The sequence below is a fragment of the Lactuca sativa genome, chromosome 3 (genome assembly GCF_002870075.4).
Source record: "Lactuca sativa cultivar Salinas chromosome 3, Lsat_Salinas_v11, whole genome shotgun sequence".
NCBI lineage: Eukaryota > Viridiplantae > Streptophyta > Magnoliopsida > Asterales > Asteraceae > Lactuca > Lactuca sativa.
In genome coordinates this window covers 32,724,712-32,796,800 of record NC_056625.2, presented here as the reverse complement: position 1 = coordinate 32,796,800, position 72,089 = coordinate 32,724,712, and the positions used below count along the sequence as shown (strand labels likewise).

At 34.7% G+C, this 72,089-nt stretch overlaps 4 protein-coding genes across 6 annotated transcripts; 2 read left to right on the top strand and 2 right to left on the bottom strand.

Moving 5' to 3' along the window:
* Positions 1–28,432: 28,432 nt before the first annotated feature.
* LOC111917269 (KIN17-like protein) lies at positions 28,433–30,983 on the top strand. Its single transcript, XM_023912954.2, has 2 exons — positions 28,433–28,579; positions 29,579–30,983. The coding sequence occupies exon 2, from the start codon at positions 29,648–29,650 to the stop codon at positions 30,812–30,814; it is 1,167 nt and encodes a 388-aa protein (XP_023768722.1). The 5' UTR covers positions 28,433–28,579; positions 29,579–29,647; the 3' UTR covers positions 30,815–30,983.
* An 8,407-nt stretch (positions 30,984–39,390) lies between these two features.
* On the bottom strand, positions 39,391–41,284 carry LOC111917270 (U-box domain-containing protein 7). The gene is made up of 2 exons (XM_023912955.3): positions 40,550–41,284; positions 39,391–40,408 (listed from the first exon to the last, which is right to left on the bottom strand). The coding sequence occupies exons 1-2, from the start codon at positions 41,089–41,091 to the stop codon at positions 39,493–39,495; spliced, it is 1,458 nt and encodes a 485-aa protein (XP_023768723.1). The 5' UTR covers positions 41,092–41,284; the 3' UTR covers positions 39,391–39,492.
* Positions 41,285–47,514: 6,230 nt separating this feature from the next.
* On the top strand, positions 47,515–54,906 carry LOC111917272 (isochorismate synthase, chloroplastic). 3 transcript variants are annotated; one of them, XM_042900036.2, is made up of 17 exons: positions 47,516–47,775; positions 47,896–47,963; positions 48,490–48,637; positions 48,745–48,939; positions 49,793–50,049; positions 51,002–51,119; positions 51,721–51,837; positions 52,257–52,484; positions 52,569–52,637; positions 52,751–52,869; positions 52,942–52,999; positions 53,108–53,218; positions 53,458–53,542; positions 53,641–53,738; positions 53,861–53,953; positions 54,126–54,211; positions 54,580–54,906. In XM_042900036.2, the coding sequence occupies exons 3-16, from the start codon at positions 48,527–48,529 to the stop codon at positions 54,192–54,194; spliced, it is 1,728 nt and encodes a 575-aa protein (XP_042755970.1). In that variant the 5' UTR covers positions 47,516–47,775; positions 47,896–47,963; positions 48,490–48,526; the 3' UTR covers positions 54,195–54,211; positions 54,580–54,906. The 3 variants fall into 3 exon arrangements, 2 of the variants coding, with proteins under 2 accessions (XP_042755970.1, XP_023768724.1); XM_023912956.3 differs by lacking the exon at positions 47,896–47,963; XR_002858830.3 differs by lacking the exons at positions 47,896–47,963; positions 54,126–54,211; positions 54,580–54,906 and having other exon boundaries at positions 47,515–47,775; positions 53,458–53,548; positions 53,861–53,893.
* A 5,983-nt stretch (positions 54,907–60,889) lies between these two features.
* Positions 60,890–67,997, bottom strand: LOC111917273 (chaperone protein ClpB4, mitochondrial). The gene is made up of 10 exons (XM_023912960.3): positions 67,598–67,997; positions 66,712–66,930; positions 66,398–66,632; positions 66,108–66,303; positions 65,945–65,999; positions 65,695–65,845; positions 65,281–65,589; positions 64,926–65,191; positions 63,915–64,844; positions 60,890–61,414 (listed from the first exon to the last, which is right to left on the bottom strand). The coding sequence occupies exons 1-10, from the start codon at positions 67,853–67,855 to the stop codon at positions 61,124–61,126; spliced, it is 2,910 nt and encodes a 969-aa protein (XP_023768728.1). The 5' UTR covers positions 67,856–67,997; the 3' UTR covers positions 60,890–61,123.
* Positions 67,998–72,089: the final 4,092 nt, after the last annotated feature.

Here is a 72,089-nt window from a genome sequence, read left to right as displayed (position 1 = left end):
AAACTGGATGGCCAACTCGACGAGTTGTTTTGGTTTTTCCCATTTTGGAGTTGGTGTGGCTCAACTCGGCGGGTTGATTAGATAACTCGACGAGTTGGATCGGGTTCTTCCCGACTTTGCGATTGTTAGAGGAACTCGGTGAGTTGAACGATAAACTCAACGATTTGGGTCAACTCAGGCTGTTGACTTTGACTCTTGACCTATGTCTTTGACCAAGTTTGTCCCGAGGGGTGTTTGTGATAACCTGATTTGGATTTAAGGAAATATGGGCTTAGGATAAGGCCCATATGGGTTTGGGCCCAATTTGGAAAATTGGGCCATTAGTGGGACTTTATGGATCTTTTGGTTTTGGGCCTCGATTTTGGTGCATGTTGGGTCAAGGGTAAAATGGTAATTTTACCTCAATTATGGATTATGGATTATGGCACGAAACCTAATTGCAAATTGGGTGTGTTGTTGGTATTGATAGCTCGGGAAGCCAACAGGGCAGGAACTAAGGATTTCTTTCGGGGAGCTTCTACATCTGAGGCAAGTCTTCCTTATTGTGTTTATGGGTCGAAGGCACCAATGCCGGCTCTTTTGGATTGTTATCCTGGTTTATCGTATGCTTGCATGTTGTAGTGATCTGTTAGATCTGTAACAAACCAAAAATCAAAGGTAAAAATTTCATTTTTATTATAATCAAAACACTGATGTAACTTTGTTCTAAACATTGAAAAGCATTTCAATTAACACAGTTATCAAAGTCTAATCCTAAAGATCACATATTGTGGAAAACATAGGTGTATGCGCTGTGATCGTCCCGAACTCTTCCAATTGAAAACCGGAGTACCTGAAACATAAACTAAAAACCGTAAGCACAAAGCTTAGTGAGTTCCCAAAATACCACATACCATACATATCAATGATCCATACATGCCATACATAACAGTGAGCCATACATAACATTCATATATCATAATCAATAAAGGTGTAATGTGCCAACCATAGTCTTGCCATTATCCCATGAGCCACCTTGTGGTCTTTCTTTCCAGGCCAGGGGCCACAACTGTCACACCTCGAAACCAATGGCGGAAACGTTCCGGGGCGGAGGACATCATGTTAAGTATCACAACCAATGTACATAGTAAGCGAAGTAAACATAACCATTACATTACATAAAAGTATTTACATTTGTTTGAAAATAAAGTATTACAAGTTTACACATATATCATATGATCAAAAATTAAGACGAGTCTTCTATACGCTCCGTCTTCTCCAAAAGATCGTTGTGTACCTGTCTAATGTGGACCTGAGAATACAAGCAGTTTGAAAATCAGCATAAAGCTGGTGAGTTCATAAGCTGTTTGTTTATGTTAAAAGAACATATTTCCTTTGGTTTTCTAAAAAGTTGTTATCCAAGAAAATCCCATATTTTCTTATAAAGACAGTTTAGTTAGAACTTCTAAATTTTCGTTTGGTACAACAGTAGATAGTTTAATACGTAAAAATATAGATTGAAAACCCCTGGGAATACCATCCAGTACAACAGTAGGTAGTTTTAATATATAAAACTATAGATTTAAGGAAGATATAGAATCCGTGAATAAACTTATATTTTAATACGTATTGTGAGTCGGATAACCATGCTAATATGACACGAGACCTCCTTGACGTTCTTCAGGCATCGTACGATATCCAGAATTTGTCACCCCAGGCGTGCCCGCCTAACTGTAGCTAGCAGTTAAGGTGTGGGATTGTCAGTCCCGAATAGATCTATTCATAAATTCCACACTCTCCCTCCAGGAGACTCTGGTTATACTTCCAGTGAGGATTTACTGATAACCCGAAGGGTTTAGTGAAGACAAATCTCACAAGCTAGTATTAAATTATTCACAGTGTACTCGGTCGTTATCAAACATCATAATTGTTTTGAAACATAATACAGTGAAAACAATTGAATACAAAGAAATTATCTGGCATGATACTCTAAATTAAACAGAGATAAACTGAATCAGACATAGTTTATCTATTAACTTTGCATGAAATCTGTACTCGTAAAACAAGAACTGAAGATCCCAAATTATTCCCATAATAATTTGATTGTTTCTCACACTGTAATTGAAATCCATGTAGTTATATTCGATAAAACATCACTTATGCTCCGCATAATACATAAGGGGTAAAGATATCTAAAAGTTTGCCAGATATTTATAGAATTTCATCAGTTTTAAGTTTCAAAAACATTTATAATGTGCTTGTATTCCCCCCTGAAAATATTGAAAAACACGGAAAAGGCGAAGGGGTATGAACTCACCAGTCGAGAAGTGTGTCGGTTGGATGCTAAGTGTCATTTCGGGGCTTGAAAACACGCGAGGTTCCTATGTAATATGAAGAGATACATAATTTGTATCTAATTAGATCTTGATATATTAATTAAATAAGAATAAACACTTCTAGACGCGAAAACACTTCAATTCAAGTGTTTGGAGTGACCCGGGTAGCATCTAAGGGTGTGTAGGGCCTAAATAAGGAGTTTACTCTTCAAGAGTAAGCCCTTAGGGGTGTTTACGGTCCAATGACCATATCCCCATGAGTTTACGGTTGTAAACTCATGGTTGGTGAGTTCTTGGATGTTTAAAGGCCTTACAATGCACAAAGGAAGGTTCTAGGGTTGACTCTATAGCTTAGGAAGTGGTCGGGACTTGAATTGACCTTGGAAAAGGAGTTTACGGTTCTTGAATGACAATTGGGGAGTTTACTACCATAAACACATGAGTTTATGGCCGTAAACTCATGTTTGTCCATGAATCATGTGTTTTGGTGGTTGTTGGTTAAGCATACAAGGTTCTAGACCCAAATCTAAGTCATACAAGGTGCTTAGGGCACTTAAACACCCCATTGAAGTTGTTTACGGTTTTGGGAGACCTTCCCAAACCGTAAACTCAAGTGTGACTCATTTCTATATGTTTTAGTGCATCAAATGAAGGAGTACAAGGTTCTATGCACTCATGGAAGCCTTTGGAGGTGTTTAAGGGGGCATTTTAACACCTTAAAAGGTGTTTAAGGTCCATGAAGATGTGTTTACGGTTCAAGAAGGTTCTTGGACCGTAAACTCATGTTTACCACCCAAATGATATGATTTTGGTGCTCAAATTTCGTGCATGCAAGTCCTTAAGCCATATCTAAGCACTAGAAGGGATTTGGAAGGGTTTTGGGGCTTCAAAACCCCTTTAAAGGAGTTTACGGTTTGGGGAGGTGTTCCCGAACCGTAAACACATGTTCTTGATGGTTTTGGGTAGTTTAAACAAAGACTTTCTAGATAAACAAGCTTAGAAACATGCTAGGATAGTTTACTTACCAAATTGAAGCTTGAAAGTGGTGTTTTTCGCCAAGTTTCGAGTTTTAGAGAGAGAGTAGAGAGAGAAAGTTGTGAGGTGGGTAAAAGTCTTCAAATGATGCCCACTCACCCTTTATATAGGGGTTGGGTTTGATACCCGGTGGAAATCTACCCGATACCGACGTTAAACAGGGTTTAAAATTTTACCCGATTAATTTTTCGTAATTATGACTTAGTCGTAAATAAAAATTTTCCAATAAATAACGAGGATATTTTACGCTTTTCTAATGGGTTTGGGCACTCTTGAGGCCATAATAAGAAGTCCCCATTTTAATTAATTTAAACCAAAAGTTAACGGAAAAATTGGAATACGAACGGTTTTATTAACGGGAATGGGTTACAGTGACGGAATAAAATACGGGTTGTCACAACAACCCTGGGTCTTACAGACAATTGCCAAGAGCCACCTCCTGATCTTCCATGCAAGCATCATAAAGACAACTAGCATACAAACTATACTACTTAACTATTTACTTGTCAGAGTTCAGACTCTGGACTTGCATACAGTGTGCCATGAGCCGCCTCTTGGTCTTTCATACATAATGCCAAGGGATAACCATGGGTCTTAGTACAACACATAAACCAAATGGGCCGGCATTGGTGCCTTCGACCCATATAGCAGTGAGGAGACTCATCTCGAATGTTGAAGTTCACTGCAAGAAGTCCTTAGCAGCTGCCCTGACAACTTCTCGAGCTAACAATACCAAAATATCACCCAATTAGCAATTGGATTCCAAACCATGACCCAAAATCCATACTTAGGGTAAAATTACCATTTTACCCCGGCCCAACAAGATCCAAAACCAGAAAATCCATCAAATCCCATTAATGGCCTAATTTGGAAAATTGGGCCTAATCCCATACGGGCCTCATACTAAGCTCATAATTTACAATTCAAATTACCTCAAGCACCCCTTGGGACAATTTGGTTAAAGGCGTAAGTTCAAAGTCAAATTCAAAGCCTCGATTTGACTCAACTCGCCGAGTTCCCCCCATTAATCAACAGAATCGTGAAAAGGCAATCTAACTCGCCAAGTTCACCCATGAACTCGTCGAGTTTCCCCTTTAGACGGCAAAATCGGGAAAAAATATTCCAACTCGCCGAGTTCACACATGAACTCGCTGAGTTCTTCAGTCAACAAAACCTCTTAATCTATTAAGTCACCAATCTCGAAACTAAAAACTCCACCACTCAGATCTTTAACTGAAATAACGCCTAGAAGGGTAAAGTTTCCAACTTTACCCTTAAGAACCATTCAAATGAGTCAAAAACCCAAACCCTAAGCTTAATAGGTTAAAGGCTTAATCATTAATCACCAAATTATCAAGAAAAAACTCATGGATGCAGATATGGACCTTAAAGGCTGAAAGGTCAAGTAAAGTTTCCAACTTTACTCTCATGCAAGGCTAGAAGAAGCTCAAAATCTCAAAAGAGGCCAAAGGAAGGGCTTAATGGCTGCATGGAGCCCCTCAGACCATAAAGTTGGCACCTTTATGCCACAAGAGCTCCCATGAATCATGGATCTGAAAGAATAACTCCTTTGGGACAACCAACACCCCCATCAACCACTCAAACTTGGCTAAACCATGGAAACTAGCCCTAACAAGGAGATCTAAACATATAATAAGCAAGGTTGAGACTTTATACCCGAAAAATGTTGAAAATGGAGCAAGGAATCGAGATCTGAAAGCTCTTTCTTGAATCCCCACCTTGCACTAAGATCCTCTTCCTTCAATAAGCTTCAAAAATCCCAAAATGCACTCAGAATGGGCTCACAACACTCAAGGAGGCTCTAGGGTTTCGAGATTAGGGTAAAGGGAAATAGAGATTAGAAATGAGGCCAACACCTGAGACTTAAGGTGTTTAAATAGGGTGCAAAACCCAAAAATTATGGTTTCTCAAATAACTCCAACTCGTCGAGTTGGCATTCACCAACTCGTTGAGTTGATCCTAAAAAATGCATGTGCCAAAGACCTCCAACACATCGAGTTTCCTTACATACACTTGACGAGTTGGCCCTTAGCAAGGATGATTTATTTCCATCATTTCCTTCTAGATTCTGGGCGCTACAGAATTAGATGTGCATTTTTAAAATTTCAAAAAATATAAAAATAAAACTGAAAAACAGAAAATTCACAACTTTGATATCCCGAGTTTGAGAGACTGTAAGTCAATGAATATGAAAAAAAATGACATAATTATAGTATAAAATCATGTACAAACTCTAGACTACACTTTGGAAAAATCGGCATGCTATTCTGAATTCAAACGAATTAGATGCATGTTTTAAAACAATTACATAATACAAAAAAATTGAAAAATATAAAATGTCCAGCTTTGATATCCCGACCTTGAGGGACTGTAAGTCAATGAATATTAACACTAAAATAACAATTAAGATTATGTACACACTATATACTACACTCTGTAAAAAACCCTATGCCAATCCGACTTTAAACGAATGAAATATGCATGTTTTAAACTATTCATAGAAACCGGTTCCGACCCCTAAAACTGGTTTTGGTTCCTAACACGGTTTCGGATCTTAACTCGGTTTACCCGGACCCAAAGGACCCGAAAACCGGATTATTTGGAACCCGGATAAAGCCATTCTTTAAACCCTGGACCTGGTTCAGTTCCATATATTCCGGTTCTAACGGTTCCAGTTCGATTTCGGTTCCGGTACGGTTTTTCGGTTATAAATCCCATTCCTACTCACACAAATAGATAATATATCTGAAACATACTTGGGATTCTTTCCAAAAGAAGATCAAGATGGTAAATCCCTTCTTACTTTGACTCTCCTTTAAAAAAAATAAAAATTATGAGAGAGAGAGAGAGGATGTTGTAACCAAAATACATGATTCGGTTCAAATTCTAACTCTCATCCCATATACTGAAACCATTAACCCATGAACCTTAGCTCTAATCATAAAAAAGTGCCATTTGGTTAACCAACATACTACCATTTAAATGAAACACAACTCAGTTTAAAACTCAAAAAGAACAACGACGGAGGATTAATTTTACTTTGTTATAAGGAGAAACTGAGACAACGTAAGCACTTTGTTGGTGTTCTACAAGCCCTAATTACAAAATTAAGAAAAAGTGAAACCCCTGGAAAGAGAAAGATACATGGAAAAGAAAAAAAATGAAACCCCTAATCCCATCTCTACCTATCTACCTGAAGCATAACAAAAATATAGGATTCAAGGTCTAAATATACAAAATTTCATCTATGTACACAAACCATATTGTGATTTGTACAATGAAGACATATTCATTCTTTTTCATCGCTGCTTCCACTTCTACACACCATTTAGTTTTCACAGGTGAACAAGAACAATTGATGCTAACATGTTATAAGGACAACCATGTGAGGTCCGGTTGTTCCTCTAAATTCATGTAACTAACCAAGTAATGAGATGGTTTGTATATTTTTTTATCTAACACATTCCTCCATAAAAGACATACTCATTCTTTTTCATCGCTGCTTCCACTTCTACACACCATTTAGTTATCACAGCTAAACAAGAACAATCGATGCTAACATGTTATAAGGACAACCATGTGAGGTCAGGTTGTTCCTCTAAATTCACGCAACTAACCAAGTAATGAGATGGTTTGTAAAGTTTTTATAATCCCCTGAAAAAAAAATATTTGTTATCAAGTGTGTTGTGTAAATTTTGAACCGATTATAAGAATAAAGATCATTTTGCATAACATTTCATCTACAAGAATTCTGTTATATAATATTATCTTCCAATTTAACTCATCAAGTTGATAATCTCTAATATTCTCTATTATGTCTGTCAAATGTTTACCATAACCCAAAGTCATAATTTAGAGACTAGCATGAACATTTTGAAGTTAAATTATAAAAGTAAGTTAGTTGATAGGATGAAAAACACTTCAAGGTTATAAAATAAGTGTCATCATCAAAGACTGAAAAAATAAATAAAAATAAAATAACAAGCATTCTCAAGAAATACAACATGAAAAAAAAAAGAACCAATCAAAACTTACTAATATGCCTATTAGTAATCATTCTAACATATTCATAATATTAATTTTGGACAAAAAGTTTTCTCATCTTGTCATGTTAAGTAGATTAGATATTTGTTTATTAATCATGCTTTTTAATCTATGTGGCAGGTCAAACATTTGAATTTTACTATGCAATGTACCAATTCATATCCACTAACCTAAACAAAATAGCATTATAGTGGTTGTTTACAAATTTTATCTTAACTATACTGACACAAATCTAAAGAGAAAAATGGAGCAATCTTACAAGAGGGCAGCACCAATAGACATGGTTAAGAGAGTAACTAAGTTGCTATTATTATTATGGTTAAAAATCAAAAGTTCATTGCTAATTTTGGTAAATAATTTTACATGACTTGCTTTTATAGTTAAATGTATATAAATACAAGTATGTTGCTATTTTGGGTATAAAATAAACTACATTATTGGAACTGCAATTAAACTATATTAGTATTATTGGTAAGCAAATGTAAGTAAGTTGGCATTATGTTTTTGAAATATATAAGGGAAAAATGTACTAACTTGTGCTTTAACATCTAACAATATTTTGAAGTTTGAACACTCTTGACCACAACGACTTCATTAGCAAGAACACTTTCCCAATGATCCAAAATCAAGAACACTTTCCCAATGATCCAAAATCTTTAAAAAAATACAACGTACTTGCTAATTTTCATATATAAATTTAAGTGACTTGCTATTATAGTTAAAAGTATATAAATAGAAGTATGTTGCTATTCTCAGTATAAAATAAAAGACATTGAACATATTGGAACCACGATTAAAGTAGATTTCTATTATTGGCAAACAAATGTAAGTAGCTTGCTGATATATATATATATATATATATATATATATATATATATATATATATATATATATATATATATATATATATATATATAAAAGGGAAAAGAGTACTAACTTCTAGTTTAACTTCACCAATATTGTGAACATTCTTGACCATAACAGGTTCTTTGGCAAGAACATTTCCAAATTATCCAAAAGCTCCTTAGCTTAACATGACACAAAATCCGAATTCTCATATTGATACTTCCAAACATGCATGCTTTCTTTCAACTGAATTGTTGACCCCTCTACAGTTTCTGTGTACAAAATTTGCATAGTTTTGATTTAATAAGTTAATTTTCACTTTCTACATTTCTTTTACAACAACGCAATTATGTTTCATTTCACCATTTCCCGTTCTACTAAAAAGGACAGTAGAATAAAATTATCATTTCCTATTTTTGTGTATAAAATTAACACAACGTCAAGACATCGTAAGAAAAATCTCGTCTGCGTTCCCCACAAGGTGGGGAGCAGGCAATTTCTAGTTATGTATTATTTCAAAACGGAGAAATCGTATTTGCATTTTATTTACATTTTTTTGCTTAGTATTTTATATTTTACAAAAGAAAACTAAATCTTAACAATTACAATTTAAATTAACGATCTTAATACTTTATCTATGAAAGTTATATGTATTAGTTAAAATAAATAAAAACAATATCTCCTATTCTAATAAATAAATAAGTTGAATCTCTTACTGTCATGTGCCAATATATATATATATATATATATATATATATATATATATATATATATATATATATATACTAGACGAATGTCCGCGCGTTGCGCAGAAACACCTATATAGTTGAAGTCTTTACAAATATACGTTTTTTTTAATATAGCAATAACGTTGTTGTTAAATTCGATATACTAATTTGTATACTAAATTAATATAATATAATGATTATTTTGAATTATATGATAATATATACATTTATTATAACTGCATAATCTCAATCGTTTGAATGACTTCTACTCGCGAGTTACACATGAATAAAATTAAATATAATATATGGTTTAATGTTAGTTATAGTTGTTGTTATTGTTAATTAATCTTTTTAAATTTATTTGCTTAATGTTTTAATTTCTATCATTATAATTATTTAAAACATCAAACATTATTTTTGGATTTTAAAGGTAACAACATAATCATTTATATAGAGTTAATTTTAACTATTGTTACCGTAAGATATTTTAAGTTACTTATTTGAAAGCTTTTAACGATTATAAAAATATCTTTAGGAAATATTTTTGTTAAATTGATATTACAATTTCGTTTTTGCATTTATCACTACAATTTATCGTCTTTAACTATTTATAAAATATTCTTTGGTTTTTTAAGTGGAACATAAATTTATGTTTAAGTTCACATTTTAATGTTATATTTGAAATAACAATTTAAGTATTTTGTCCAAACTGTTCAAAACTTGTAGCTTTAAATTGATAATGGTTTGCATACAACAACATATTAAATCTAATAAATTAAGTATAATATGTTAAATGTTAAAGACATAACTTTATAAGTAGAAGTAAACATATTATTTTAGTGTTTAAATTTAGTATATTTATTATTACACTTTAGGTTTGATATTTATTTAACCTCATTAACCAACTTATAATCATTATTAGAAAAACACTACAATTAATAACTTTTACCTACTTACAAAATATTTTTTGGTTTGTTTATCTTAAACTAAAATTTATATTTAAGTTGACCATGTAATGTTATATTCAAATTAATAATTTAAGTATTTTATACAAATTGTTCCAAATTTGTATCTTTAAAATGATAATTGTTTACATCCAACAATATACTAAAACTAATAAATTAAGTATAATATGTTAAAAGTTATAAAACATCACTTAATAAGTAGAAGTAAATATATTATTTTAATATTGAAATTTAATTTATATATGATTACACTTTAGGTTTGATATTTATTTAACCTTATTAACCAACTTATAATTATTATTAGGAAGAATTGAAAACTTATGGGAGTTTCAAATGAATGTGGTGAAAAGAAAAATGCATTGGGGTTTCAAATGAACATGGTAACAGGAAAAATGCTTCCTTTATGATATATATATATATATATATATATATATATATATATATATATATATATATATATATATATATATATATATAGGTTTAGGTTCTATGGAAAACAAAAAACCCTAAAAATCATTAAAATGCATAAAAAAAAAATACTTAGAGATCACAAAACTTTTAGGTCAAAATCGCTGAAAAAAAAATTTTGAAATTTTTTTTTTACAAAAAAAAAAAAAAAATTGATTTTTTATTTTTTTTCAGTGAAATTGTAATAAATACTGTGATTTTTTGATAAAAAAAATTCAAAAAAAAAGTTTTGTGATGTCTTGGTATTTTTTTATGCATTTTTATGATATTTAGGGTTTTTTTTAGGTTTTTTTTGTTTTCCAAATAACCCTCCCATATATATATATATATATATATATATATATATATATATATATATATATATATATATATATATATATATATATATATATATATATATATATATATATATATATATATGAGATCGTTCAAATAAAAACAGTAAATAGTGTGAGAATGTAAAAACACTATTTTTATGTTATTATTCTACAATGAATTTTGTATCCACAACTTTATGTCATTATTCAACAATGAGTAAATGAATAGTCACAGATTAAAACTAAAATTAGAATTTACTAAAAGAATACACATACGTAAATTTATAATAGAATGCTAACATCCTAATGAATATATGAATAATCAAACGTTAATATTCATATTAGAATTACTTTAACAATATAAATATGCAACATTCGTTACAGAATAATAACATAAACATAGTGTTTTTACGTTCTTACACTATTTACTATTTTTATTTGAACTTATATATATATATATATATATATATATATACACACACACACACACACACACTACCTGTCACTTTTTTGCTATTCCCTTTTACATTGCATTTTCCTACGTCTAAGTTTTTCCATCCATTTTGAAATCCCTGAAAATTATCCAACAATTTGTTAATATAAACCTAATTTTGAAATCCATGATAAAAGTTTCCAATTTGAAGCCGATAAATCAGCTACTCATCACCGAGAATCATGATTGCCAGCCTATTCTCTCCACAATCTTTAAAAAACTCATAAAACCCTGGAAGCGGGTTCTTGATTCACCATCTCAGAACCTGGTTCTGAATTTTCACATATTCATTTATCTTGAAGGAAATCCAAATTGATTTCCATTCATATACCGTCTCTCCTTTTCGCGAATCTTAACGGTCGTCTGCTACATATCACGTAGCAGAAGGTATATGCTTCTTTGTCATCGATTTCATCATCTTTATATATTTTATTGGTCATATGCATTCTATTTTCCAATTGATGTTTATTTTATGGTTTTATGTGGCATGTTCTTTAACCCTTTCTCTTATTGAATGCTTCACGTAACAACTAGATGTTTATTGAAAACAACTTTTCTAAGGATTTTGTACATGAAGTTTTCTAGTAATTTGGTTTCAAAGAAGGTTAAAATTATGAAAATGGCATCTTTACGGAATGCTATTCCTTCACTGGATCCATAACACTAACAATCCAGGTTATTTTTCTATCATTTATTGTATTTAATAGCACTTCACGTTAAACACGCTAAGCGACCATTTCGCAGACTTTAAAATATACGACAAAACCATTAAAAAGTGAGATTACTCAAATGATAATGTTTTGTTTTTGTATCTAAAGTATTACTGATCTTATTCCCTTTGATTCTGTCATCAACTGGACTCAAAATTTTCTTATAGTGATCCGATTTTGGAAGCAAAAAAGAACGTAGTTAATTGCATCAACAGGTAAGTTAATTGGAGCAACAAATCCACTTCAAGTTGAATGAGATACAGTTATAGGGGATCTTGCTGTTCAAATCGAATGGTTAAATTTTAGTCTCTTTTTATCTGTTGATTTCTATAAATTTTGGGAATTTGGCTTCTTTTTATGTGAATTAAATTGTATAATGAATCAATGATATTTTTTGAACAGAAATGTGGTTCATGGAAGTGATAGCCATGAAAATGGGAAGCGGAAAATATGTATCATCTTATATTTTGGTCTCCTTTTCATGGTCAAAGTTGAGTAATGAAAGCAAAATAGTAATTTTGTTATATAAAATGGAATAAGATACGATTAGATAGAACATATAGAAACCGAACAATCTTGTGAGGAATGAAAGCAAAATAGTAATTTTGTTATATAAAATGGAATAAGATAAGATTAGATATAACATATAGAAACTGAACAATCTTGTAAATGATTTATGTTGTAACATGACCAATGTATATTTTCATGACAAATTTATGTTTCAAAGAAAGTGAATTAACAAAATGGACACAAGTTTAAGCTCCATGGCTGATAGAATAATGAGAAGCACCATTATTCATTCACAAAGAATCCATTTATGAGAGATAGAAAACTCAAAATCGAATTAGTGTAATAACAATGGAGCTTGATGCTTTCATTATTGGCGAGATTATGAGAAATTACAAATTAATTCTCTTTATAAACCTTTAAAACTATAATATTGTTTTGCACTTTATCGTATGTGGTAGCACCTACCCGTGCAGATGAAGGTTGTTGTGCCATTGGAAAATCCATACATATTTAAGGTTTTATGTAGCTTTAGATACTCCTTTATTTTTTTGATGTACTTTGTATACATTTTGTTTTAACATGAGACTTTTATCAAGTAATTTTTTTGAACGACATGGAATATGACGAGTCACTTCAAAAATTAACCATTTTCATGGATTTTGCACCAGAAGAAAAGGTGGAAATCTTGGAATGGATAACTGATAGAGAAAAAAAAAGTGGAGGCAGATTAGGCTTAAAGGAACCATGATGCTTGAGTCTGCAAGTTCTTCAAAAAAATGCTTCGGAAACAGTGGTTTTGATATCAATGTACTTTCAAAAAATGTTTTTTACAATATTTTTTTTATTTTTAATATGTATTATTTCAAGGTCTGAGTTATTTTTTTACTCTGAAATGGAGGTTTTAACTGAAATGAACATTTTTTGAAAAAGGGTTCGTTTTTTTTTTACACTTTTTATTACCAGGTCAAAGTCCAAGCTTGATATAATTTTCTTTAAAAACGTTTTTGAAATGACAGCTTAAAAGCACTGTACTTTGGAAAAAAGAAGTTTTTTTGTTTTACTTTTTGATGTCTTTTATTACCAATATATCAGGTCATGTTATCCATGATGAAAGTTTTTGCTTTTGTTTTTATTTTTTTTATTATTAATTTTTTTTAATATTTTGAGAAAACATTTGATGAAGGTATATAAGTAAACACCATTATATTGACATGGGTGCAAACACCAAGCTACTATTTCAAAACTTCCTCCACCTCTATAATGTAATTGTGGATCTCCATAAATTGTTATTTTTATATACTCTTTACTTAATGAAACCCATGAAACATGCAATGTTACTTTCGGTGTAGGTGGTTATGGACAATGGAATATGAGAAGGGATTATAATTGTTGAATCTTTATTTACAAAGCTACATCCCGGTACAAGTTCTACCTTTTTAGAGTATAATAATTTCAGAAGTGTTTTTGAAATTATAGAGTATTTGTGTAATAAAAATTTTAAGGGGCATTTTGATCATTTTATGAAGTTTGATGGTTTAAAGACCAACCAAAATAGTAATTCTGGAGGGCATTATGGTTTTTTTCTGGATAAGAATAAAGGACAATATGGTCTTTTTATGGTTATTGACAAATATAACATGTTCAAAGCATATTTTTAAAATTTTAAGTTTTTGGTTCACATGAGAGAAAGAAGAGTATGGTATGATTTTGGTGTGATTACTCAAACAAAGGGCATTAAGGCCTTTTTTGTTTTGTTTTTTTTTGTAACATCCATAAAATTCAAGCCAATTTATTTAAATCATTTAAAACCATTCAGTTATTATTATTTGCTTTCAAAATAGTTTAAACATCAGTGTTCCCAGAAATCATAATCATCAATCGAGGAAGTGTACGGTCACGCCTTCGCATTCCCGCAGTCATCCGCTGAACCTGAAACAATAAACTGAAATTGTAAGCTCGAAGGCTTAGTGAGTTACCCCTAAAATACCAACGTCATACCGATATAACCACAACATATAACATATAAGTAAACATCATGCATAATGAGCCTTCAGCATGACTAGACCGCCTTGCAGGCCTACAACCTATCTGGACCGCTCCCGAGCCTTCGACATGACTGGACCGCCTCGCAGGGCCTACAGCCTATCCAGACCACTCGTCAACTATGTTGGCCTACAACACAAAGCAGGACCGCCTCAACCCAACCCCCAACCAAACAACCATATGCACATATAACAGATAATCACATAACAGTCTATAAACAACAAACCGATCTAACAGATCAATAACATATCAACATCCTATAACCAGGATACCGACCTAACGGGTCACTAACATAACATCATCCTATATACCAGGATACCGATGTGAACATAAATATCATACACTAGTTGTGACGCCCGAGAGTCAGGGCTAAGCATTTTAGACGATGTAATTAGGGGTGGCAACTCTCGACCCAACCCGTAACCCGACACGAAAATAAGCGGGTTAGGGTTGAGATTTCTGACCCGCCAACCCACCAACACGTTTATTTAATGGGTTGGGTTGGGTTACCTGTTTGGGTTCGCGGGTCAACCTGCCAACCCGCCTAATATATTTAATTATCTATTTATTTTAATTTTTAACAATCTAAGATCATATTATCCTATTAGTTTCTATTTATCATATCCTTAAATTTTAATTTGGTATTCATTCGTAATTTCGTATATCATCAGCCATATGTTTGGGCAATGTGACATTGTGTTGTGGGCTACTGTTGGGCTTGTGTCTCATGATCCCGTCATCCATCTTTGACCTTGACTCCTTGAGTGTAGACTGTTGAGTCCTTGTGCAGCCAGTCATTACGTATTTGCGTGCCCTAATAAAGAAAATCGTTCCTCACCTGCTCCAGTCTCCACATTCACAAACGATTGAACGAAGGATAAAGATGAAGGAGTTAATGACTGATCTTCGAAGGAAGCAACATCACGAACTCACGATTTAATCACTCATCGGGCCGATCCTCACCCGCTCCTCATCCACTCATCGATGTTCACACTCACTCTTGTCAGCTTTGACATTTTCGACCCACCTTCCTTTATCTGTACGGTAAGTAATAATCTACACTCTACATTATGTTTGAACAATTTCACTTTTCATGAATATTTTGATTTTTAGAGTTTTATTTGGATGTTTATGACTTTATGTTTAATGTTTATTTTGGATGTTTATGAATTTATGTTTAATGTTTATGACTTTTAGACTTCATTTTATTTGGATTTTTCAATTTCATCTTAAAATGTGTTGCTTATTAAATGGGTTATACGGGTTGGGTTCGACCCACTGACACGTAAACCCGCCAACCCATATATTTATACGGGTTATATGGGTTGGGTTGGGTTGATGTTTCTAACTCGTCAACCCGTTACCCGCCAACCCCGCCAACCCATATATTATATGGGTTGGGTTGAGTTTCTGAATTTCAACCCGTCAACCCGCCAACCCATGACCCGCCAACCCGAACCCAACCCAATTGCCAGGCCTAGATGTAATAGTCTAGGTCAACTATTGTAACTCTTTTTGAAGTAATAAAGATGAAATATTTGAGTATTATGTGAATTATGTGTATTTTGTGCTTATTATTTAATTATAAATGTATAATTAATAAAGAATAAAAATAATCGTCAAAATTAAAGTGTGAGATAAGCCCGATATCTTTATATAAAGTTGTAGTCGTCGAAACAAGCATTCCGGGGATATAAAGAACGCCGAAATCCAAGTTATAACGAAGAAGTTCTGACATGTCGAAGTTTCGCGACGGAACCGGCACGATATCGGAAAGCGTAAATAGTGAATTTACGTTAGAGCGAGATTTAGCCTTAGCAATCTAAATGAAAGTCGTAGAGTACATTAATCCAAGAGCGTCCATAAAAAGAACGCCCAAATCTGACTTCGTATGAAGAAGTTATGATTTTTCGAAGTTTCGGCTTAGCAGTGTACAGCCCGAAGTTCGAATATTAGATCGAGCGGTTTTTAGCCGACACAACCTAAACGAGAATCGAAGATCTCATTAATAGTAGCATAACGATAAAAAGACAGACTAAAACGGACGTCGGATGAAGAAGTTAAGAATTTTTAACGGACCAATCTTGTCCCGGCCAGTTAATAATATAACTTTTAAAATAAAGTCAAAATTAGTCAACGGAGTCTAAACAAAAGTTGTAGAGTACGTTCCCACCTTCGCGTGGATATCAAGAACGTTGAAAATGGAGCTCGTACGCGAAAGTTACGAATTTTTAAAGTTTATGGTCGAATTTGCGAAGGCTGATAAGAACTTAGTGACGTGGCTCGTTGTGAGTCGTCCATCGCTGATCAGTGAACGCTTCAGATTCGGACACGCCTCCCTTCGCTATGCCCCGCGTCCGAGGTTGGTATGCCCAGCGTACCTTCGCTTCTTATCCATCCGGTGTGCAAGACAGTTGGTCCGAGGTGGCAACCTTATCCGAAGTTACGCCCCTCGTAACCTCGGTACGCCCAACGTTCCAAGAGGCTTCGCCCCCTATGAATAGATGCAAGGGTCTCCGAGTTTTTCACACCATTTTCTTTCTCTCTCTAGATTTTTTTTTCTCTCTAAGGGTTTTAATCCTCCCCTAAGCCTAGGTTATCCCCTAGCACCCTAAGGAAGCCCCGAGGCTCCCGGAGTCCCGAGAAAAAGGGTCTTTCGGTTTCGGAAACGCTGCTCCGAGCAAAGCCCGGTTTTCTTTAAAATCCGCTCTATGTAAGCTATGCTTACGCAATTTTTAATATAGCTTTCAAATAATTATATTAATGTTATTAGGTCCTTAAAATAATTATTTGGGCTATTACTATGAGTTATATTGAGTGTTATTTAACGCTTATATAATAATAATAATAGTCAGACTATTAATTTGTCACGGTTATCGTTAAACTAAACCCTAGTGGTATTGGTACTAGGTTTTATCGAAAGAAAATTGTTTTAAGAGTTTTGAAGCGTTGTCCGAGTGCAGAATCACCTCCTTTTCAGGTGAGTGCATAGTTACTTTCAGCTTACACATAGATATGAAGTATTTTATATAAAATATGTGCTATGTGTGCATATTATCTGATTGCTTGCTATCTATGCTGGATGAATGTTTTTATACATGTTTTCAATGATTTAAACTGTATATGTATTTTATATCTACAAAAATGTTGGGGTAAAACATGGGTACATGTAATAAGTGATGTGTGATAAAATGATGAGAGGCCTCGATGTTGATGTTGTTGATTCTGTCATCTAGCGGAGTATGGATGACGGCCACGGACTCTTCTAGACAGTCCAGTGGAACACTATCAGGCTCGCAACCTGTAGGTGTTTGTGAACGATGTGTTCACCGATGTACTCCATCTCCCACATGGTTGCCTTTACGACATTTATTGCTGAGGAACCCCCTTAGCATTAGTGTCCATCCCGATGATGATCCTTAGGATAGGTCCCTTATGATAGGTGTTTACGGATGTAAAGTGAGGATAACGGGAACGGGTAATCGGGTTATTGTTGATTGATGAAACTAAATAACTTATCTATTGTGGGTTGAAAACCCTATGTGCTCACCAGGCTCCCAAGCCTGACCCACTCAGTTTAATGTATTACAGGTAGTGGCGCTCGAGCATAGATGTGATGTTTTGGATGAGGTATTACGGATATAGGCTTGTAGATATGAAATAATGTAGTAAGGCTTATATTGTACTGCTTATGCTTTTGATCTGTATTGAACATGACATCCTAAGTCTTTTAATGAAATACATTTCTTTGGAAATGCTTTTGATAAATCTTCATCATATTTTGTTTTGGGACAAATTCCGCAACACTTTTATTTAAAATGTTACCCTGATTTTCAAACAAAGCATAAACAAAATCGGTCTTTTCTGGCCGTGAAAAATGGGGATGTCACAGTTGGTATCAGAGCATTAGTTTAAGCGAACTAGGAATTTGTAGGATTTGTAGACTTAAACTTAAAATGCTAAGTGATGATTGTGAGGTTTGAGCACTAGCTTATTTTAGGAATTATGCCTAAAATGCTTTTATGTGCTAAATGCTTTATGCTTGATATGTTGTTATTTGTTCGGATCTATGGTCTGTTGCCGACCAAATCTGGAAACCTTATGTGTTTAGGATTCTAAACGTACAAGTACGATATTAGAACTAGCATGTAAACGTTTCGAAGAGATAAGGATGATTTAAACGTCTATCCTAAAATAAAGATCTAAATTCACCTTATTCGGTGTAGAGATCAAGATGGCAAGGACCCGTAGCGGAAACGTAAATGCAAATAGGAATAGGAACCAACCACCAGTGATTCAACAAATACATGTTGTAGAAGAAGTTGCACCTGAGCCAGTCACCATGGCTGGAGTTCAAGCCATGATTCGGGCTATGCTAGCTGAACAAAGGGAAGAAATGAGACAGATGTTCCACGAAAATAGGGACGAACCTACCATACATGTTGAACCGACCGAGCCAATTCCCGAGCAATCTGAGGAAGGGAACTACAGCCGCCAAGTGAGTCAAGTAGGAACTCAAGGTGAACGAAGGGATGGCCCAAAAAGGAGAAACGACAAGGATGGGCGAATGTACAAGAATTTCTTGGGTGCGAAACCACCAAGTCTATCAGGAAGTCCAAAGCCTGTTGAGATTATGGATTGGATCTCCGAGATGGAGATGGTGTTTGAAAGTTGGAACTGCAGCGAGAAGCAGAAGACCGTCTTCGCTGTGAGACAACTGAAAAATGGAGTCTTGAGTCGGTGGAAACTATTGGCAGATACAATGCCGCGAGGAGAAGCTCTGAAAATGTCATGGGATGAGTTCTTGGAACAACTGAAGGCGCAGTACTGTTCAGAGATAGATCTGATTGATCTGAACAATGAGTTCCAAAACATGAAGAAGGGGAGAATGAGCATCGATGACTATGTTGTTGCATTCACGGAAAAGATGAAGTTGTTTCCTTACCTAGTGCCAACCGAACTTTCCCAAATTGAGAAGTTCGCAAATGGACTGCCGGCTGACTTTGGCCCAACAGTCAAGATGGCAACCACTCTGAAGGCAGTTGTTCGATCAGCTAAAAATGTGGAGACCCAACAAAAGGAACGAGTTCTGGAAAGGGCTGAGGTTGGTGAGAAACGGAAGTTCGATGGATCCTCGAAGTCCAACAAGAAGAGCAGATTCTCGAAGTCTGGTTTGAGAGGACGAGGATCAGAAGCGAAGTGGTGTGACAAGTGCAAGAAGAAGAACTCTGGGAAGTGTGACGCGGGGGGGGGGGGGGGTGTCACTTGTTTCAAATGCGGAAAGCCTAGGCACTATGCCAATGAATGTACCCTCACCCAGAAGGAATGTTACGGGTGTAACGAGGAGGGGCACGTTTTGAAGGACTACCCGAAGAAGAAGGAGGCAGGGAGACCTAACATACCACCGAAGCCGAAGGCGAGAGCCTTCCAGATGACGCTCGAGGCTGCGAAGGAGGCAGCAGACGTCGCTTCAGGTACCTTTCTTGTAAATGGTCTGCCTGCAAATATATTATTTGATTCCAGAGCCAACCACTCCTTTGTGTCGCATAAATTTGGTGGGAAATTAGCATTGCTTGTAGAAAAACTTGATGATGCCCTAATTGTGGAAGTTGCCAGTGGCAAGTTCATATCTGTTAGTGATCGTATTAGGAACATCTTCATCGACTTAAATGGAAACAAATTCCACGAGAAGCTATTACCCATAGAGTTAAACGGTTTCGACATCGTTTTGGGAATGGATTGTCTTAGCGCTGACAATGTTGAGATTCTTTGCAGGAAGAAGATAGTAAGGGTGAACCCACCCGGAAAATATTCATTTATGGTGTATGGGGACAAACGCAGAGTGAATTCTAGAATCATCTCCCTAATGAAAGCCAGAAAATGTTTGTCCAAGGGATGCGCATCGTACTTGGCATTCGTAATCAATGCTAAGAAGGAAAAGAAAGAGGTGCAGAATATACCGGTTATGTGTGATTATCCGGAAGTCTTTCCCGAAGGTCTTCCCGGGTTACCACCTGATAGACATGTAGAGTTTTGGATTGACTTGTTACCAAGTACGACACCAATAGCAAAATGGGAAGACATCACAAATGGGAAGACATCACCATGGATTTTGTGACTAAACTGCCCAGGACGAAGAACGATCACGACATGATTTTGGTAGTCGTGGATCGTTTCACTAAGAGTGCACACTTCATAGCATCCAACGAGAGGTGGTCTATGGATAAGCTCGCAAATGCTTACGTGAAGGAAATTGTAAGACTTCACAGTGTTCCTCTTACAATTGTATCAGATCGTGATAGTCGTTTCATGTCGAGGTTTTGGAGGAGTCTGCAAGAAGAATTGGGTACGAAATTATGTTTGAGTACGACTTACCATCCACAAACTGATGGTCAGAGCGAAAGAACAATTCAAACACTGGAAGATATGCTGAGAGCATGTACCCTTGAGTTCCAAGGGAATTGGGACGAGCACTTACCTCTGGTAGAATTTTCCTACAACAACAGTTTCCACTCGAGCATCAAGATGACACCTTACCAAGCTTTGTACGGATAGAAGTGTCGTATGCCGTCTTGTTGGCTTGAAGCTGGAGAAAAGCAGTTTATGGGCCCCAAGATAGTCTATGAGACTTCTGAAAAGTTAAAGGTGATTAGGGACAGAATGTTAGCAGCTCAGGATCATCAGAAGAGTTATGCCGACAAGAAAAGACGACCAATGACCTTCGAAATTGGGGATTCGGTTTTGCTTAAAGTCTCACCGTGGAAGGGACTTATACGATTCGGGAAACGAGGAAAGCTAAGTCCAAGGTTTATTGGACCCTTCAAAGTTCTTCAGAAGATTGGGAACCAAGCTTACAAGATGGAATTGCCCGAAGAACTCGATGGTATTCATAACACCTTCCTTCCATGTGTGTTATCTAAGGAAATTCACGGGAGAAGTTCCCAACATAATTCCAATCTCAGAGTTAAGGATGGATGAGAATAAGAGGGTGATCGAAGAGCTTGAGGCAATTGTTGACTGTAAGACTAAGAGGTTACGACGCAAGATGGTCGACTTAGTGCTAGTCTGATGGAAACATTCGAATGGGCCGAATCTCATTTGGGAAACAGAGGATGACATGATGAGTCGCTATCCACATCTGTTTGCTTATGCATGATTCCGGGACGGAATCATCCTAAGGGGGAGAGAATTGTGACGCCCGGGTGTCAGAGCTAATCATTTTAGACGATGTAATAGTCTAGGTCAACTATTGTAACTCTTTTTGAAGTAATAAAGATGAAATATTTGAGTATTATGTGAATTATGTGTATTTATGTGCTTATTATTTAATTATAAATGTATAATTAATAAAGAATAAAAATAAGCGTCAAAATTAAAGTGTGAGATAAGCACAATATCTTTATATAAAGCTTTAGTCGTCAAAACAAGGATTCTGGGGATATAAAGAATGCCGAAATCCGAGTTATAACGAAGAAGTTCTGACATGTCGAAGTTTCGCGACGGAACCGACACAATATCGGAAAGCGTAAATAGTGAATTTACGTTAGAGCGAGATTTAGCCTTAGCAATCTAAATGAAAGTCGTAGAGTACATTAAACCGAGAGCGTCCATAAAATAAACGCCCAAATCTGACTTCGTATGAAGAAGTTATGATTTTTCGAAGTTTCGGCTTAGCAGTGTACAACCCGAAGTTCGAATATTAGATCGAGCAGTTTTTAGCCGACATAACCTAAACGAGAATCGAAGATCTCATTAATAGTAGCATAACGATAAAAAGACAGACTAAAACGGACGTCGGATGAAGAAGTTAAGAATTTTTAACGGACCAATCCTGTCCCGGCCAGTTAATAATATAACTTTTAAAATAAAGTCAAAATTAGCCAATAGAGTCTAAACAAAAGTTGTAGAGTACGTTCCCACCTTCGCGTGGATATCAAGAACGTTGAAAATGGAGCTCGTACGCGAAAGTTACGAATTTTTAAAGTTTATGGTCGAATTTGCGAAGGCTGATAAGAACTTGGTGATGTGGCGCGTTGTGGGCCGTCCATCGTTGATCAGTGAACGCTTCAGATTCAGACACACCTCCTTTCGCTACGCCCCGCGTCCGAGGTTGGTACGCCCAGCGTACCTTCGCTTCTTATCCATCCGGTGTGCAAGACAGCTGGTCCGAGGTGGCAACCTTATCCGAAGTTACGCCCCGCGTAACCTCGGTACGCCCAGCGTTCCGAGAGGCTTCGCCCCCTATAAATAGATGCGAGGGACTCCAAGTTTTTCACACCATTTTCTTTCTCTCTCTAAGGGTTTTAACCCTCCCCTAAGCCTAGGTGACCCCCTAGCACGCTAAGGAAGCCCTGAGGCTCCCGGAGTCCCGAGAAAAAGGGTCTTTCGGTTTCGGAAACGCTGCTCCGAGCAAAGCCCGGTTTTCTTTAAAATCCGTTGTAAGTAAGCTACGCTTACGCAATTTTTAATATAGCTTTCAAATAATTATAGTAATGTTATTAGGTCCTTAAAATAATTATTTGGGCTATTATTATGAGTTATATTGAGTGTTATTTAACGCTTATATAATAATAATAATAGTCAGACTATTAATTTGTCACGGTTATCGTTAAACTAAACCCTAGTGGTATTGGTACTAGGTTTTATCGAAGGAAAATTGTTTTAAGAGTTTTGAAGCGTTGTCCGAGTGCAGAATCACCACCTTTTCAGGTGAGTGCATAGTTACTTTCAGCTTACACATAGATATGAAGTATTTTATATAAATTACGTGCTATGTGTGCATATTATCTGAGTACTTGCTATCTATGTTGGATGAACGTTTTATACATGTTTTCAATGATTTAAACTATATATGTATTTTATATCTACGAAAATGTTGGGGTAAAACATGGGTACATGTAATAGGTGATGTGTGATAAAATGATGAGAGGACTCGATGTTGATGTTGTTGATTCTGTCATCTAGCGGAGTATGGATGACGACCACAGACTCTTCTAGATAGTCCAATGGAACTCTAGCAGGCTCGCAACCTGTAGGTGTTTGTGAACGATGTGTTCACCAGTGTACTCCATCCCCCACATGGTTGCCTTTAGGACATTTATTGTTGAGGAACCCCCTTAGCAGTAGTGTCCATCCCGATGATGATCCTTAGGATAGGTCCCTTATGATAGGTGTTTACGGACATAAAGTGAGGATAATGGGAACGGGTAATCGGGTTATTGTTGATTGATGAAACTAAATAACTTATCTATTGTGGGTTGAAAACCCTATGTGTTCACCAGGCTCCCAAGCCTAACCCACTCAGTTTAATGTATTACAGGTAGTGGCTCTCGAGCATAGATGTGATGTTTTGGACGAGGTATTACGAATATAGGCCTGTAGATATGAAATAATGTAGTAAGGCTTATATTGTACCGTTTATGCTTTTGATCTGTATCGAACATGACATCCCAAGTCTTTTAATGAAATACATTTCTTTGGAAATGCTTTTGATAAATCTTTATCATATTTTGTTTTGGGATAAATTACGCAACACTTTTATTTAAAATGTTACTCTGATTTTCAAAAAAAGCATAAACAAAATCGGTTTTTTCTGGCCGTAAAAAATGGGGGTGTCACACTAGCTCATATCATATAACAGTCAAACCGATCTGACATATCACTAATCATAGTAACATCCCAATAACCGGGATACAGTCCTAACCGGTCACTAAGCATAAGCATATCACCATCCTAACTACCAGGATGTAATTAATAAACATATCATGCCATAATCCGGATACGAATCCATAAAGAGTGGGCCTTGGTGCCTTAGACCCTCTTGACATAGTGAGGATAACTCACCTCGCACTGTCGATCTGAACTGAAGAATCGAACTCCTGAATCGCTGCCTCACCAAAAATCCCGAACAACTGATCTCTTGACTACTAAAGCTATTAATACCAAAATATCACTTAGTTCAAAACAATAATCCTCATTAGGGTAAAATGACCATTTTACCCCTAGTCCAACTTGGTCCATATCTAAGGCTCAAAAACATAATATAAAAAGCCCAACACTAGATGGGCTTTCCAGACCCACTAGTGGCCCACTAATGGCCCAATTTGCTAAATTGGGCCCAATTCCTCTTGTGGGCCTTAACCTAAGCCCAAACATCTTCTTGGCCCACATTATCTGACTCATGATAGCCCACTAAGGCCTAAAGGACCAAAATCCCCCTGCATAGCCCAAACCGAGGCCCAAAATCCATAAGGCCCATAACTGATGAGTACGCTAGGCGTACTCCTATGTACGCTAAGATTACTAGCCAAATGGTGTGTACGCTGGGCGTACCTGCTTGTATGCTCAACGTACTCCCTTGTTAAGTCATTTTCCCATTGAGTGCTTAATACTCACATTTAAAAGCTACGATCACATATCCAAGTCCTTTCCAACGTCTTAATCCATAAGTCACTGACTTGGTGACTTTGCATGCCCCCAAAAAGACCAAATCTCAAAGTATAACACTCTACTTCCATGGAAATGACTCAAAACTTTAACATGGATGGTCTTAAACTCTAAAGGTACCAACTTTATGGACCTTGAACCTCAGAAACACTAAGAGGGGCAACTCAAAGCTCATGAAATGAAAGCAAGACCACTAGATCTCATCTTTGTGACCAAAATGAACTAAAACTCACTAGTAAGAGATCTAAGATATCAATGATCAAGTTCAAAGCTTTATACCTTCATCAAGCTGAAAATGAGTCCCAAAAGCCAGATCCATAAGATTCCCCTTGATCCCCATCATTGTACCAAGCTCCACCTTCTTGAAAATGGACCAAACACTCCAAAAATGGATTCCATAAGCTCAGAATGCCACCATGAGTGATTGAGGACGATTTATAGGGTTTAGGGATGGAGGCTGAAGATATTAGGGTTAGGATATGAGATAAAGAGCTTAAATAGGGTCGAAGACCCTAAAATAGGGTTCTGATCTGATTGGAGTACGTCCGACGTACATATGGTATGCCTAGCGTACTCCTGGGAACCTTTGCGACCATCCTGGTCAGTATGCAACTATCTTTTTAACTAGTACGCCCCGCGTACTCGGCTAAGCCTGAAAACCACAAAACTTCTGAAGGCCATAACTTCTTCGTTATAAACCCGTTTCCGACGATCCTTATATCATCGGAAAGTTAACGAGAAGCCCCACACTTCTATCAACTCAAACTCATACCTTTCTTATAACCTTCCGAACAAAAATCATTTTTTCACAAAAGCCCAACTAACACTTTACTGAAATACCCCTAGGCTCCAAAATGCGAATCGAACACCTGGATCACTTCCAATACATCACCCGCACCCGAATGGGCCTAGAACCTACTTTTTCAAAAGCCCTAATCCTTATGATGACCGATATTCGGGCCACAGCCCCAGACTAGGAGTTGATATTGAACAGGGTGTTACATTTTTTTTGTTTATTGCTATTTGTGCTAGACTTTTTCAAATAATACTGAACATTCTTGATTATGGAAGGTACGGGAAAAAAAGTAACTCAGATGCTTTGAAAGTTCTGGTGCAAAAAAAAAAATTTAAGGGGCATTTTGGACTTTTTCTAATTTTTTTTTCAGGAAATTGTTTTTTTTTTTCAAGAAAGCTTTTTAAGTTTAACTGTACTATATGTTACTCTTTTTTTTTTTTAACAAGGAGTGCCTTCTATGTTTGTAAATTAATAAAAGTTTACAAATATTTTATTAGCCATCATGATTTCAAATTATGAATAATGTTTTTTTTTCAACCGTAGTTTCCACGAGTTTAAACCTAGTAATCTACTAAATTAACAAACTTAATAGTTTTTTTTTATAACTCTTAATAGCAATAATACTAACATGAATAATATTACATTAAAAAGATTAAATCCAATTTTAAAAATTAATTTTTTGGCACTTACTCAACACAAAGAACAAAGATGATCAAAATAAATAATTATGTAATTATTTTGCCGTAAAATACATATCATGCCACTATCATTATCATACCAGTGTTGGTGTCTCATTAGTTCAAAAAAAATTGAAACTAAGTATGTAGCAAAAAAAGAAATTTAAAAATTTATACTCCAAAACCGAATCTAGTTAGACAATAATAATAAACAAAACAAACACATAAGGTTTCATATCATACTATACAACTGGAGGGATCCATTAATGTAGGCGATGACAATCACGATTGATTGCCATTATCATCCACACGAGCATATTTGGAGTGTTGCTAGACACCAACCATCAATGCAATCCATATTGAACTTATTCTTGCTACTTTTGGTCGACAATCAACATGAAGAAAGGGAGGCCAAGTCGTTGGTTTAGGAGGAGGAGGAGAAAGGGAAGCAAATTAAAGTTTCTTATACACACTTACCAAAAACCATAAACTGTTTTTTTTTTATATTTGTATATGAAGGTTGATAAAGTTGATGGGTATGGTCATCATGCCATCCACCTCAACATCATCTTTACCGCCTCAACATCATCTCACCTTAGGGTGTGGTGATCACATAAAGACATGAGAAAAAAAGAAGAGAGAAAAAAAAGATAAAAAGAAGAATAAAGAGAGAAAATGAACATATAATAAGTAATAAATAACTTTTTAATCAATTATTTATTCTAGTCGGTAAATATTATCATTTATTTTCAAGCCTTTTGATAACTCTTAAAATGTTATTTTATAGTCTCTAGATGTACACAAAAACTGGATCCTTGATTTGAAACCGATCTGATCTGAAAACCAGTTTTGGTTAAAACCGGATTTGACCAAACTGGATCACATTGGATCCAACCCACTATATTATAAACGAATCCTAATCTTATGGGTAAAATTGGATTTGATACCGGATCCAAAACCATCCCAAATCCGATAAAACCCACCAAAAATTGGTTCAAACCCATTTTCTTTTTAAATTAAAAATAATAATAAATATTAGTATTAGATTAACTGAAAAATAAATACACACGGGCATTATGAGCATTTTAAATCTAGAACGAACTAAAAGTGCAACAAATTCGTTTTTTAAGGATGAAATATGAAAGTATAAAACAAACAATGGACAGTCTGAGTTAATTTTTGAAAATAAAAACCAACGTACCTTTTGACATTTGCACGATGAACGATTCATATAGTTTACCCTAAAACTAATATATGTATTGTATGTTAAATAATATTTTGTTTTATAGTTTTAGTGTTGCACCTAGCTGGGTTAATGCATCGAGTTTTATACTCATGTAGGGCGTAGGGTTGGGAGTCCGATTCTCTTAAACAACCTCTTATAGTGCTACATGTGGAGAATTTTTTCCTGAAAATCCCTATGATGGTTGAGTTTGCCATGTAAAGAAACTCGAACACTGGTGAAATATTACGAATAAGCTTCTACTTAGGCTGTGTTTAGCGCGCCACAGCTAGCTGATAAGTTAGCTTATTTTTCGAACTTTTTTATGTTGTCGTGTTTGGTAAGCCAAAAAGTAGGTTATAAGCTAGCTTTTTGAAAAGCTACTTAGACTAGTTTTTTAGGAGTTTTTTTAAAATTTTTCCAAATATACCCCTTAATTAATTATAGAAACACATATTCTTACATATCCTTTTATGTAATTTTATATATTTCAGCTAGTTTTACCAAACGTTATTTTTTATCAACTAGTTTTTCAGCTATCAGCTAGCTTTTTATTTAACAACTAGCTTTTCAACTAGTCCGCCAAACATGGCCTTAATTTGTTTGCCAATTTCAGAAAAAAAAACGGTTATAATAATATTATAACTATGCTTTTATAGGGAAAACTCCCGGGTGTTAACCAATTTTTAAAATAGTTACATATAATTTATAAATTGTATTTAAAAATTTAGAACGGTAAATAAATTAATAACTTTATATTATATGATTATATCCCAAATTCCTCATTGGGCCATTATCCAAGCCAAGCCCAATCAAGGAGAAATACCGAATAGCGAAGGAATACGAGGGATCTTTTGCGTTTCTTCCTCGGCTATCTGCAGCGATCTTTGAACCCTTCCCAAATTCTTTATCCCCCCAATTGACGCCCTTCTCCGATCACCTGGTAAGTCCCACTTTCTTTTTCTGGTCTGATAAGCACATGCTTTTTTATTTTCTGGAATCGATGTTGAACATGAATTTCTTTGTTATATTTTGAATCTATAGGTTAATTTCTGTCTCACTCCTGGTTTAATCGAATTCCTGATTTCTGGTTTGGTCTTAATCCCAATTTCTTTTTCTGTGAATCGATACACCTCCTTTGTTCAAGCTAAATTTACACTGGTCTCATCAGGAATTCCTGATTCCAAACCTGTTTGATATCTAATTTGATGTAATTCCTGATTTTTTTTTTGTTGAAATCGATTCCCACCGACAGCCTCATCATAGTTTACAACTTTATTTTCAATTAGTTTACAACTTTTTTTTTCAATCACATGTGTTTGATGTCTAATTTGCTGTTAAAATCTAGAGTTTGAGATGTCTGATACTTGTTTATGTGTGAACTGTGAAGTAGAATTACAATTTTTTTTTTTCTTTTTTCAATTACATATGTTTGATATCTGATTTGTTAAGCTAGTTTGGTGTTAACAATCTGGAGTTTGAGATGACTGATGTTTGTTTCTATGTGAGTTGTGAAGTAGAATTACAACTATTTTTTTTTTCAATCACATATGTTTGATATCTGATTGGTGTTAAAATCTTGAGTTTGAGATGACTGATGCTTGTTTCTATGTGAATTGTGAAGTAGATGATCCAAATGTCACAAAAAATCTGTTTGATATCTGGTTTGGTGTTAATCTGGGCATTCCCTTTTTGGTCATTTTACATGTATAAGCTAAGCCAAACATTTAAAAAAAAAACACTTTATTGACTTATTGACTTTTGCAATCACAAAAGCTAATCTAAACATTTTTTAAAAATCTCATTTTCCTACCACCATAAGTCAATAAGTATGTTTGCCCAAAAACACTGTTGGAGTTAAATACTCTTTTTACAGATTCAAAACCATCATCTTTCACTTGCTATCATATTTTTGATTAAGTTTTTGTTTTGCTCTATCCAGGTCCAATCCTTCAGTTTACACAAATCGGTTCCTACTCATCACTGTGATTCTTAAAATTTGAAATCCTCAATGGGTAAAAACGATTTTCTGACACCAAAAGCAATCGCCAACCGAATCAAAGCAAAAGGGCTCCAAAAGCTTCGATGGTATTGTCAGATGTGTCAAAAACAATGTCGAGATGAGAACGGATTCAAGTGCCATTGCATGAGCGAAGGCCACCAACGTCAAATGGAAGTTTTTGGTCAAAACCCTAATCGGATAGTTGGTGGTTACACCAATGAATTTGAATCCATGTTCCTTGAGCATATGAAACGTAGCCATAGGTTTAGTCGAATTGCAGCCACTGTGGTCTACAACGAGTACATTGCAGACAGACATCATGTTCACATGAATTCAACTCAATGGGCTACTTTGACCGAGTTTGTAAAGCATTTGGGAAAAACAGGAAAGTGTAAGGTCGAAGAGACACCAAAAGGTTGGTTTATCACATACATAGATAGAGACTCCGAGACACTTTTGAAAGAAAAGTTGAAAAACAAGAGAATGAAAGCCGATATTGTGGATGAAGAGAAGCAAGAGAGGGAGATCAAAAGGCAAATTGAGCGAGCCGAACAATTAATGGGGAGTGACAAAGTCTTAGAAAATGAAGATGCGAAGTTGTTGTTGAGGTCTGATAATGGTGGTGAGAAGAAGATTAAGCTGAGTATTGGTTCTTCAATGAAAAATGTTAAAGGGGAGGGAAGCTCGAGATTTGTTTTTGATGAGGTGGAAAACGTGGAGAAAGTTGAGAAAGACAAGAAACAAAAGACAGGTGGGGGGTCGGCGTTGGATGAGTTGATAAGAGAAGAAGAGAAGGCGAAAGAGAGGAGTAACAGGAAAGATTATTGGTTGTGTGAGGGTATTATTGTAAAAGTGATGAGTAAAGATTTGGCTGAGAAAGGTTATTATAAGCAAAAGGGTGTGATTCGTAAGGTGATTGATAAGTATGTTGGTGAAATTGAGATGCTTGAGAGTAAACATAAGTTGAGGGTGGATCAAGAAGAGCTTGAGACAGTTATTCCTCAAATTGGTGGGATTGTGAGGATTGTTAATGGTGCTTATCGAGGTTCAAATGCAAGATTGTTGTCTGTTAACACTGAGATGTTTTGTGCAAAGGTGCAGATTGAGAAGGGTGTGTATGATGGAAGGGTTATTCAGGCAATCGAATATGAAGACATATGCAAAGTTATACAGTGATTTCTATCAGGTATGCATAGTAAGATCACCTAATGTTGTTGCTCAATAGAACCTTCTGTTATTTTATTGAATCTTATGTGTAATGAGTAATGACTGTTATTATCATAATTTGTTTTGTCTTTTTGTGTTTTAAATGGCAAATGTTAATCAAGATTCATATTTTCTAAAATCTTTTCGTGCTTAAAAAACATTTCCGCCATTCTAATCATGTATTGTTCATTGGTTTGTAGTAAGGTGTTAATAATTATGTTACTAATTGCTAGAACTAATATTCTTTTTATTTTTCTCATAAGGAGGTTACTTAGGTAATGATGTCAAAGAATAAAGTTGCTAATTGGATAATGATGTATGTACGTATGTATAAAATGTTTGTATACATATGTTATGTTAATGAATAAGACTAAATGACTATTTTATCTTTATATTCCATTTCTGTCAAAATATTTTTTTTAGGGTAGCTCTTCTTTAATGGCAACAAAGTTTGAGAACTTGACAAAAAATAGCAACCATTTCAATATCCATTCCACAGTTAATTCCAACACATAAGTATTGTCAAGATCTCATAAAATTTCAATTAGTAGGGGGCGATATCAACAAGGGTAAAATCGTCCAAGCAAGGTCAATTTGAGTTGCTGATTTCCATTCCACTTCATAGTCTCCCATTTGCATATTACTTTAAATTAACCCACTGATTTGCCACCAACAACTGGAGGGTTCAACCATTTCAATCACTAAGTAATCCAATCTAGGCTATATAGAACCTGCCCTTATGCTTAAGCCAAGAAAACAATTAAACAAAGCTTAATGTCCTCCTATAGATGTCAGACAAAACCTGTCTTTCTGAAATTACTAATATTTGATAAGTAATTTAGGGCCTGATCACATTCATTTTGACGGTTAAAATTAGGACCATATCCACAACCAAACTCTCAAATAGGGTTCATTTTTGCAATATGAAACTGTTTTGGACCTTAGTGACTAAGAAAATTACAAACCACGAGGACTATTTTTATAGTTCTCTCGGATTTATATAATGTTACAAAGCTTCAAAACATGTAAATAAATGTAATTTATTTATTATTTAATAAAAGGTATCGAATATTTTGTCACATGTAACAAACTATAAATTAGTATTATTTTACAAAGAAAAAAGAATCACGGTATATTATTTTACAAAGAAAAAAGATTCAACAATGAAAGTCAAGTAGTTATATCTCTTAAAAAGGTTCAATGTATCCATGTGAAATGATTGTTAGATATTTTTATGAGATAACTTTCAAAATATTTAAAACCATATAGATATTATTTTTTATAGACAGAACTGCAAAAACTGGTCTTTGTGGTATTCATTTTTTCTAGTTTAATTCAAACATCGATTTTTTGATTTTACGGTCCTTTTAACCTAGTTTGTTTGTAATTTTGGTCTTTTGGAAAACTATAAAGACTAAATGCCATTCTAATATAAATTTTTATATTTTTTCTTTATAACTCAATGTTTTATTAATAATAAACATAGTCTGTGTGTGTGTGTCACACCCCCAAACCGGATGGCGAAAACGTCTGGTGGTGGAACAATGATCATAGTATCACAATAACTGTATACATTGAAACACAAATACATAAACAACCATCATATCATATGATTATATCAGTTACATGACTCAAATACTACTTAGTATCAAAATTCATTACAAGGTTTGCATGTTATCAAATAAAGTAGTTCTCGTAATGATATTTGGTATATTGTCTTCAAAAGTAGCTCCACTGATCCAAGCTTAATTGTTTCCTGAGATTATATGTCGTTTTAAAAGTCAACATAAAATTGGTGAGTTCATAAGAGTTCAGTTATAAAATAATATGATTTTTCCATAGATGAAAGTCGCATCTTCCTCTTGTAAAAAGTTTTGTATTTGTACGCATTAAACGTAAAAGATGAATGTATGTGTATAGTATGTATCTAAAAACATTTATAAAGTAAAAGTTCCAATAACTTCTAAACTTATAAAATGTGACTTGACATTTGATTTTTATTATCCAAAAATCAAGGGTATAAATAAATAACCATACTTATAAATGTTGTGTGTAAGTAAATAACCTTACTTATAAATGTAGTGTATAAGTAAATAACCATACTTAAAAATGTAGTGTTTGTTACTAAAAAAATCCAATATTTTCTTTAAAATGAGTTGTAGTCTTAAAAACCCTAAGACCAAAAATGTATAAGCATTCTATACTTAAAGTAGTATTACATAGTTTTATTCTTATATAAAAAACCATTATATAAAAAACCATTTGAACGTATGTTACCCCGTAAACTAAATGTATTGTTGATTTCCCATGTGAATTATTACAACCATGCTAAAACCGAAGTTGGCCTGCTACGACGTTCTTCAGGCATCGAAATATCAAATATTTGTCACCCCAGACTTGTCGGTCTAGCTGTAGCTAGCAATTTAGGTGTGGGATTGTTAGTCTCGTATAGATCTATACACAAGTATCACGCTCTCTTATCGAGATTCTGGTTATAATTCAGGACTTTAGTGTGTACTCTGGTAACTACGGTGAAAACTTGGTCTCACATAATTGTTTAACAAGTGTACGTTTTGGTGTAATGAAAACCCTTGTATGTGTAAATATCATTTTTTTCATAGTATTAATATAGTTTATAATAGTATTACCCAATGGATAATGGTATTATCCAAGGGGTAATGGTTTTATCCAATTTGTAAACACAAAGTTTTAACCTTTCAAAACTAGACTTTTGGTAAAATGTTAGTTTGTCTTTATCCAATGTGTAATAATATTATCCAACGGATAAATGTATTATCCATCATACAATAGATCTAATACTAGAAACTTGTGCATATAAGGGAACGAGACTTGTGTGCTTTCTTTGAAAATAAGTAAGTATATATATATATATATATATATATATATATATATATATATATATATATATATATATATATATATATATATATATATAGGTTATAGTGTGGATGGACAATTATTGTGCGGACGTGGGGACAGTGCTATTCTATGAGCCTTACTAAGAGAATAAGTTGTTTAGTAATGTGAATACGTTCAACCTTACAAAAATATCATCATTTTCATGCATTCTCACTAATTCTTATCCATTTTTGTTCTTACACATCATTTTTCACTCATTTTCATTCTGACATAATACGACTCAATAAACATTCTAAGAATGAGAATAATAATAAATAGTCTATAATAACCTTATAAAAATTTAATTAGTGAGAATGTGTGATAATTACAATAGTTATGTAAGATTGAACGTATTCATATTATCAAACAACATATTTTCTTTGTCATTCTCACAGAATAACACTATCCACACGTCCGCACAATGGATATCAATCCACACTTGAACCTAGCTCTCTCTCTCTCTCTCTCTCTCTCTCTCTCTCCCCCCCCCCCCCCCTCTTATATATATATATATATATATATATATATATATATATATATATATATATCATAAACATGCATGATATAGCATTACCCAAAGGTTAAAAGTTTTGTCCAGAGTATATTAGATCTAGGACCTTTGTGTAAAAAGTTATTGTCCAAAATGTATTTTGGTTGCACGACATGTAACCCCCCCCCCCCCCCCGAAAGTGTAAAATAAGTGAAAATTAGTAGAAAATGGGGGTATGAACTCACCTTTTGTCAACAAATGGTGAGAAAGACGAGGTATGAATCAAGCTTTGGAAGACAACACCTCCTTGAACTTCAAGATCTTGCCTAGAGTTTTTGATTCAAGATTATGAGTAAAATAACCAAAAGATGATGATAGATGAGTGATAGAACTCGTAAATATGGAAGAAACTTACTAAAAAGCCTTGACAAACACTTGCCAAAAAGCCTTGAATCAAGTAGAGAGTTCTTAGAGGGATCAGAGAGAGTTTGAAGATGAAGTGAAGGGGTGGGAGGCCCTTTCGGCCGAGTTTTAAAGAAGAGAGGGGAAGAGAGTGGCTTGCATGGGGAAGTGGCATGTAAGACTCTTTTGATTATAAAATTTAGGGTTAAGGTCTTTGGAATATAAAATTCAAAGTATGATATTCTTTATATTATAATAATATATGTAGGATTTCTTTTGATTATAATACATAAAGATGGTTATGATGATGTTGGGTGTTAAGAGATGGTTGGAAGAGGGGAGACATGATTTGTCTTCTTATGGTTTTTATAAAAATCCAGCCCCTTTTTATAAAAGTTTGTCATTTTTATAAAAGTGTGGTGAGATTTGAGAAATTGGTAAGGTTTAATAACTAATAAAAATATTGTTATTTAATATTATTAACATTAATATTAACACCTTATGATTAAATTGTTTTTCTCAAATTCGTTGTATAAAATGTGAGCGTTAAACGTGATAACTTTCGTTTTCTTGATATATGATCTTTCTCTGGTAATTAACCGGAGTATCAAGCTAAATACTATATCATATGATGATTGCAACATGTTCATGGCTTTGTGAACACGTAAACCTCGTGCCATGAATATTACTGTAACATCTGGATTTCCAGGTATTATATTTTATCTCTTATTTTTGAAAGTTGTGAGGAGACTCGGCGAGTTGGTGTCTAAAATCGCTGAGTATGGTCGCGAATTCGTATGCGAGCTCACAGCTGGACTCGGCGAGTTCATGAGTGGACTCGGCGAGTCCACGCTGTTTAATGAAACCCTAATTTCCAGGGTTTGGGACCTATTTAAAGGCCCTTAGGGCCGTCATTTGCGGCCACCAACCCCCAGAGAGAAACCCTAAGAGATCTAGAGCGTTTATGAGGAAGGAGAGGCCATTATTGATCCTTTGTTGGTGTTTTTGCAAGAAGGTGGTGACCAAGGCAAGAGGAGGCTGAAGGAGGTGCGATTTTGGGGATTCCTGAGCGCATAGAGACTATATTGAGGTATTTTGCTCGGACCTTCTTCAGTTTTGGTGTTGATTCTTAGTGTTAGAGTTTTCTAACCCTTTTAGAGGTTGATTTAGTGGAGCATTTGGTCACTTCTCGAGTTTTTGTCTTGGATCTGGACCCAAAGAGGTCCAGAGACCTTAATCCTTGGGGCTTTATGAGTCATTTTGGGAGCCATGAGCCTGGGATGTCGTTTTTGGGGCTAAATCACCAAGTTAGACCATTTTGATGTTGTATGAGTGTCAAGGTCTGAACTTTACGTGATTATCATGCTTGGGAAGGCCAGGTCTATGAATTTATGGAACAGATCTGACCTGAGGAGGCCTGTGGAGTTTGTGCATGGCATGAACTCGCCAAGTCTGAAGAACAGACTCGACGAGTAGGATGAGGGTTTCTCGTAAATCACTCAGTGAGTGGACTTGCCGAGTTGGGGAATAACTCGGTGAGTCAGGGAGAGTCAGGGGGATTAGAGTTCAAGGTGGAACTCGCCGAGTTGTTCTTGAGACTCGGCGAGTTGGGTCGGGGTGGCCCCGCGATTCATGCCAAGTGGAACTCGTCGAGTCAGGGGAAGTACTCGACGTGCCAAAAGAGGGTCTAAGAGAGTCAGTGGACATGTGTAGACTTGCCGAGTCGCCCTAGTGCACTCGACGAGTCGGGTCAAAGTTTGACCGTTGACCTTGTTGACTTTTAGGGTTGAGTATAGTTGTATTTATGAGAGTATTTACTTTATGTGATTAGGCGGAGGCTAGATCACATTTCTACCGTGTCAGATACTTACCAAGACACCGAGGTGAGTCTTCTCACTATACGTTACCTAGAGTGGTATATTTGTGGACCAGAGGGTCTTATGTGTTATGTATGAGATTATGTGCTATGTGTTATATGTATGTTGTATGATGTTATAGACCGGACCGAAGGGTCTAACGATACAGACCGGGCCGGAGGGCCCAACGAGCTATGACCGGACTAGAGGGTCCAAAAAGCTACGGGACTGGAGAGTCCCGCTGAGACACATCGACCGGGAGGTCGTATTATAGCATCGAGTGATGTATGTGTTGTATGCGGTATTTTGGGGAACTCACTAAGCATTTGTGCTTACAGTTGTTGTGTTATGTGTTTCAGGTACCAGTGATGAGCGTGGGAAGGCGCCGACATTATTCGTACACACACGCTTGTGGAGTTTATGTTTGAGATTCTGGGGAGATGTTTTGTGATGATAACATTTGATACAATATGTTTTGACATTATTTTATGAGTAAATGTATATTTTAAAAATGAAAAATTGTTTTGAAAATTTACGTTATACCCGACAATATTTGTGTGTTTTATCGAATTGCTACTTTACTGTAGTTTATTGTTCACAATTAAAGCATTTATTCGATAATCTAATCAAAAAAGTGCATGTAGTATTATAATATTCAATAATACATTAGGGATGTTACGAAAATCACATTTCTCCTTTTTTACCTAATATACGCACAATTGACTTTTGTTGACCAAAATTTGACGGATGTCACACTCTGCAACCTTAAAATCTAGTAAGACATCCAAGAAATGTATTTATGGGATAATGGGGAGCACACATATATACACACACTTGTAGATCGATGATGAACAATCCATAATCGAGTTGCAAGTGTATGTATGCGTGTGTTCTTCTCGTTTATCCATGTAGAAGATCCTGAAATCGACAATTGACAACCCTCACAAAACCCATAATGGTGAATATGGGTGACAGTGTAAGGAGGTGGTGTTGAGATGGTAGCAACGATGGTTAATGGGTGGTCGACGGAGCTATAGGGTGGCAATGGCGTTTCACTTCTAGGGCAGCGGAGAAACAGGTAGGAGGGTGGCGTTCTGTGGTGGGTTCGATGATGATGATGATGCTCACGGAGGTTCCATATGCTCCCGCTACCCCAACGCAAACAACATCAACCCTCTTCAGCCTCCTCTACAGCTGCCATCTCCGATATGGTTGTTTCTCATGTTCCCAATCTAGTTTCCCATTCATTTTGGTGCCCCCACCTGTAGATGAAAACTCTGATTTGGTTCTGATATGGTTTCACATACATCCACTGTCTTCTCTAAACAATCCCAATCTTTTAAATAATGAGTCTCATTCATTGACTTCTTAAAATCCCCGTAAGGATTCTTAGATTCCAAGTATCAAACTTGTGGGATCAGGTTCAAAAAACAACCATTCAGACTTACCTCACACACAACCATCTCCATGGAGGAGCACTCATTGTTCTCATTGTTTTGACTCCGTCTACATGCTGGCAGATCTGATAAGTTCGTGAAGGATTTTGGTGAGGCTGTTGCCGACGATTCCGGTGACTCCAAGGATTAAGGCAATTCTTTGGTATGTGGGCCTCATCGAGCATTTTCTGTGTAAGGTAATCGATTCTTGAATTTAGAAATTGATTCGACCCACCACCAACTCATCGTGTATATAGCAAATGGATGCTCCGCCCATTATGTCTACCAATAGCAGAGAACAACTCCTCACGATGACTCGATGACTCCGATTTACAGGATGAATTGATTGATGAATGGGGATATCTTCAAAAGGGGAAATGACACCGGGGAAAAAATATGATATGAGGGAGAGGTGAGTAGTTAGGTTTGGAGAGAGAGAGAGAGAGATGTGTGTCTAGTTTTATATTTAATATAATCATAATAATTTAAAAAAGTGAAAGAAAAATGAAAACTAAATTAATTAAGGGTATAATAGTCTTTTTAGTTTGAATAGTGACCAAAACTACAAATAAATTAGCTTAAAATGACCACCAATTCAAAAAAATCAAGGTTTGAATTAAACTTCAGAAAAAAATACATATAATAGGAACCATTTTTGCAATTTTGTCTTTTTATACTACCTCTTAATTCGGAGACATTATGGAATTGAATTAATAATGGAAGTTACAAGTTCAAATATCTAAAGAATATTTGATATTAATAAGGAATTTATTTTTGTAAACCACAAAAGTAGTTATAAATTTTTAAAAGGTATAAAACAGCGTATAACATAAAAACTTAAAACTAAAAATTGTCAAAAACAAGTCGAAGTAACGATTGGATTATAATATTTTTGTTTAGAATAAAAGTTATTTGAACTTCCTAATGAATATTTTCTTTACTCTTAAGTATTTTTTTCTTAAAAGTTAATTACCTTAAAAGCTACTAAAAGTCTAAAACCTCGTTCGAACATTTAAGTATTGCAAGCGTGCGTGGGGGTCTAAACTCTAAAAGAATCAAGATCCACATTCTCAGTTGAAAATTCCAAGATATAAAAGTAAAAAAATATTACGATAATTAAAATCCAAATCAAAACCCATATTATAAAAAGAGATTCTCTCGATATAATCACGGATTAATTTGCCTGTCTATGTATATGACAAAACTCTAATATAATTATTGTCACTATTCATTCTTTGTCGGGAAAATCAAAAAGTTTGTAGTTATAGTAACATATCCAATATTTATGTATTGTTCTTACTCAGTAACTAAATTTATTATTGGCTTTTAGGAAAACTAATTAATTCATTTTGTAAGAAAATTTACACGTGAACTTAATTCATATTGTGCACGTGAAGCATTTTATTTGGTTTTGTCGAGCCTAGAAGTTATGCACATGCAACGTCATAAAACATTGGTCATTCTACTAGTCCCAAAAACAACACATACCCCTAATATAGCTTTAATCATACAATGACACAATGAAAGTAATTCAAATTTATTATCTCAAAATGGCAGACTCTTTGAAGAAGAAAATGACGAAACACACGACGACTTCAAATGCTCTGATGCGATGAAATCCTGTGTCAAATTCGCCCGCTTCACTATCCTCCTCATATTGTTCTGCAAGCTTTGTTCCACCAACTGCTTTACAGCAATGTTGTTTGGAAAACTGTTTGATGAGTCTACTGATTCTGTATCAGTGGACCCACAAAGGGGAGCTGATATAGCTGCCCCTGCACGTCCTTTATAGTTTTCTGAAACTTGTTTTCCTTTATTGATCCTCAGGATTTCTAAAATCCTTGAGGATCGTTTTTGTGCTAAAGTGCTACCTAAAAGAGTCAATTCGAGAAGCGATGACATGATCCCTGCTTCAACCATGGCTTGTCGATCTGAATGCGACTTGTGAGCCATCACCATCAAAATATAAGTTGCTTTTTCTTGGCAATTAGGCAAATCCATCCAATTCAAAACATCAACCAAGATTGAAAACGCATCATGGGTGGTGCTAACAGCTCTTCGGCCCTCAGGGGTAGATATGATATTGGTCAGAATCGAGAGGATTCTGTCGCTTATTTCTGTGTCTCGAATCCTGGACAACAGAAATGATATGAATTCTTCGGACTCGATCATGGGTGTAACGTTTGATGGCAAGATGGATAGATTGTAGAGCGCCCTTAAACAATCTTGAATCACTTGTGAATTGCTGTTGCTTTTGGTTGAGGTTTTGAGGGTTTTGATCAAAAAGGAAATGGCTCCTGAAGCTCCGATTATTGATTTGTTTGAATCAAGGGCAGTTAATCCCAGAAAATTTGCAACAATTGCTGCTGATAAATCAGGGTTGGGCGAATCCTGGATTGGAGATTCGATTAGATCTAGCATCTTGTGTACTGCTCCTGCTTCAACAATGGCGGATTTGTTCCTGAAATTAACATCGAGCAGATGAAGAAATTCGAATTCTCATGTGAATTATGTCACTAAAATGATTAGAAACGAGATCTAGATCACAGTTGCACCATTATCAATGTGAAGTTGTTAGAGAGAGAGAGAGGGTGGTGTTTACAGGTCATTGCCGATTCCGAGATTGAGAAGAGCGTAGAGAGCAGAGATTTGGGAATGGAGATCGTCGGAATCGAGCATTGCAACGAGCGGCGGAATTGCTCCAAGCAATGCTAAATTCGTTCTGGATTGTGAATCGTCCTTAGTTAGCTCCCTCACTTCCCTCGCTCCTCCCAAGGCGTCGCCGTCTCCTCCGCTCTGCAACCGTCTAACCACCTCTTTCAACTTCACTCTCTGTTCCTCCTCCGGCGACGCTTCCGACATCCTCATCAATGTCGAAAGCTTCTCTGATCCTTTATGGTTACCGTTGCTCTTAATAGTACTATCCGATCTACATTCCGATATGGAAGTTTTTGCCTCTTCCAGCTTGGGAATGTCCGCCACCGCCGGAGACTTGATCGACTTCTGGTTGCGAGATATTCCGCCGCTGCACCTCATGGCATCAATAATTTTGCGTCGGCATGAGGACCAGAGATTGAAACTGCCATCGCCGGCTGGTGTGTGGTCGAGAACAAGGTCGTTTTGGTGAAGCTTTGCCATTTTCATCTGACAGTGACAGTGTGTTGGTTAACCGACTGAAATGAGAGCTGCATTGACACAGAAATACATGGTGGTACGTGGAATTCAGAGAGAGTATTCAGAGAAAAGTAAAAATTGTAAACGGTGAAGTGTCTGGGAGAAGACGGAGACCGTGTCAGAGAGATGAAAAAGCGAAAGTAAAGAAACTGAGAAACTTTAATAATTGCTCTACTAATTTTAAAATTTTGTTTTATCAGGTTTTCAAGTAGTTTTTAAGGATATTCCTGATTATAACCACATGATTTTAAAATATATTAGAAAATAACCAAAGCTTTTCGCCTTTAGTAAAAATAACCATTATTTCTAAGATGGCCATTTTTAATTTCAATAAAAATATATAATATGATTTTTTTATATATACCAATTAATCTTCAAATATTTTATTTCAAAATATTTAATATTATCAAATTTTCAGTCAAATGTCATATTTTATCTTTTTGTATGGTATCCATTTTACATTTGCTATATTTTTTAATTTTTTTTTGTTATATTTCAATAAAAAAACAAATTATTTTCTCCAAAATCTGAATTTTAATCCCGAAAATAAACTTTTAATTTGACATCAAATTAATGTGAATGCTAATGTTTTAGAGATGATAATCATTTTGATAAAACGGTTTTTTTAGTTATTTTCCTATATTCCGAAATTTCATATGGACAATTTTTGTAGATATCCTCTATTTTTATGTTAATACTTAATATTATTACCTATATTATTTTTATTATAACATTAATAATTATCTTATGATTTATATGATTAATGACATAAATCTTTAATGAGATTTTCTAATATGTGCCCTCAGGACACATATAAGAATTATTAATTAATCATAATTATTACCATAATTAAATGTGAAATGCATTAATTATGAAGATTATTAATGAATTTTATATTTAATTATGGTAATATTTCTTATAATTAATGTATTTAACATTTAATTATAATAATAATTATGTTTAATTAATACTTCTTATACGTGCCTTTAAGGCACATATTAAAAAATCCTATCTTTAATTTATATCATTTTTTTATTGACATCTAGTTTCATCTTGAAATTGACATAAATCTCACCCCTTCTAAATCCCAAATCAAGAAATCATTGTAATGCAACATTTTGACGGTGTGGAAATGCCGTATATAAAAAGGTGTATTAATATATCTATAAATTTTATTGGAAAATATTTTACTAAAGATGGAAATTAGATAAGGCAAAATAGCAAGAATAATTAAATATCTGTTTATTGTTTATTTTTTGTTCATATCAATCTTTCTGTCCATTTAAATTATGACATGTGTCACATTTAATGCTCATTTAATGATATTATAGGATACTAATATGACAATGTCATCATTTAAATAGGTAGGAGGATTGGTAGGAACACAAGAAAAAATTATATTTAATTTCTCAACTCGCAATTTCAGAGAAAAAAACTCAGAATACGTTTTTATTTTGGAAGAAATGTTGTAATGTATGAAAGGTTAAAAATAATATAAAGAGAAATTGTTGAAAATCTATTGGTTGGGACTTGGGACCAGGGCCGGTCCAAACGTATATGGGGCCCAGGGCAAAAATAAAAAAAAAAAAAAAAAAAAAAAAAAAAAAACTCCTTACAGACAAATATAATAAAAATTCAAAAAAATATCATTTATTCTTCGTTATAAACGCGTTCAATTAGCAATAAAAAGCAAGTCAAATTGTTTATCTTTTGAGCTAATTTGAGTTTGAACCAACTTTAGGCCATAAAAATCGGTTATATATATATATATATATATATATATATATATATATATATATATATATATATATATACACACACACACACACTACATAGCCCATAAATTTTGGACCCACTGAAGACATGGGCCTTGGACGGTCGCCTGGGTTGCCCACCGTGTGGACTGGCCTTGCTTGGGACGAAAATCTTATTTGAGAAAATGTAATCGTAGAAAAGATTTTGAGGTATCAATATTATTATGCGTCTTAATTGTCTTTGTTTTAAAATCCGGTTCAACCCGGTGGGTCAAACCGATTGGATTGTGATGCGATGAAGAGTTCGGATCAAATACGATTATCCGAGCACAGTTTTGCCCATTTATGATTTGGATTGAACCGGGCGGGTCTATCAAAAAATCGATTGAACCATTAACCCGAAACCCAAACGGTTATATATATATATATATATATATATATATATATATATATATATATATATATATATATATATATATATATATATATATATATATATATATATATATATATGACGACATCAATTTCCAGGTGTAGAACCCATCAAATTATGTTGTTTTGATAAAAATAAATAAAACAAAATCCCTCAACTTAATCATTCTTTCCTTCCTAAAAACATGACCATCCAATTTCATACTTGTCGGTTCTCCAAAATTATTCAATTTCTACTTCGACGACATGAGATCATCAAAACCATATACACACAAAAGCAAGTGCCATCTACAATAAAGAGTTTTGCTATAAATATATATTTCTGCAATTAAATAATGAAAAGAACACACAGAGCAAATCCTATTAGTCTTTTCATATAAAAGACTTTTATACATATGGTAGTTAAATAAGTATAAGTATTTCGCTTGGGCATTGAGTTAGTATATCACCATGTACCATGTTTCCTGTTACGTAAAGTTTTTTAAAAGTATGTAACAGACTTTTATACATGTGGTAATTAAATATTATTTATATGTATGCACATATGTATAAAGTGCATGAAACATCTGAAAACCAAGTTGACTAGGCATTTGAACTAGTTGCCTCGTGACCCGATCGCCATACTAGGTAAACTAAAAAAATCAAAACATTGCTTTTATGTATTAAATCCTTGATTTGTTGAAGTATGATGTTAAAAAAATGGTAATTTGGTGGTAAATTTATACTACCAATTTGTGAGTTTGGGGGTAGAATGAGAGCTGAAAATGAACCTGCAGGATCATACAAATCCAACCCACCTACCACATTTTGACCAATTTATAAATCTAATACAATTTTATAAACATACCCACTACATTAAACTTTAAAAAAAAATCCATAAAAATGATAAAGTAATGTCAATGGAACATGCAAACCCAACCCAACACACTTTGACCCGTGTTCAACATCTTTACCCAAACCCATTATGCGACCCATCATCAACTCTGTCTCTGTCCTTTTTGCCATGTCTAAATTCTAATGACGATACAACTTTTTTGGAATGTGACATGTCTTTGGTTTTTGATGATATTGTGGAGTAGAAGCACAAGAACGTATTCCATCTTTCACCATGCACATCTAAGAGAAACAACAAACAAAACTGAATGACAAAACAAACATAAAGCTATCCAAGTGTTTGGTGGTCCTACACTTTAATGGCTAACTAACTGCTTTTACTTTGTTTTTGCACATGATTCTGTGAAAGTTGAAACAAGACAAATACAACAAAAACTTCCAGCTATAGATAATTGTAGAATCCACTCTTGATAATCCAATATCAGGATTTGACACATCCTATCTACTTGCCCCTACATAAAGAACTAATAACACCTAATGATTAATTAATTTTTGAGATTTGTTGGTCATTGTGTGAGTCAACTCATACCCGTAAGTAGAGGTGCACAAAACTAGATTTTTTCCAATCCAGATAAAATGGGTTATAGGAGATTCGGATAGACAGGTAACCTACACCGGATTTACTAGGGTTTGAAAATTATTGAATTTCGGATAATCCGGCAGATAGGATTTATTGGGATTTTTTCAAAATTTGGATGGAAATTGTAGGATATTTTTCGGATAAAAATTTGGTTTCAAATATTTTGGTTCTCTAATTTGCAATTCGGTCCTCAATTGAGGTTCTAGTAAAGTTTTTGAATTCCGTTTCAAGTAAAATAACATTTTTGGTTCCTAAGTGTAGCTGATTTTTAAAATTTTGGTTCCAAAAAGTTTCTTGTAATTTTACTCCTCATTTGAGATTCTTGTAAAGTTATTGGTCATTGTTTCATGTTAAAGGGCTATTGTTGGTCTCACTAATTTTTGCAATTTTGGTTCTCATTTGAGGTTCTTGTAACGTTATTGGTCATTGTTTAAAATATAATTATTATTTTTGGTTCTTGATATAGCTTCGTTTTTCAATTTTGGTCCCAACAATATCATCATTGTCTTCTCTTTCAAAAAAAATATCATCATTTTCTTGGAATGGGGACCAAAATTGCAAGAAAAAACTTTTCTGGGCCAATTTTGCAAAAATCAACTATACTTTCTAGGGACTAAAACTTATTTTGCAAAAATCAGCTACACTTACAATAGAAAACTTTTTGGTGGCTAATTTGGTTATTACTATATTGCATTTGAGTCGGGTGAAAGATAGGTTTAAACAAAAGGAAATTGATCTTCATTACAAAGAGGAAGCTACAAATATTCTTGGGAAACTTGGGTTTGATCCTAACTTTGGAGAACGACTAGCAAAGAGAGTGATACAACAAATGGTGGAGAATGATATTTGGATGTGGATATTGAGAGGGGATTTTAATGAAGATGATACTATAATTCTAGAAGCATCCACATCGAGTAAAGATGGTTTGTGCATTAGGAAATTGGAAGGCCAGTCAAGAGTCGCTGAAATGGTTGTCAATAATTAATATGACACGTGAGTTGTACATAATTGTTTTGGTCTTTCTTTCTAATTACCTTATGCTTCTACTCCACTCTCCACAATAGTGTAGTTTTATTTCAATTAAACCCTTAACTCTAAGTTTGCTTGTTGATTTTGGTGTTTCTAGCATGTAGATTGTTGTAATCGAGTCTTGAGAGAATTAAAGAGTTGTCTGTATACTGAAGGGTTATCTAGACCGTACATTCACATCTTTTGAACACATACAAAGATCAAGATCAACTCTTTGTCCCACCTTTTCGTGTAGGACAAAAGATTGCTATTTTTGTTACTAAATATAGGGAAAATATGTGACCTGCCTACACCAACTACTACTACTACTGTGTGAATCTCATCAATGAAAAAATTAATTTGTCCACTTGGAGCTGTGAACTCCTCCTTCAAGTTAACTTTAAGCTGTTCCTCGAAATCTCCTTGATATTTAGCACCAACAAGCAAGGAACTTGTGTCCATGGATATCAGTTGTAAAGTAGAAAGATCACAATTTAAAGTTAATCAACACAAGTTTAATGTGTGTAAGTGTAATAGGTTTGACTTTGACCAACACCATTAAGTCATTATTATTATAGAATACATTGCTTTGATTACTCAAAACACAACTACATAGGAGTATATAGAGAATACCTAAGCCCTAAGGGGGCTTGGGCTTAAACCCTAATCACTAACATCCTCTCGAGAGGAGACGATTAAAATGAAATAATAAACAAAAGAAGAAAATATAAAAACATAGATGGAGACAATGGAGCGGTGGCAGAGTTTTAACGATGACGACTAACAGTGATTGCTCATTGGAGAATAAGAAAGAAGAATTGGTGGCTAGAGGTGGTTCTATTGTAGAAGAAGAGAAGATCGACGACGGCAGAGGAGTCCGGAGAAAGACATCGAGAAAGAAAGAGGTGATGAGTTGTGGTGGACAGAGACAATGTCGGCGTGATCAGCGACTGCAATATTGAAAGAGAGATAGTCGACTGCTAATCAGAGGCTTCCTGGCGAAGAAGTTGCCACTGGAGGGAAGCAACAACATCGAAAGAAGATGATACGAAAAAGAGACTCAAATTAGAAGAAGAGGCCAGCCGAAGAGACAAAAGACTCTAAGGTAGGGGTCATCCGAGGATGAGGCAGAAACAGACGAGACAGTAAAAGAAGTTGAGGAAGGAGCTCTGGTTTAGTATCAGCGGTTGCTTTATATTTAAGAGGAGAAAGAATAAAGAGAAAAATATGAAGCATAATAAAGACACCTCCGACGACTATTAGAGAAGGTCGACGAAAGTGGAGGGCGACGACTACAAGTTGTAGTCAGCAGTAAGGTTTTAACCTAAAGCTATGCTAAATGGTTTAATTTCCTATCTCTTCATTTGCATTACAAGAGGCATATAAATACATGAGTGAAGCCTTGGGCCGATACATACAATAGATATGGGCTATAGACTAATACACAATATACATATCAAGTACAAGTACAAGTACATTTTCAATCGGCCATATTTTAAAATAAATATATCAATACCTCTCGAATGTTACGAAGTTGGGGGTATTGGCTAACTTCATGAGATGTATTATATATATATATATATATATATATATATATATATATATATATATATATATATATATATATATATATATATATATATATATATATATATATATATATATATATATATATATATTGGCACCAAATGAATAAAAGTTAATTCTTTAAAGTTTGGATGGAATTCCTTCTCATCAATGAAAATAGAAGATTACGCCCTTTTATTTTTCACAAAATCTATCTGGAGCAGTATGGAGCCGAGGAGCAAGGCAGTAGATAAGATAGAAGGGGTCAGGCTCCAGGTGGAGCAGAGGATACTGTTAGGATAACGAACTTGAAACGCTGAGCCCGAACCTCCGGCGAGCGAACACACCTTATCGTCGTTTTATCTTGCAGCCGACCACATCGTCTTCTCAATATCTCACGACTGCGTCTTGCGCCGATAGGTGAGTCTCTCTCTCTCTCTCTCTCCCTCTCTCTCTCTCTCAATCGCTGGTATGTAGAACATTATCAATTGACCTGCGTTTTTCATGAATCGATTTCCTGTGAGAATCGATTGGTTTCAGACTCGATTTCATGTGTTTGAGCAAGAAATTGTACCACTTTATAAATGCTTGCTGAAAATCGTTTTCCTGTGAGTCGATTCCGTCCCCTCTTTGCAAAGTAATCTGTTTTTTATTTGAGTTTATGTAGGTTTTTTATTGTTTCCAAAAGCGGATTCTATGGTCTTTTTTTTTTCATTTAAAATCACTACATGAATATGATTCATTCTTCATTCCCCTGTTTTCATGAAAGTTCTTTTGTTCTTCATAAAATGTCCAAGACTATATAAATGTACAAATTTGTTATACCTTATAGATAGTTTCTACCATGCCTCTGGCCACTGTTTTGATCTCTTGACTGTTCTGAACCAGATTGTCCATGAATATGTATGAACAAGTTGCCATTTCCCTCCGTATCCTTGCTCACAATGTTGGACAAATTGTTGTATTGTTTGCTTTTCGTTGTATTCAATTGATTTTAAGCTATGATGTTTTTTGAATGATTTTCGCAACAGATTGACAATTAGAAGGGCAATTCTGTCATTTTACATGATTCCAATTATATTTCCTGCCAACCAAATAAAACCGAATATTGAATTGCATTTCAATTCTTGACAGAAAACGCCACGATTCACCCTGGGAAAGGGAAAGTGAGATGGCAGCGACAGGCCATTGTGTGGCGCATTTTATGGAACCTGCAGACTCTTCTACCAAATGCAACAACATATTAGGTGCAACCAAACACACTGTCTACACACCTACCCAAGTAAGGATTTCTACTTAATTTTCTTTCTACCTAATTTTTATTGCCCATGACAAATATCGGGGTCGAATTACACAAAGTTTATTTATTTATTTATTTATTTTTATCAGAGATATAATCATTTTTGTTCGCTATCAATGAACGGTTGCCAAGCTCGAGACCCAAGAAGCCCTGTCGGGATGACTGAAACTCGGACTTTTCCGTCTGTATCAACACCTGCCATGGCAATGGAACGACTCAGTTCTGTGATTACTGAGTTGGGGTCCCACCCCCCGGTGTACAGGTCCGGAATATTACGGCTGGAGGTAATTAATTAAGTGGCTAAGCTATCTGGGTATTCTTACTTTCTTGGTTGATTTAGGCTTATTGTTGTCCTTATGGCCAATGGAAATGTGCCATGTGGCAAAAATGTGTTTTTAATATAACAAAAATGTGCAAACATCGTAATCAGAAATACAGAAACTGATTACCTCACTCGTACGTATAAGCAACAACAAAAACCATTTTTAGTAACTTATGCAACAATTCATACAGTAATATAATTGATTTTTGTTTTGTTATTTCTGTAACTGTCACGAATAATTTAATTTCTTTTCAATAGGATATTTTTTAGTTCGATCAATTAAACATCTTAACAATAGAAGTTCCATATTTTAGTCCTAAAATTAATAAAGTTATTACATAATTTGTAAAAAACATCACTTTATTTATATACACAAACTTCTATAACATTCTTGATGAAAATATTACATTAAACATTAGTAGAAAAGAAAGTTCGTCATGGTTGAGATTGCATATCTGAGTTACTTATTAGTTTATTGCAATACGTTTTAATGCCAAATTTTAGTTTACAAATGGCTCGACTCTTACAAATATAACTTTGACAACTATGTTTTAATCAATTTTCAGAATTTCCTAAACTTTAATTTCCACCGCCATAGATGCCTTTTTTTTTTATATTATTTTACGTATTTAAAAAACTTAGCTATTTTTATATATTCATAACAGATCAACTAATGTCAGCTTGGTTTAGCAATCACGCCCATAAACTAATCATTAATCAAACAACCCAAACAGCACAATATCCGAGGAATCACATTCACATGTTATGTTATGAATTTTGATAGTTGAAATTTATTTGATTTTTTTGGATGGAAGGTTCCAATCGAACAGCAAATCGAAGCAATCGACTGGCTACGCGGTCAGCAACAATTCCAGCATCTCCCTCGATGTTTCTTCTCGGGTAGAAGTAGAAGGCAAAGAAGAATCAATGGCTATGGCTATCCTTCTTTATTTGATTACGACGACACCAGCGACCACGATTCCTCTCCCCTCAGCGTTGCTGGTTTCGGTTCTGCTGTCTTCTTTCGCCATTTCAGTCCCTTCTCACTCCATGATTGGCGATCTATCAAGAGGTAGGTAATACCGCATGCGTTTTCTGTCTATCTATGTTTATTGTTACATAATCGAAATTTGAGAAACCCTAACACCTATTTAGTAAAATTTACACTTTACACCAACTTGGATGTATCCATTGAATTTTTTAAGATCATATTACTTAGAATGACGTGTATTTGTCTACGAATAAGAAGAATGCATGTTGATGCTCTTGCTCACATCCTTACAAACATGTTTAACGATACAACCAATTTCATAATGCTTCATACACCTTTGGATGATTTGATGTGCCAAAAGGAGGATGTTAGGACAAATAGAGATCGGTTGAAAAGTTGTTAAAACAAGTAGGGTTAAATGTATTCCATTGATTTGTTTAATATAGCATCATACTTTCATTTCTCCTATCACAACATTGTACTTTTAAAGATCTCCCCATTATAGTAATATTATCAAAATACAAACGCAACTTCCACTGCTAGAAGTGGGTAGATATTTCAATGTATAATATTCTAATAAGATATGAATTGAAAATACAATGTTATAGCCTATAATAGGTAGATGGTTCAAAGTACAATGGCTTAATTAGAAAAACAATTTGTGAATGCGATGCTGTAATAGGAAATTTACAAGTAGGAATCAAGGATGCTATAATACACAAATAAATGAAGTAATGAACATATGTTGCTATTTCTTGCATTTAACCAGATAAAGCATTAGTAACGATTTGGTTTGTGCATTCTTTTTTGAGATTACAAAGGAATAGAATAAGCAAAGCAATGGAATGGAATGGAATGGGTCGTTACATCCATTATCATATTTGGTTGGTTTGAAGAAATGCAACGAGTCATTCAAGCATTTGATTTGTTATGCATGATTAGAAACCTTATGTTCTATAGCTAAAAAGATGAGTCTTTTAGATTTTCCATTTGCTTTATTATGTATCTAATGTTGAATTACTTAAACCTGAAGGTTCCTCTCTAAGAAGTGTTCAATGATCCGTGCTTATGGGGCTATCCGTTTTGATGCCTTGGCTAATATATCATCTGAATGGGAAGCTTTTGGGTCATTCTTTTTCATGATTCCACAGGTAAAAAACAGCAACTTGTTCACCTCCACCCGTAGGTAGTCTTTGGTATGATGGAATCAGGAAAGGAATGGGAATGGGTCATTCCATTGGAATGGAAAAAAAAAAGTTATTTGTTTTCTCTCATGGACCAAATGCGATTCCTTTCATTTTGTTAATTATCATTCCTTGTGGTTTTTTGTTCATTCTTTAATGAAAAATTGCAATATATAATAACCCATTTTTATTTATGTAATATTCAATTACACAAATCTTTTTAAAAAAGTTCATAGTTTTAAATTTGAATCAAACCAATATTATATATTTAAATGTATATTTTTGTTATAATCTATTTGGGTTTTAAATTTTTAATAAACTTTGATTTGTAAATAAATGATTCATATAATTATAATTACATTATGCATAAGGTAGTGTTAAAATTACACATTATCTTTGCATATAATATTAAATTTACATGAAAATCCAAACATATCATAGAATGTAATGACTCATTTCATTACCTTTCTTATTCCATTCAGATAGAGCCTAGTGTAGCATGTATGTATGTATGTATAGGTGAGACTGATTGTGGGTAGATATGCAATGCAATGTAATGCAAGTACAGGTTGAGTTTAATGAGTTTGAAGGAAGTTCAATGCTTGTGACTACTATTGCTTGGGATGAATCCCTTTCATGGACATTTGGGAAGGCACTACATGCACTTCAGGCCACCATGACACAGGTACATCTACATCTACTGCCAACTTTTGCATTTGCAGTTCAGGGGAGGGGGTGAATTGGAAATTGGGCTGAACCTAGGGTTAAATGCAAGAAATAGCAACGTACTTCACTTCAGTTGATTTGTTTATTATAACATTCTGCTTTGAAAATTATACCCAATTATATCAAATTGAAATTAATTGGGTAGAGATTTTCCAAAGTACATGTCTTAAATAAGAAAAAGAATTATTAAAAGTACAGTGCTATAATGAGGTAGATTTTTCAAAGTAGAATGTTGTAAATTGTAATAGACATAAATGAAAGTAGTACGTACACAAATAAATAAAAGTACATTGCTATGTCTTGAATTTAGCCTATTACCGGCTCTGATGAAAATTCAAAACATGCATGTATGTATGTATGTGTTTTGATGTGATGCAGGTATCCTGTAATATTGTAAAGTTACGAAAAGAGGTTCCTAATACATCCATTTTAAGCAGCAATAATGTCCCGAGTAAGAAAGTATGGGATTTTGGGGTTAATAGAGCATTGCAGATGATAAACAAAAACAACTCCAACTCACCCCTTATCAAGGTGGTGCTTGCACGTAGCAGCATAATCAGAACCTCCCCTGATATTGATCCTTTGACATGGTTGGCAACTTTACAGGTACTTGTTCATTTGGCATTATTATATCCATATCCATATGTATGATTTCTTCTTATATTACTTGGCTTGGTAATTAAATTGTAGGTTGAAGGTGAAAATGCTTACCAGTTTTGTCTTCAGCCTCCTGATGCACCATCGTTTATCGGGAACACTGTGAGTGCAACTATATAGCATATATTGATTGTTATCCAAAAAAAAAAAGTAGTTGATAACAGTAGATTTTGTTGTGTGTTCTGTTAATGACTTACTTGAACCTTGATGAATAGCCAGAACAATTATTTCATCGGAATAAATTCGACATTTATAGCGAGGCCATGGCTGGAACCCGAGCTAGAGGTGACTCAAAGGCCCTTGATTTGCAGATAGCACTAGATTTACTTTCCAGGTATGTATATTATTATTATGTCTTATTGTTTATCCAGGTTTTTAAAATCATGCATGGTATTACCTTTTGCAGCTCTAAGGATGACAAGGAGTTTTCTATAGTGCGGGAGTGCATAAGAAGAAAATTAGAGGTAAATGTAGAAACAACATTAGTAGGTAGGGTAGGTAATTACTACCTGTGCACTCACTCATATTTACCAAATACAAATGCAAATGCAAATGCAAATGCATATGTGTAGTCAGTATGCACGACAATATTGGTTGAACCAGAGAAAACCATACGGAAGCTACCTAGAGTACAACATCTTTATGCTCGATTAAGAGGCAGACTAAGAAGTCAAGATGATGAGGTATGCTATATATATTCCTCTTTTTTATTAGCAAAAGAATATGTTATGGCGTTATGCAATGTAGTATAATAATAATAATGCAACAAATAGCAATGTACTTTGAAAATCTACCTACCCAAGTATAGCATTGTATTTTTTTTTGAAGTATGATATAACTGAGTCAAATTTCAAAATAAGAAAAAAAAATGAAAGTAGGATAAGCCTTGTTAGGAGAATGAGTTTTGACTGTGTGAGTGCAGTTTGATATTTTGTCTTCACTTCATCCAACTCCAGCTGTGTGTGGATTCCCTACTGAGGAGGCACGTCTTCTCATAGCAGAAACTGGTACATGTATATTCCTTCATCTTCTTCTTGTTATAGATATACACATATATATTTATGTGTGTGTGTGTGTGTGTTGATGAGAAATAGTGGTGGTGCAGAAATGTTTGACCGAGGAATGTATGCTGGTCCAGTTGGTTGGTTTGGAGGAGGAGAGAGTGAGTTTGCTGTTGGTATAAGGTCCGCCTTGGTTCAAAAGGTCGGTCACTACTTCTAACTTATGTTCTCCCTTTTATTTTATTTGTTGTTATTGTTATTGTTATTGAGTAATTAAGGTTATGCAGTTTGTTTGATGATAAATTTATATGAATATGAGTTTAGGGAGTTGGGGCATTAATATATGCTGGGACTGGGATTGTGGAAGGAAGTAATTCGTCTCAGGAGTGGGATGAACTCGAACTCAAGACATCTCAGGTTTCACTTTTCCTTTTCCTCTTTTTTCTACATATTTCTAATTTTCTTTTTTTCCATTCCTACCATTACAATTGCTAGCAATTTTTGTAGGAAGAGAATTGAAGATGATATTTTTGAATTTGTTATATATATATTTTTTTAATTTAAATCATGTATGTCCTTTATTGATTAGTTCACAAAGCTGATGAAGCTGGAGGTGGCCTCTGTCAATACAAAAAAGGCTATGTTATCTGAAATGTAAAACTACTTACTGTAAAGGTTTGTTTTCCTTTACAACTCAACTTAACTCAATTCGCCTTGCTTTGTATTGTGTTTGAGGTTTTAGCAAAGCAAAAAGTTTGGCCTGGATAAACATACATCCAAATGCAATCTCTTTTCTTTTCCCAAAATACAAAATTCTTTTTGAGACTAAACACATGACTTAATCTAGTAACCTATATGTGTGTTCCTATTTTACTTAATGTAAAACGACTTAATAAAGTACGTTAGGGAATTGAAGCTTTCTTTCCCATTAAGTCCTATGGCTATGGCACCACCCCTTCACAAGATTTGTCATTTATTTATTTCATTTTCTCGTAAATCTTTTTCTATCATTTATTATTCAGACAATGCTCTATCCTATCCAGATTCCACTTAATGGGATTTGACCATGCCTGTCTTCATTCATTCATTCATAATTCATTTGGTTAAGGAGGCAATTGCAAATGCCTAGGAAGATTATTTTGATGAAGATACAACCACCCCACCTTCTCATCCAATCAATTTCAGGTAGATAGCCTTGTTTTCTGGTTTCTTTTTGTTTATATTCATCATTATTTGGGTGTGAAATCCTGCTTCAGTTAATACATCACCACTTGTATATTAAGCAATATTTCTTTATAGATTAAAGCTAACACTGCATTTTCTATAACCACCCTCCCGTTAATATATAATTAATTCTTTTAGCAATTAAACGTTAACTGTTACTTTTAGGTGTGGAATCCGTTAATTGAAACCCTTCAAGTGGCGCCTAACAATATTTTATTTGTTATTTAATTAAATTCTGCATAGGTCTGTCCCTACCTTTAATAGGTGGGACCCTCTTTCAGATATAAACAAAGCGAATCAATGGAAAGACCTAACTTATTTTGCCATTAAACTTACTTACTTATATAATGAAATTAGAAATAAATAAATAATTGATGTTAGAAAATAGGGAAAGAATATCAATCAGGACTTGGATAATTTCGATGATCATGTGGAAAATACTTTCCAAAATCTTTGATTTATCTTATTACATGGGGTGTCACGAAACTAGATTTGGGATAATCCAAGAAAATAACAATTTAGATTTCAGGCATGTTTTAGATTCAAAAACACAAAAATACCTTCTTGTTTTGTTGTTCTTATGTTCTTGAGACAAATTGTAGAAAAATGTAATATGTGAAAAAGTATGTTTTGCAACAAAACCAACAATTGTATATACCCAATGGTAGTTAAGTTCAGTTAATATTTTGGAGGGAAAGTTGCATTTGTTCCAACTAGTTGTGATGGTTGTTTTGGTGGGACCGCTCCATGGGCTCTGCCAATTGGAACCCTATCAGAGAGTGTTGCCTTCAGACCCCCATGTATTCCCAAGTTTACTTTAGTTAATTTATCTAGACATGCACGCCACTCCTTCAAGCTCGTACTATAGCTAAAGATAAATTTAGTTTATCTTGATTTAATCCTGATTATACTAAAAGGCTTGATAACACTAAAATCAGTGATAAATGAAATTTGATAGATCTCCAATCAACTTTCTATTTGGAGACGGTGAATCCAACTCTATAAACCAACAAAGTCTATTTTCTAAACTATAATTGATTCAAGTTTGTGGGTAAACCAACAAAGTTATTTACATAAATAGCTCAAACCAGTGAATATCTAATCATTCCAAAGATGTGGGATGTAATGATATATTTTTACATGTAAAATTTCCTTTTAAATTATTAATCTCTATTTAAATATGAAATGATAACCGATAGTGTATTGAAAGAAAAATTGGTTCTCATGAATTGAAAACATAGGTATAACGGAATAACGGATGATATGTCTTATTATCTATCATCACTCTAAATTTCCACCGGATCAACATGACTGAAAAGTCTTTAAATTATTTTACATATTTAAAGAATTAGAATAAAGGTCTACAAAAAGATGACATGTTCAATTTATTGGCTATTAATGAATAACCGATACCAATAGTCTCATGAACATTTATCGTAGAGGTCTTATTATTTATCTTTAATATATTTGTTCAACTTTAATCATATCACGTGGTGACAGAAAGAAGCCATTTTATGATTTTGTTTAAGACCCTAAGTTTAAAATGTTAAAAATCAACCTCAAACTTATTAACATGGCACATAACAACCATACAATATTTTCCATATCTTGAATATTATGGCTCATTGGCTCACGTCATTATTGTAAGCCATGATTTTTTAATGGTAATGCAACATTTGTGACGCATATACATTTCCAATGCCACAACTTTATGGTTGACTTTCTATCAACATCAAAATTAATCAAGACATTTGACTTAAAAAGGTTGAACATGCTCAATAAAATCACAAAGATTCCCATGCTAGTAATTCATTTTTCATATTATTAGTTTTCTTCTTTTTGGATTTTAGCATCTTTAGAAAACGAAAATAGCAGAAAAAGAAAACATACATAAAAAACTGTTGTATAGAATCAAAGAATGGGAGAGAAGGGAAAATGACAAGATAACCGAAAAGAAAAAACATAAAAAGAAAGAGAAACATGAGGGCGGTGAGAATGGGGGCCAAGAAAAAGACATGAAAAAGGCTAAAGATTAGAAGAAATGAAAAACCGCAACAAGGTTTGTGGTAAGGATAAAAAGGTGAAGAAGGAAAAGAATCCTAGGTTGATGTTTGTCCTAATGATAAGAACATTACGCGTAAATCAGGTATTGGTGCCCATAAGAGAGCCCAAACCAACAATGAAAATTTTACTCTCACACAATGGCTATTGCGACTATAGCCCTTGTATAAGATGCATATCAGGTACACGGGTCACTGGGCAGCTGACACAACTCAAATCACATAAAGAGCCCAATCTACATTAGAGTTGAAACTCCATGTTGCTGTTGCTAAGACTCGAAACTGATTTATGCAAAGTTAACCACCACCGTGTAAGCAACTAATGTAAGCATAAATATAGCATAAATTACCAATCTACCTCTTTTGGTTTCAACCAAAGGGATGTATTAGAACATATTAATGACACCTATAACAATTTAATAACGCCATGGTCCACTCATTAAACTTTTAGGCTATGTTTGGCGGACTAGCTGAAAAGCTAGTTGTTAGCTGAAAAGCTAGCTGATGGCTGAAAAGCTAGCTGTTAAATAAAAAGCTAGCTGATAAAAAATAACGTTTGGTAAAACTAGCTGAAAAGCTAGCTGAAATATATAAAATTACATAAAAGGACATGTAAGAATATGTGTTTCTATAATTAATTAAGGGGTGTATTTGGAAAATTTTAAAAAAGCTCCTAAAAAGCTAGTCTAAGTAGCTTTTCAAAAAGCTAGCTTATAAGCTACTTTTTGGTTTACCAAACACGACAACATAAAAAAACTCGAAAAATAAGCTAGCTTATCAGCTAGATGTGGCGCGCCAAACACAGCCTTAGACGAATTCACACAAAAAATGTTGCATTTTTATTTTATATTTTCATAAAAAGATGAACCCCATTCCCCAGCATCCCAACAAGCAAATCCCACGACCAATATATTTTGTTTTTTTCATGAAGACTCAACCAAAACAAACATATAAACTATAGGCAAACGAAGGCAAGAAACAAAACCATATACATATATACTTATATACTTGCAGGATAAAGTTTTTTTTCATTAGGTGTTAGCGGAACCCTGAAGAAGTTCATCATGTATCTGATTAGCAACATCACGAACCGCACTCGATACCTGAGGGATAAACATAGTCAATGATTTAGAAGATGCACCAATGTCCTTCATTGTGTCAAAATACTGAGTTACTAAAACCATGGCTATAACATCTTTTGCAGTTGTTCCAAGAACATTCACCGAAAACCCCAACACACTATCTCTCAAACCCTTCAAAATCACTTGCCGTTGACGGCTATACCCAAACCCAACAAATATTTCTGCCTCCCCCTCCACTCTCTTGATTTAAAGAATTTTCTCCGCTTCTCACGAACCGCACTCGATCCCTGAGGGATAAACATAGTCAATGATTTAGAAGATGCACCAATGTCCTTCATTGTGTCAAAATACTGAGTTACTAAAACCATGGCTATAACATCTTTTGCAGTTGTTCCAAGAACATTCACCGAAAACCCCAACACACTATCTCTCAAACCCTTCAAAATCACTTGCCGTTGACGGCTATACCCAAACCCAACAAATATTTCTGCCTCCCCCTCCACTCTCTTGATTTAAAGAATTTTCTCCGCTTCTACTTTTTTAGTAGATGTCATCCTAAATCTTGCACGTGCAGATAAAGTATTGTCTGGATAAATGATGGTAAAAGAAATGTCTGAGAAAAATGATGCACACTTGGGGAAATAGGTATTTTAAAATTTGTTTTTTTTTTTTTTGGAATGTAAGGGTGAAATGGTCATTAGTCTTGTTTAGATGGTTTATTCGGTCTAGAAAAGAAACAAATGTTATATATACAATACTTTATCAAGATATACATCATTATACATTCAACAAATATATTATGGTTCACAATTTTTTACATGTATTGATCTCACTCGTTGCTTTCTTTACATGTTCATCTTGTTCTATATCAACAATGAACTATCGCATATCCATACGCAGACATCGCCTGCAATGATGAATCAGGATTTCAATATTATCAATACTAAAATATGAAAAACTGATAATTGTACAAAAAGCTCTTATAACTACAAAACAAGAACATGCATTAATAAATCAATGATAACAATATAAAAATGTATTATCTAAAAAAATGGATGAATGTTTATACCATCAAAAACATAGGCCCAATGTGTATGTTATGGTGTCATATAATTTTTTTATGCCACGTAGGATGGTATTAGAGAGTAGTAATGTGTTAACATGTCTTTGAAAGAAAACAAAATGTAAAATAGCCTATCACAATCAACATACACTCTCTCTCCTCTCTCATCTTGCTAAGCTATACACACCCCCTTAACGCACGTTAGAGGGAGGTCAGCATGCGCTAAGAGCTTGGTGAGTAGGCTTTGCGCACCTACTCATTTTAGTCTCACAATTCATGCTCCTGGCCATTATGCTACATCTATTTTGTTTTCTTTCTTAAAACATTTTAGATAATGCCTAAAGTACTGAAAACTTAAATACAATTAATCTTATTATTATTATTAGTTAATTAATTAATTCACATAACACCTTAAACACCTTATGAATAGTAAACTTTCTATCATTTAAACTTTTGCCACAAAAGTTTCATAACCTTATCACTTTTGGTTTCTCCTTAACTTTTTACTACATTAGTTTGTGGAGTTGACATTTTTGGTCCCCAACTTCAGTATCCGCTACTGTTAACCACAAAGGTTTCAAGAGTTTGTCACTTTTGGTCCCTGACATTTACAAATGTGACACATCAAGTTTTTGTCACATTAGTTTGTAGATTTGACGTTTTTGGTCCTCCTGCCTTCAATATTCTACTATACGACCATACTTTCCTCAAAACATAATACACACACAAAATGAAAACAACAAACGAGAAAAAACCAAAGAATCACTGAAATATGTAAGCATGAAAAAAAAAGGACTGTCACAAAGTGCGGATCACCTTCTAATTATATTTAAAGTGGAAAATAAATATATAAATAAATAATTACGTTTTTAAATGTAAAAAAAATACATTTTTATGTTTTAATAAATTGTTCTTCTTTGGCTATGGGCAAATATTTTACTTTCCATCCCTTTCTTTTGTTAAAAATACAATAATGACCTTCATATCCAATTTCAAATCATTAACGATTACGATTAAAACACTCACATCGGTGGTTTTTTAGTCTTTCAAGTCTCTCTTGCAAATGACATTGAGTGCCATGTCATTGATATTAACAATTCATCTTGCAACTGTTAAAAGACCATTTGCAATGTACCTTTGATTATTTTTATATTATTATTTTATTATAGCTATATAGGATAATTAAAAATCTCCATAACTAATGAATTAAAGGGATGGGTAGAGTTATTAACAATTTATTAAATTATATACTTTATCATAAAAGACAATTTAAAGATTACCATGTACTTAAATATTTATAACCAAACATAATTTATTATAATTGTTATGAATTGATTTATTTTCATATATTCACATAAAGGATATAAACAAATAAATTTTGTTAAAAAGTATAAAATGGTTGTTGATGTGGGAGTGAGTCTCATTTTGAAAGAGTGTTTATATTTCATTGATGTGTGTGATTATTGCAAAACTCATGGTAAATTTGAAAAATTGTAAACGTTGTACAAATATGGATGGTCTTATGTCATCTACCATCATGATTAATGTGGTATAGGTTTAAAATCAATACATATGCTCAAACAACCATTGAATTATACTTTGATATGTATTTATTAATTTGTATAACCAAATACCATGTTTTTTAGATAGCTAATCAACTATTTAATTACTCAAGAACAATGACACTTCCATGATCATTGATTCATTATAACAGTTTATGTTGATGATATCTTAGTCATAGGCAATAAAATAGAAGAAATCTCAGGTCTTAAACACGATTCAAATCAAAGACTTAGGAAACATTAGTTATTTTCTTGGATTGGAATTTAATGCCATCAATGAAGAAAATGATCGTGGATTTAGTTAATTCAGTTACTTTCCATTGTTCATTCTCCTTGTATATAAACCTGTACCAAGCTCATAGTTGATGGATAACATGAATGAAAAACTCTTTCGATTTTCTCATCTTTTTAATTCTCTCAAGACTCGATTACAACAAGCTACAGGCTAAAAAAACGCCAAATCAACAAGCAGCCATAGAATTGAGGGTTTAATTAGAAGAAAAAAAAAATACAGTTTTAGATCAAAAATAAGAGGTTTCTTGGAATTAACCCCTTTTTCGAATGCTACAGATCCTTGGTTTCCATCACGTGGCATATTAGTTATTGGCAACCATTTCATCGACTCCTGATTGGTTCTCCAGTTTCCTAATGCGCAAGCCATCTTTACCCAATGTGGATGCTTCTAGAATTATAGTATCATCTTCATTAAAATCCCCTCTCAATATCCCCATCGATATTTCATTCTCCACCATTTGTTGTATCACTCTCTTCACTGGTCGTGCTCCAAAGTTAGGATCAAACCCAAGTTTCCCAAGAATATCTGTAGCTTCTTCTGTGTAATGAAGATCGATTTTCTTCTGTTTCAACCTATCTTTCACCCGATTCAACTGCAATACAATAACAACCAAATTAGCCACCACCATTTATGACAAAATTGCAAAAATAGTCCCTGTGGTTGGCAAAATTTGTGTTTTTGGTCCAAAATGAAATGTTGGTGCACCACTAGTCCAAAATTAGATCTTTCTATTGTTTTTGGTCCCTATCACCATAAAAAGACTATTATACCCTTATATTTGTTTTTTTAATTTTTTTTTATATTTATTCAAATGTTTTTCATTAATTAAAATTGAGAAAAAGGTCTCCCTCTCTCTCTCCACTTGAAAAATCCTCTTTCTTTCATCGTCTTCTTCGTCAGAGCCATCTAAAAAAAACCTTAAGCCACCGTAGAGCTATTTACTCGATCGCAGACATTTCTGGAACACCTCTAACAGAGGGACAAATAGTCAATTTTGAAAGAACTTATTGTCAACCTCTTTCAGATATGAATCTATCTGATTCAGAAGGGAAGAACTTGTATCAGTATCTCAATTTCAATTCAAACATGGGTTTGATTCACACTCCATGTTATGAGAAATATTTACCATCTGAAAAGAGGAAAAAACGGAGTCTTTGTCTAAAGAAATGCGTTGAGAAAGGGCAGATGTATAGAACTTTTCAACAAGACAGTGCTTATTCAACTCTCTCAAACCGTCATTGAAAAGATTTCCTAGAAATCAATCAGGTGCAAGTTGGAGCAATTTTCGATCTCAAAAGGAAATCCCCCAAAAAAACAATTCTCATGAGAAATGGGGTCATGATCTTCTAAAGCATCTTAACCCACCCTTCCCAACCGGTAAACCCCACTCCTCCCTTTCTCTATCGGGTTCATCACACACAAGAACAACCACGAGCTAAAACCCATATCTGCAACACCGTCCGATGGTGAACTTGAGTCACTGTAAAAAATCAGAATCTACATATTGGACCTTCAAGAAATTAGATATTCTTGAAATCGATGGGTCTATATGGATTTGGGGAAAATCAAAACGGGGTCAATCAGGTCTTGGAATCGGAATCACAAACAAGATGCTTAAGCAGTGATCTACAAAGTGGATGGACGGAAGGCAGATCCGAGGGAGCAATGTAAGCAGCAACAGTCATGCAGGGGAGGGCTTTCGGCAGTAGTGCTCGAATGGAGAAGGTGAGGTATGCGAGGGGTGGCATCGATGATGGTGGGGACTGCCCACCACAGCAACGGCGACGAGTGGTGGTTTCACGGCAGTTTCGCTGCTTCCGTCTTTCCGGTCCAACAGTGATTGACGAGGAAGAGAAACAATAGCAACGGTGGATGGTGGTGGAGGTGTTTAGAGTTGGGCTTGGTCGACCAAAATAGTGGCTGCAACGGGTGTTGTTGGGCAGTAGGAAGTAGTAGAGTGTGACCGGAGCAAGGCAGAAGAGGGTCAGTAGTCACTGATCATCGATGAATCAAGAACTTGAGGGAGTAGGTTGTAATGTTGTATAAAGTCAGAAATGAGAGAGAGAGAGAGAGAGAGAGAGAGACGATGGTGTTATTTTTTTTTTATTTTTTTTATTTTTTAATGAAAATAATAATAAAAAGTTTAAAATAAATAAAAAAGAATTATCAAAGGGCATATTCGTCATTTCAGGTTGGGTCATGACTAAAAACACACAAAAATGCCAACCATAGGGACCAAAATCACACAAGTTATCTAAAACTGGACCGGTGATGCACCAACATTTCGTTTTGGACCAAAACTATAGAATTTTGCCAACCACAGGGACCATTTTTGCAATTTTGTCATTTATAAAAATCAGTTGCTCATAATATTATCTGAGTAAATCACATATTTTGTCCCTAGAAAGTATAGCCGAGTTTTGCAATTTTGGTCACAAAAAGTTCTGTAACATTTTTGGGTCCACATTTCAAGAAAGGACTATTTTCTGGACCAAATTTGAAAAAAGATGTTATACTCAAGGACCAAAAATAAGAATTTTATTTCAAAACAAGGACCAATAACGTTACAAGAACCTGAGAACCAAAATTGCAAGAGAAAAGTTTTTGGGACCAAAATTGCAAAAATCAGCTATATTTAGGGACCAAAAATCATCAGTTAACTTGAAACAGGGACCAATGATGTTTCAAGAACCACAAATGAAGGCTAAAACTGCAAGAGAAACTTTTTAGGACCAAATCTGAAAAATCAGCTACACTCAGGGACCAAAAATGTCATTTTACTTGAAACAGGGACCAAAATAATGTTTCAAGACCCTCAAATGACAACTAAATTTGCAAGAGAAAGTTTTTGGGGCCAAATCGGAAAAAATGGGCTACACTCAAGGACCAAAAATGTCATTTTACTTGGAACAGGGACCAAAAACTTTACTAGAACCTCAAATGAGAACCAAAATTGCAAAAATCAAATCAGCTACACTCCAGGACCAAAAATGTAATTTTACTTGTAACAGGGAGCCAAAATTGCAAAAAATCATCTATACCAAGGGAAGAATATTGTAATTTAGTCTAAAATATGGAGAAAAAGGTTGTACCTGGATCTGGACTATATGTCTGATTTGTGTGGCATCAAGTGGTTGGAAAACAATATACTCATCAATCCGATTCATAAACTCAGGACGAAAAGTCTGCCTAGCCAACTCAACCACTTGTCGTTTCATTAATTCATAAACCGCATCCTTACTATCATGTGTAGTTTGAAGCGTTTCCAGTATATAGTGGGACCCAATGTTAGATGTCATTATAACAACCGCATTTGTAAAACTAACAGTACGCCCTTGAGAATCCGTTATTCTTCCATCATCCAACAACTGTAACAAGATATTAAACACATCATGGTGCGCTTTCTCAATCTCATCAAAAAGAACCACCGAATACGGCCTTCTACGGACCGTTTCCGTAAGCTGACCGCCTTCTTCATACCCCACGTACCCCGGCGGTGCACCCACCAACCGTGACACCGCGTGTTTCTCCATGTACTCAGACATATCAATTCTCACAAGGGCGTTTTCGGTATTAAAAAGATAACTAGCAAGAGCTTTCGCGAGTTCGGTTTTCCCAACACCGGTGGGGCCCATGAACATGAAGCTTGCTATCGGTTTGTTTGGATCCGAGAGCCCTGCACGCGACCGGCGGATCGCGTCTGCAACCGATTTCACCGCAATGTCCTGCCCGACAACTCGTTTGTGGAGAACGTGTTCTAAGGATACGAGTTTGTCTCTCTCGGATTGTTGAAGATTTGATAAGGGTATTCCCGTCCATTTGCTTACAATTTCAGCAATGTCAATATCGGTTACTTCTTCACGGAGTAAAGATTTCCCCGAGTGCTGGTAGTCGGAAAGATTCTTCTCCGCTTCGCTTAGCTGGCGCTGAAGTGTCATCAATGTCCCGTATTTGAGTTCCGCAGCACGGTTTAGATCATAATCACGCTCAGCAGCTTCCATTTCTTGGTTCACCCTATCAATCTTTTGAATAAATTTTGTAAAGAAATGATATCAAAAGAACCTATAATATGCTAGTTAAGTTAGTAGTTAGTAGTTAGTTACCTCTTCCTTGATTGAGCGTATGCGGGTTATCAGTAACTTTTCACGTTCCCATTGTTCATTAAACTCTTTCTGTTTCTGTTTTAAAGTTTCCAAATCAGAATCTAATTTGGACAACCTTTCTTTTGATGCTTTATCCGTGTCGTTTTTTAAAGAGAGTCTCTCCATCTCGAGTTTCAAGACAGCTCGATCTATCTCATCTAACTCTGTCGGTTTAGATGTAATCTCCATTTTTAATTTTGCAGCAGATTCATCAACCAGATCAATTGCTGCAGTAGTAATAAACTAATGTCAATACATTAAAGATATTAATTAATATTAAAAAATAAAAAACTAAAACGGTTTTCAAAGTTGAGACCTTTGTCGGGCAAAAAGCGTTCAGTGATGTATCGATCAGCAAGAAGAGCTGCTGAAACTAAAGCACCATCGGATATTTTGACCCCGTGATGAAGTTCATATCGTTCGCGGAGCCCACGAAGAATGGAAATCGTGTCTTCAACAGAGGGTTGATCACAGAATACTTGTTGGAATCTTCGTTCCAAAGCAGGGTCCTTTTCAATGTATTTTCGGTATTCGTTTAATGTTGTGGCTCCAATACATCGAAGCTCACCACGCCCCAACATTGGTTTCAATAAATTCCCAGCATCCATTGCTCCTCCAGCAGCTCCTGCAATATCACATTTTAATGATAAGGGCATTCACGTCATTTGAACACATACAAAAGATCAAGATCGAGAAGATTGCTATTTTTGTTCCTAAATATGGGACATACCTGCACCAACTACAGTGTGAATCTCATCAATGAATAAAACAATTTGTCCATTTGAAGCTGTGACCTCCTTCAAAACAGCTTTAAGCCGCTCCTCAAAATCTCCTCTGTACTTAGCACCAGCAAGCAAGGAACCCATGTCCAGAGATATCAGCTGCAAAGTAGAAACATCACAATTCAAAATTATTTAATCAAACACAAGTGTAACAGGTTTGACTTTGACCAGCATTATTAAATCATTATAAATTCTAACCTTACGATTCTTGAGAGGCTCTGGAACATCTCCACGTACAATTCTTTGAGCTAACCTGGATAATGATGATGATGATGATGATACGCATAATTTCACACTTTAACAGCAGTTGATGTGATGGAATCATGAAAGATAGACACAAAAGGGCATCATAATCACATACCCTTCAGCAATAGCAGTTTTCCCTACACCAGGCTCACCGATGATAACCGGGTTGTTTTTTGTTCTTCTAGACAATATCTGGATGCACCTCCGGATTTCATCATCCCGGCCTATCACTGGATCCAGCTTACCTCTTCTAGCAAGTTCAGTCAAATCGTTCCCATATTTTTCAAGTGCCTCGTATTTCCCTTCAGGGTCTGTTAAAAAAAAAAAGAAGAAGAAGAAGAAGATGTGTTATGATTTATGATCAGAGGTTTGAGGATGTGAAACAAAGAAGAGAAATGTTTCTACTTTGATCAGTTACTTTCTGACTTCCACGAACAGCTTGCACAGCATCCTTTAATGACTTCTCACTTAACTGCAAGTTGCTAAACAGTTGCTTTCCGAACCTCTTATCGGAAGGGAAGGCCAACACAAGATGTTCAACAGAAACAAAGTCATCTCCCATTTCTTTTTTATACTTTCTTGCATTTTCCAACAGAGAACTTAAATGTGACCCGAGTACAGGGCTACTGGTGTCAGTAACCTGCAAAAACCATTATTATTTACAGGAACTATTAAAAAGCATAAGCTTTACAATCGCAATTTTTGAATCAAGACAATACCTTTGGTTGTTGAGCTATAAAATTATCTATAGCTTGCAGAACTGACGTGTTGTCTAACCCAGCCTTTGTAAGTATCCTTCTTGCCAAACCATCTTTTTGCTCCAAAAGGGCTTTCATTAAATGCTCAGACTCTACAATTTGTTGTTTGCTTCCTCGTGCTGCATCTACAGCACCAACAATCCCTTCCCATGCCATCTCGGTGTAATCCTTATTGTTGAACTAATGTCATTGTTTCAACATCAAAACATATAAGATTAAGAAGAATGTGTAACTCATGCAACAACAGATCAAGTTGGTCTAGTAAGTTGTAAGATCAACTTTTTCTATTTATTTAGTTAAAACAGATCAAATCTAATACCATTACTACAATAATCGATTATCACTAGCATCATCCCTTATGCTAAGAATCAAAGGCAGTTTTTGAAAAATTAACACCTAATATTTATCCACCAAATTTATTTTGATTCAGCATTACCGTTGTAAACTTTAAGGCAGTTAACCATATTGTCCCAAAGCCATACTCATTCAAAAATCTAAAGCCACAATTTTGAATTCCAAAGCAAATGGCGTATTATATGCAAATATGGTTTAAAACCCTAAGGAGTAAGGAGTAATTCATGAGTCCGAAGTTGTATCAGTAAGTTAAAATGGTAGGCGTATTAGATGCAGCCATAATCCAAAACACAATTATACTTTTGAGTTTTGACCGTTTAACTTGACGTTTCTCAGACACAAAATGTAATATCAGGACTCCAAAATGTTATTTAATATAAAACTGCTTCTTTCAATAAAAAAAGTTAGTTATTTCCAACTTCAAAATTTGGGAGGACATGATTTTTATAATTGATTCGACCAACTTTCATAACTATAAGATCCGTATTTTTACCTGGGAAGGATTGGCAGCAGTTGAATAAAGGCGAGGCGATGATGAAGAAATCCTGTTGTGTCCGATAGAACCGCTATGAAGAAAGTAAGGTATATAGCCCGTATAAACAGCTGGTCTAGTAGCAATGGAGGAGTGCAAGCGAGACTGAGAGCGAGAGACGCACGAAGCCGAAGAGCCATCAATGGCGGTGAGTAGAGCGTATCGGGTGAGCCTGACGGTGGCGGAGGTGGCCGTCCTTCGAATCATCACTGCAGCCATGTAAGATCAAAGCAGGAGTAATTGTTTGGAATTGGATAATTGAACGTAAATACCAAAACAAAAGGTTGCGATACTGAGAACAAGAAGATTGGAGAAGGGGAAAAAAGTTCTAGAAAACTCCTATTCAGAATTCTCTCGTTTATTCATGACACGAGATTAATATTTAAAAGAGTAAATTGCAGTTTTGGTCCTCTGGTTTGCACAAATAATTATTCTTGGTCCTAGTATTAGGATTTTGTCATGGATGGTCCCTTAAGGGTTTTGAAAGCCTTTGTTAACCTCCACTGAAATACCCTTAAATCATCATATCTTTCACTTACTGTACTGAGATCACCCTTGTATACTTTAATCCATCTTCATGACCCTTTATGTCGCCCTATCACTATTGTCGCTCCATACACCACCATTGACCACCACCTTCTAAAAGAACTTCATCCCCTTTTAAACGTTAAAAATTCATCATTTTTAATCAAAGATCTCATTCACATCCTACAAAAAATTGGTCATTCATGTTGCTATTTTCATGTTGTTGTAGATTGTTGGTGATTGATGAAAAGCCTCAATGGTTTTTGCAATTTCCCTTTTACATTTTTTAATTCAAATGAAACAAACATACATCAGTGTGCAGTCTTACCATTTTAGACTATTCAATTTAAAGATAATAAACGTTAAAATGATTTTTTGATAGAAGATTATTTATGACAAAGTTATATTATATGTTATAAGGATTTCGTACATATAAAGAACGCTGAAATCCAACTTATAACTAAGAAGTTATGACCCACTGAAGTTTCGCGATTAACCCAACACGACTCTGCGTAACGTAAAAAGTGAATTTTTGATAAATTAGTTTTTTAGCCTTCGTAATTTAAATTAAAGTCATAGTATACGTAAAATTAAGAGTGTGTATATAGAGAACGTCCAAATCTGACTTCATAAGAGGAAGTTATGATTTTTCGAAGTTTCAGCGTAGCAATATACAACTCAGAAATCGTATTTTGGATTGATCAATTTTTAGCCAAAATGATCTAAATGATAATTGAAGATCTCATCAATAGGAGTTCGACGATAAAAAGACAGTCGAAAACGGAGTCTGTATGTAGAAGTTATGAATTTTACACGGTCGTTATCAGTGTAATCTTCTCAGACTATAAAATATAAAACGGTCAATAATTAGCCGATGATGTCAAAAGGAAAGTTGTAAATCTTGTCAATATCTATGTGTGGATATAAATAACGTCAAAAACGGAGCTCGTATGTAAAAGTTATGAATTTGTTAAAATTTGTTGTTTTACATGCGTCCCGCCACGTGTGTGCACCAGGCGAACCCTTGATACCTACGCAAGCTCATGACGTGAGAGCCAAGTCTCACGACATGAAAGGCCCCTGGACAACCTATAAATAAAGCCAAAATTCACTCATTTCATCACACATTTCCATTCCATTCTCACCCAAACCCCCCAAGGTCCCTAGGCTTTTTCTCTAGAACTTCCTATGTGTTAGTAGCGAAGCTCCGAGGTGTTAGAAAGCTCCAAGAAGTAGAACTTTCGGCTCAGAAGTTATGCCCGTGCAAAGCCCGATTTCTCACTAAACCCCCCATAAGTGAGTTATGCTTATCATACTTTAAGTAAAATTTATGTTTAAGTTCATTATCGTTATTATGAACCTACAAACAAGATTTATCAGTGATTCCAAATCGTTATACTGACTGATCTACTTACGGGGGTGATGTCTAGGGTGTAATTTAGTGAGGTGTTTAAGGTGGGATTTCCAAACAATATACTTCGTATACCAAATGGACCCTACCTTCGATATGATCCTACATGGTTGTTCCTTACTTGATAGATCATGAAAGTAGACTTTGAGTTAATGATAAATCTAGTCTAATAATTAGTCACAATAAATATTAGACTAAGAATTAATAATAATGATACTAGGTTTCGTTACAAGAAAAGACAATTAATAGAAGCGAAGCGCTGCCTGAATTTAGAATCGTCACTTTAACAAGTGAGTGCATAGTTACTTTCATCTTACACATAGATATGAAGTATCTGGATAATTACATGTTTATGTGCTTATTATCTATGTCGAGAATATTATGTTTTAAATAAGATATTATGAGATGATGTTTAACTGATTTAATCGTATAAGTATTATATACTTATAAATATGTATTGGGGTGCAACGGTGATGATAACTAGGTGATGATAGACAGGTAATGATAAAAAGGTGATGCGATATGAGAGATGACTAGGAGATTCCATAACCTTGACCTGCGATGTTGCGATGTAGTCATCTACCAGAGTATAGATGGCGACCACCGACTAATCTAAATAAGTCATGTGGAAACATCGGAAGGCTTATAACCTGTAGGTGATGAATTATGAGTTCATGCAATATAGTGATTACTTATTCATGCGATGATACTCTAACCCTTAATGGACACGTATTGGGGGAGTAATCCCCAAATCAGTATTGTCTATGCGATGTAGGCGATGATCCTTATGAAAAGTCCTTAGGAACAAACATATAAGGAAATGCGATGTCTGGCGATGAGAGGTAAATACGATGTAGGAGGTGACCCTTAGGATAAATCTTTAAGGAAGAATAAATAAAGAAAATGTGGATAGGTAATCGGGCTAATTGTTTAACATGAAATATGTGAAGAACAAATTAACTGTATTATTGTGGTTTGGAAACCTTATGTACTCACCAGGTTTCCCAACCTGACCCACTCAGTTTATTGTATCAACCTTATGTACCCATGGTATCGACCTTGTTGTTCCTCTTGATGGAAGTGTTGGATTAGTGTCTAAGTCCATAACTATTTTGGTATGTACTTGACCCGATGGTGCATGGTCCTTTTGGGTTGCCTTCATCAAAGCAACTTGATAGGATGAATTATGGAGAGAGAGAGAGAGAGGATTAATTATGATTTATTAATATATTATGAGAATAATATATTAAAGGAGAAATCATATTGTTTAATTAATATTAGTCAATAGTTAATTAAGAATTAATTTTGTGGCTAAAAGATATTAATTAAATAAAGGGGATTGGAATTGTCAATTGTGTGATAGTTGAATATTGGGCTAATGAACTCCATATTAGAGGAGTGGACGAATTCTTTGGGGAAACCCATTAGAAATCACCCAAGGCCTCTAAGGAGGGAGTTCATGGGCTGCTTAGGGCCTAAGCAGTCAAATTAGGGTTTCCTTGTTAGATAACTCTAATAGTGTCACTATTTAAGGACCCCTAGGGCACCAAAAACGTGGCTAACTGATTTCCTTAGGGTTTCTAGACGTTTTGGGTGCCCCTCTTCTTCTCCCTCTTCATCCTTATTGCTTATGGTGTTTGTGACTCCATTAGAGGTGCAACACTTGAGACACTAAGCTTTCAGAAGCCAATTGCAAGAAGGAATAGATTGTTATTGCTATATAACAATCAAAGGTAATATCTAAACCCTAATTTCGTTCATAGTATGCTAGATCTAGGGTTTGAGAGCTTTGGATGATTATTGCATGTACAATTAGATAAACCTAGATCCAAAGTTTAGGTTTTGCATGTGCACCATAGGATTGATGTAGTGCTCATAACCCATCAGTGGCATCAGAACCTAGGGTGTTCTTCTATTGTATTTGATGCAAAATTATGTTTTCAAAGCTGAAAAACTTTGAACTTCGAATCTGACCTGATTCACGTCGTGAACACAGTGTGTTCACCTCGTGAATTCAATCTGTCAGCAGATTTTCGAATTAAACTAGACTCATGTCGTGAACACAGTGTGTTCACCTCATGAATTCTGTCTGACAACACAATTTTGAGATTTTTGCCTTAATTTGCTTTGGATAATTACCTTAAATTGTTTTTTTCAAATTAAAATCAGATTTTTATATTATGGTAATTGATATCCTAATCAAATTAATGGATAATTGTCAATTTAAGATAATTACTTGTTTTATAAGATTAAGATTGATTATTTGTAATTTTGATTTGAATTATCTTGTGAAAAATAAATTAGGTCAAATTTAGATTATTCAAATTATTTGATTAATTTAATTATTTGTAATTTGATCTAGATAGTTTTGAAAAGTTTCAAAACTTGCCCTCAAATTTTGGAATTTAAATTTTGATTAAAAGTTTAATTTTGAAATATTTAAATTCTAAACCCTAATGTTTTGAAAAAGTTCAAAACTTGCCCTCAAGTTTTGGAATTTAAAATTTGATTAAAATG

What these genes read in the sequence shown, in the direction of transcription:
- LOC111917269 (XM_023912954.2), top strand. Translation starts at nt 29,648, where the DNA reads ATGGGTAAAAACGATTTTCTGACACCAAAAGCAATCGCCAACCGAATC.
- LOC111917273 (XM_023912960.3), bottom strand. Translation starts at nt 67,855, where the DNA reads ATGGCTGCAGTGATGATTCGAAGGACGGCCACCTCCGCCACCGTCAGG. An exon ending in TTATAGCTCAACAACCAAAG is followed by an intron (nt 66,633 to 66,711) that starts GTATTGTCTTGA and finishes TGGTTTTTGCAG; the next exon opens with GTTACTGACACCAGTAGCCC. An exon ending in ACGCTTTTTGCCCGACAAAG is followed by an intron (nt 65,192 to 65,280) that starts GTCTCAACTTTG and finishes TTACTACTGCAG; the next exon opens with CAATTGATCTGGTTGATGAA.
- LOC111917270 (XM_023912955.3), bottom strand. Translation starts at nt 41,091, where the DNA reads ATGAAAATGGCAAAGCTTCACCAAAACGACCTTGTTCTCGACCACACA. An exon ending in CTCGGAATCGGCAATGACCT is followed by an intron (nt 40,409 to 40,549) that starts GTAAACACCACC and finishes TGTTAATTTCAG; the next exon opens with GAACAAATCCGCCATTGTTG.
- LOC111917272 (XM_023912956.3), top strand. Translation starts at nt 48,527, where the DNA reads ATGGCAGCGACAGGCCATTGTGTGGCGCATTTTATGGAACCTGCAGAC. An exon ending in TAAGAAGTCAAGATGATGAG is followed by an intron (nt 53,219 to 53,457) that starts GTATGCTATATA and finishes GTGTGAGTGCAG; the next exon opens with TTTGATATTTTGTCTTCACT. An exon ending in GGTCCGCCTTGGTTCAAAAG is followed by an intron (nt 53,739 to 53,860) that starts GTCGGTCACTAC and finishes ATATGAGTTTAG; the next exon opens with GGAGTTGGGGCATTAATATA.